Here is a 72,089-nt window from a genome sequence, read left to right as displayed (position 1 = left end):
ACTTGCCAATTAGGTCGCCCAAGTGGGACAGCCCCTTTACTCACCTCTCCCTGGCTGCAACTGTCCCACACCAATCCTGGCCCTTTACAGGAACCTTATGCCTTCATTTAGCACATTTATAGTTCAAAGATACAGCATGGAAACAGGCCCTTCGGCCCACTGAGTCTGCGGTGACAAGCAATCACCCGTACACTAGTTCTATCCCCACACAGGGGACAGTCAGTTAGCCCACAAACCTACAATTAACCTACAAACCCGCACATCTGTCAAATGTGGGAGGAAACCGGAGCACCTGGAGAAAACCCATGTGGTTTACAGAGAATGTACAGGCTCTGTACAGACAGCACCCGTAGACAGGATTGAGCCTAGGTCTCTGGCGCTGTAAGGCTGCAATACCACAGCACCACCATATATGTCTTATGGTCAGAAATACAGCATGGAATTTATCCCAGTTAGCCCATACTGACTGTCAACCACTCATTTTCATTAACAATTATCAGATTCCTGTAATGTCTCCCCTCTCACACACCAGGGGCAATTTGCAGTGTGCAATTCACCTGTGCATCTTTGGGACATGGGAAGAAAACCAAAACAACGAGAGGAAACACTCACAGTCACAGGGAGAATATGCAAACTCCACACAGACAGCACTGGAGATCAGCATTGAACCCAGGTTACTGGAGCTGTGAGGCAGCAGCACCACCTGCGTTTTGACCCCACTCACAGCTAACAACGGCCTGTTTTCTTTATCATCGTTACGTTTTTGCATATCTTTCATTCATTGTTCTTTATCTCTCCACATCACCGTCTATATCTCTCGTTTCCCTTTTTCCTAACCAGTCTGAAGAAAGGTCTCATAGAAACATAGAAACATAGAAATTAGGTGCAGGAGTAGGCCATTCGGCCCTTCGAGCCTGCACCGCCATTCAATATGATCATCTCAACCCGAAACGTCACCCATTCCTTCTTTCCAGAGATGCTGCCTGGACCACTGAGTTACTCCAGCTTTTTGTGTCTATCTTCGGTTTAAACCAGCATCAGCAGTGCCTTTTTATGCATTTTGTCGTGCCACTGTGCACTCCGAGACATTTAAATCCTATACACAGGAGCTCCACTACTAACCACTCCATTTGATCAGACCTTTTAGTTATCCCTTCCCAAAATCTGCTTTGGCCGATGAAATTGATAAAGCCGAATTTTGGTTAAAAATATAAGAAGATATTAAATTGGCTTCTGGGCTAGCTTACAGCTTATATTTAGTCTCAAATTAGGCTTGCCTCAGGTTGCGGTGTGTGAGATAATAAATACTATAACATTGTCTCCCAAGTGACAAGCAGAGAAGGAGCTAGATAGATCTCTTTGATGTATTGGAAAAGTAAGATGTCGTAAACCAAATGTCCTATGTTTATGAGGGAGGAGGTGACAAGAGAGGAACCAGAGAAGTAGCTAGATCTCTTTGATGTATTTGAAAACTAAGATGTCATAAACCAAATGGCCAATGTTTTTAATATATCTTGTACCATGTGACAAAATGCCTTTGATGTGATGCATTCTGTAGAAACCTTTTCCTGTACCTCTGACCATGACTAATGTCTGTGGAATGTGCTAAGGTGACAAAAAAAAACACTATATAATGCAATGTAATTCTGTTGTTCAGAGAAGTGGACTGAGGACAGTGAAGTGTCTACATTGGTCACTTGACTGGAGTTCTCCCTCCCTTCCATCGGCCGATAATAAGTAAAGTTTTGAACTGGTCTACTAAACAGTTTGTGTGTTGTCTGTTTATTAAGAAGCGAACCTGTTTAGTTGTTATAAAAGTAACTTTTTCAAAATGATTTGTCTCATGCTCCTGTGAAGCTACGGGATCGCATCCTTCGTTGAAGTTGCTGCTATATGTAAAGGAAATTATCTACAACAATCTCACCAATTATTATTTGTATTGGCAAAGCAGGTATCTGCTGATGGACCCTTGTTGAAAGGCCGTCATAGACTCGGGAAACCCTAAACTGACTTATCACCTCTCTAGGCCCGTCTGCGATTTGTGGACCATCTCAAACATGTCAATTGGATATAATCCTGAAGAGCTCCAAACTAAACCTACTACAAAAACACAAGGTAGACAAAAATGCTGGAGAAACTCAACAGGTGAGGCAGCATTTATGGAGCGAAGGAAAATAGGTGATGTTTTGGGTCGAGACCCTTCTTCAGGTTTTCCAGCATCTGCAGTTCCTTCTTAAACAAAAACACAATGAACTATTTATCAGGACCTCAACCATTCTGTTGTTAACATTTAAATTTCTGATCAGCCTATGATTTCAATGTCACATTATTATCCTATATTGCGCCCTGTACTTTATATTTAATCTGCAGCCTTTCACCTCTCATATATTCTGTCTTATGAATGAAGGAATGAATGAAGGAATGAATGGAGGAATGAAGGAAGGAACAAGTGAATGAAGGAAGGAATGAAGGAATGAATGAAGGAATGAATTAATGAAGGAATGAATTAATGGAGGAAGAAATGAAGGAATGAATGAATTAATGGAAAGAAGGAAGGAAAGAAGGAAGGAAAGAAGGAAGGAAAGAAGGAAGGAAGGAAGGAATGAAAGAAGGAATGAAGGAATTATACTGTATTGTCACATGCGATAGGTCACAGTGATATATGTTTGTTTTACACACTCAAGGTATGCAAAGAGTCGCAACATAAAGGGCGCTAACATAGTATTCCATTTATAACACAATTTGTGGTCCCCATTAGTTCTCGCCGGTCCCCCCACGCTTGGTCCTCCTTTGTTCTCAGCGGCAAGTCTGACCCCCGGCACCCACGTGGGCCCGTCCTCGACTGCCGCTCCCGAGGCCTCGACCGCCTTTGCACGCCCTTGAGCTTGTCCTCACCGCCGGCGCCATCCTCGACCTCGACCCGACACGATCGCTCTTGACATAGAAACATAGAAAATAGGTGCAGGATTAGGCCATTCGGCCATTCGGCCCTTCGAGCCTGCACCGCCATTCGATATGATCATGGTTGATCATCCAACTCAGTATCCTGTACCTGCCTTCTCTCCATACCCCCTGATCCCTTTAGCCACAAGGGCCACATCTAACTCCCTCTTAAATATAGCCAATGAACTGGCCTCAACTACCTTCTGTGGCAGAGAATTCCAGAGATTCACCACTCTCTGTGTAAAAAATGATTTTCTCATCTCGGTCCTAAAAGACTTCCCTCTTATCCTTAAACTGTGACCCCTAGTTCTGGACTTCCCCAACATCAGGAATAATCTTCCTGCATCTAGCCTGTCCAACCCCTTAAGAATTTTGTAAGTTTCTATAAGATCCCCCCTCAATCTTCTAAATTCTAGCGAGTACAGATTCAGATTCAACTTTAATTGTCATTGTCAGTGTACAGTACAGAGACAACGAAATGCAGTTAGCATCTCCCTGGAAGAGCGACATAGAATATGATTTCAATAAATAAATCTATTTACATGCATACAGTCATAGTGTTTTTCCTGTGGGAGGAGTGTCCGGTGGGGGGGGGGGGTGATTGGCAATCACCGAGCTACAGTGTTGAATAGAGTGACAGCCGCAGGGAAGAAGCTGTTCCTGGACCTGCTGGTCCGGCAACGGAGAGACCTGTAGCGCCTCCCGGATGGTAGGAGGGTAAACAGTCCATGGTTGGGGTGAGAGCAGTCCTTGGCGATGCTGAGCGCCCTCCGCAGACAACGCTTGCTTTGGACAGACTCAATGGAGGGGAGCGAGGAACCGGTGATGCGTTGGGCAATTTTCACCACCGCAGTGCTTTCCGGTCGGAGACAGGGCAGTTGCCATACCATACTGTGATACAGTTGGTAAGGATGCTCTCGATGGTGCAGCGGTAGAAGTTCACCAGGATCTGAGGAGACAGATGGACCTTCTTCAGTCTCCTCAGGAAGAAGAGACGCTGGTGAGCCTTCTTGACCAGAGTTGAGGTATTGTGGGTCCAAGAGAGGTCATCGGAGATGTTGACCCCCAGGAACCTGAAGCTGCAAACACGTTCCACCTCCGTCCCGTTGATGTGGATGGGGGTGTGCGTGCCGCCCCTAGACTTCCTGAAGTCTACAATGAGCTCCTTGGTCTTCTTGGAGTTAAGGGCCAGGTTGTTGTCAGCGCACCATGCTGCTAAGTGCTGGACCTCCTCCCTGTAGGCCGACTCATCGTTGTTGCTGATGAGGCCAATCACCGTTGTATCATCTGCATATTTGATGATGGTGTTAGTACCATGTACAGGTGTGCAGTCGTAGGTGAAGAGGGAGTAGAGGAGGGGACTCAGCACACAGCCCTGTGGAACGCCGGTGTTCAGGGTGAGGGTTGAAGAGGTGTGCTTGTCTAACCTAACAGACTGGGGTCTGTTGGTTAGAAAGTCCAGTATCCAGTTGCAGAGGGAAGGGTCGATGCCCAGGTTACCGAGTTTGGTGATCAGTTTAGAGGGTATAATGGTGTTGAATGCTGAGCTGTAATCGATGAACAGCATTCTTACCTAAGTGTCTTTGTTGTCGAGGTGGGAGAGGGCGGATGTGAAGTGCCGTTGAGATGGCATCCTCCGTCCTCCTATTCTTGCGGTAGGCAAACTGATAGGGATCCAATGTGGGGGGTAGGCAGCCTTTGAGGTGTGCCAGGACCAGCCTCTCGAAGCACTTGGTGATGATGGGGGTAAGTGCAACTGGGCGGAAGTCGTTGAGGCTTGCCGCAGTGGCGTGTTTTGGCACTGGCACGATGGAGGTGGTTTTAAGGCACGTGGGGACAACTGCTTGGGCAAGTGACAGGTTGAAGATGTCAGTCAAGACGTCTGTCAGCTGCGCAGCACAGCCCCTGAGCACGCGCCCGGGGATGCCGTCAGGGCCAGCAGCTTTACGTGCATTAGTCCTACTCAGTGCCACGTACACGTCGTAGGGGGTGAGTGTGAGGGGCTGGTGATCAGCAGGGAGCACAGCCTTGATGGCTGTCTCTAGATTGTTCCTGTCGAAGCGGCCATAGAAGTGATTAAGCTCCTCAAGGAAGGAGGCGTCGCTGGATGCGGGAGTGGTGTTGGAGGGTCTATAGTCCGTGATGGCCTGGATGCCTTGCCACATGCGTCGGGGGTCGGAGTTGTTGTTGAAGTGCTCCTCAATCCTGAGCTTATGGCAGTGCTTGGCCTTCTTGATGCCGAGTCTATCGACTCTACAAGCCGAGTCTATCCAGTCTTTCTTCATATGAAAGTCCTGTCATCCCAGGAATCAGTCTGGTGAACCTTCTCTGTACTCCATGGCTAGAATGTCTTTCCTCAGATTAGGAGACCAAAACTGTACGCAAAACTCCAGGTGTGGCCTCACCAAGACCCTGTACAACTGCAGTACTCACGACTTCAACCGCTAGCCCTCTCATTGACCGCCAGACCGACCTCCTCGATGACCGTTGGCCCGTCCTCGGCCGCCGGCACCCTCCTTGATCGTGAGGACCCTCCCTCGGTCCATTCCTGACAGCTCTGCTGCTCGACTCGCGGACCCCTGGGGGTCCCCTCTCTTCCTCTTTGCTTGTGTACTTGCTTAAAATCTCTTCTGTTTTTATGTTTGTTTTCAGATAGAACGTTCGTGGAATTCTCTGCCACAGAAGGCAGTGAAGGCCAATTCACTGGATGTTTTCAAGAGAGAGTTAGATATAGCTCTTCGGGCTAACGGAATCAAGGGATATAGGGAGAAAACAGGAATGGGGTATTGATTTTGGATGATCAGCCATGATCATATTGAAAGGCGGTGCTGACTCGAAGGGCTGAATGGCCTACACCTATTTTCTATGTTTCTTTTTCTTAAATGTTTCTCTCCAAACATTATCCGAGTATTTCCAGCGTTTATTTCTGATGCTTCACCATCCATGATATTTGCCTTTGGATTTAAGCTGCAATGCAATGTCAGGAATGCCCATCTTACAGATCTGCTCATCTGCCAACACTTCTAATGCCACCCCTTCCTCTCTCTCGCAAGATCACTCTGCAGATTCCCCAATCTCCACGTTCCACTCCATTGGACTCCATTCAGGGAATCATCTTCTGTTGTCTCCGGTATCTGCATGTGATGTAATGCCTTCTTTACCACTCAGTCATGTTGCAACTAACAGGGTGCTATGGACATGGACCCCAAGATCCCTCTGTACATCAATGCTGTTAATAAGGGTCCTGTCATTAACTCTATGCTTTCCCCTTACATTTAAACCACCCAATGTGCAACATCTCAGACTAGCCTGGATTAAACTCCATCTGCCATTTCTCTACCCATATCTATAGAGTCAAGAGAGTTTATTGTCATGTGTCCCAGATAGGACAATGAAATTCTTGCTTGCTGCTGCACAACAGAGTATTGTAAGCAAAAATACAGAACCGTTCAGTTCAATATACACATATATAAGCAGATAAAGTGCAATATTTATTGTCATTCAAACTTTTGGTTTGAACAAAATTGCGTACCTTGCAGTTATGACAGGGAATAAAATAACTGAACACACACTTAACACAGTTTAACATCCACCACAGTGAGTCTACCAGGCACCTCCTCACTGTGATGGAAGGCAAATGTCTTAACGTCCTTGTCTATACCCTCCTTGTTCTCCCTCTGCATTGAGGCGATCCAGGCTTCCGATGTTGAGCCCCCTGCCGGGTAATGGTAAGTCCCGCGGCCGAATCCGAGCTCCGCGAACGGGCCAGTTCCAACTCCGCGACCCGGGGCGGACGAAGCTGCCACCCTCCAGTCCAGCGGAGAAAGTTGTTGTTGCAGGAGCTCCGGAGCATCGGTCACCAACCTGGGACCTGCGTGCTCCCGATGTTGTCGTCCACTGGGCCCGCGGCCGGTGACTCCGAGGCTCCGAAGTCGGGTCGGACGTCGGGACGCCGCCGCTGCAGCGCCACCACAGCCCCGAAGTCGTCCAGCTTTGCGATGGTGAGTCCTGGCTCAGCCCCCGGAGCCTCGAGGTCGGCCCCAGTTGGAGGCCTCCAGCGCAGACGGAGACGGAGACGGGGATACGACAAAGAAAAGGTCGCATCCCCCCGAAGGAAGAGACTAAAACAAGTTTCCCCGCCCCCCACACATACACAACTAAAAATAAACAAAAACATACGTCCAACAGGACAAAAAAAGAAAAAGAAAACACAGACTGACTGCAGGCGAGACGCAGCTGCTTGGGCAGCGCCGCCACTTCCGGATTTTGCGCCTCATCTACATTATTTGATTCAAAGAACAAAATACCCATCCTTTATCCCCAAGTGGAGCTATCCTCCCTAGTTACTCTTTTGTTTTTAATGCACATATAAACTGCTCTGGTTTAATTATGGGTTAATAATAGCAAAAAAACATACTCACATTTTTGAAAAATACACCCATACCAACGCTTAAAATGTGGATTATAAATATGTTGGACACAGCACATCTTGAAGAAATGCGATTCCTCCTAATAGATAAACCAGACCAATTCTTAACGAGTTGCTCTCCATTTATTGACTTCTTGGAAGCATATGGTGCAGCAGAATCGTAGAAACCAACTGTTTCAGGTCTGGGTGAAAAATGGTCAAGAATATAAATATTCATCTTCTATCTATTTTCTACTCTTTCTCTTTTATCTTTTATCTTTTTTACTTTTCTCCCTCACTCTCTTTCTCTTCGTTTTTTTTGTCTTTCTTTACACACTCGACACGTTTTTCTACTCTCTATTATCTAGTCTCTTTTTCTCTCTCTCATTTCTTTAAAAAAAAACGAAGTTGTACATAGAATGTAACATGCCAACATATATTTGGCACATGAAAAAAGGTACCACTGTATTGCACTTCTAATAAATAAACAAAAAAAAATTATAATAAACTGGTCTGGGATTCTCTTTAATCCTATTTAAGATTCTTGATTAGTACGGGTGTCAGAGGTTACGGGGAGAAGGCAGGAGAATGGGTTTAGGAGGGAGAGATAGATCAGCCGCGATTGAATGGTGGAGTTGACTTTATGGGCCGAATGGCCTAATTCTACTCCTATTCCTTATTGACCTACTTGCCAATATTTCATGGACCCTTTCAGCCAAATCCCTGCTCAAGTTCTTTCCAGCTCTCCTTATATTTCAATAGACAATAAGTGCAGGAGTAGGCCATTCGGCCCTTCGAGCCAGCACCACCATTCAATGTGATCATGGCTGATCATCCCCAATCAGTACCCCGTTCCTGCCTTCTCCCCATATCCCCTGACTCCGCTATCTTTAAGAGCCCTATCTAGTTCTCTCTTGAAAGCATCCAGAGAACCGGCCTCCACCGCCCTCTGAGGCAGAGAATTCCATACTCACAACTCTCTGTGAGAAAAAGTGTTCCCTCGTCTCCATTCTAAATGGCTTACTCCTTATTCTTAATCTGTCAGCCAGCTATTCTCCATGGTACCATAATGGTGTGTCGTATGTGTCCCATCAGACACCGACCTCGCCTCGGATGTCTCTGGGTAAGCAAAGCTCATCTCAGTACCCCGTTCCTGCCTTCTTCTCCCCATATCCCCTGACTCCGCTATCTTTAAGAGCCTTTTCCTCAAAGGCCCTGTCTGATTTCATTGTTCAGTTCTTTTACCACCTCCATTAAAAAACAATCATCTCGGGCTTGAATCACTCGTTTCAATTGTTCATAAGTCATAGGAGCAGAATTAGACCATCCGGCTCATCGAGTCTACTCCACCATTCACTCATGGCTGATCTATCTTTCCCTCTCAACCCCATTCTCCTGCCTTCTCTCTGAGATAGAGATTTACTTGTAGTTCGTTTGTATTAGGTGCCTGTTCACTGTTCTTTTAGGGCGACTGAACCCAGAGTAGATGACTTTGTAAAATCCCACTTGCATCCCTCATCCCAATTCAATCCACCTCCAGTTGAAATTCCATTTGGAATATTTTGGAGGACCAGGAAACCAAAACTAAAAGCGTATTCCCGGGATGGAAGGACTGTCATATGCTGAGAGAATGGAGCAGCTGGGCTTGTACACTCTGGAGTTTAGAAGGATGAGAGGGTATCTCGTTGAAACATATAAGATTGTTAAGGGTTTGGACACGCTAGAGGCAGGAAACATGTTCCCGATGTTGGGGGAGTCCAGAACCAGGGGCCACAGTTTAAGAATAAGGAGTAAGCCATTTAGAACAGAGATGAGGAAACACTTTTTCTCACAGTGAGTGGTGAGTCTGTGGAATTCTCTGCCTCAGTGGAGGCGGGTTCTCCGGATGCTTTCAAGAGAGAGCTAGATAGGGCTCTTAAAAACAGCGGAGTCGTGGGATTTGAGGAGAAGGACGGAACGGGGTACAGATTGGGGATGATCAGCTATGATCACATTGAATGGTGGTGCTGGCTCGAAGGGCCGAATATCCTACTCCTGCATCTATTGTCTATTGGGATTGTAGATATTCCAGGTTTTTGTCGCTGTAATTCTTTGCCCCGGTTCTATTCTGAGCCTGGATTGTGCCCGTAAAACAATGCCAATGCAAGTTTCCACAAAGTCAGGACGGCACGGTGGTAGAGCTGCCGCCTCACAGCGCCAGGGACCCGGGTTCGATCCTGACCTCGGGCGCTGTGTCTGTGTGGAGTTTGCACGTTCTCCCCGTGACCTGCGCGGGTTTTCTCCGGGTGCTCCTGTTTCCTCCCACACTCCATAAGGCCGACAGGTTAATTGACTTAGGTAAAATTGTCAATTGTCCCTAGTGTGTGTAGGGTAGTGTTACGAACATTCTGCTAGTTTGAAGGGAGGGGGAAACTCGGGAGAATTCGTGAAAACCTCGGGAAAGTGGGACAGGCCCTTAAGTGTTCAGGGCAGGGATCGCTGGTCGGCGTGGACCGAAGAGCCTGTTTCTGCGCTGTATCTAAAATCAAATCATTTCTTTGTACCTACTTTCCAGACGTCCCTCCTTGGTCTAAACTTGTTTTTATTTGGGTCCTCCCATTCTCTCCACCAACAAAGTCCCTCGGCTGCCGAGGACGTTTCAGACGTTTGAGAGACCAGATAGACAGGATCAAAGATTTTACTCCGCTCTAAGATCTTCGGACAGGATGTTCTCCGCTCCTTGCTGGATCTTTCAGGCTCTGAACTGCTCCCTTCCCCTCCCGAGAGTGGGTGGCCCGCTGCGAGGAGAAGTTGGTGTTGGTGTAGGTGTAGGTGTAGGCAGGAACTGCAGAGGCTGGGTTAAACCGAAGGTAGATATTACTAAAAGCTAGAGTAACTCAGCGGGACAGGCAGAGAAGGAATGGGTCCACTCAATCTGAAGAAGGGGTTCGGCCCGAAACGTTGCCTATTTCCCTCGCTCCATAGATGCTGCTGCACCCGCTGAGTTTCTCCAGCTTTTTTGTGTACCTTGGATTTTCCAGCATCTGCAGTTCCTTCTTGAACACCCATTCCTTCTCTCCAGAGATGCTGCCTGTCTCGCTGACTGAGTTACTCCAGCTTTTAGCATTGTCTATAGGATCTTTGGTGCGTGTCTATGTTCGGGTGAGGTTCAACGTGTGTAATTCTTTCTGTTGACACCAGAGGTGATGATGTACAAGAGTTGGACTTGGTTTGCATGACGCCCCTGGACGTCACTATCGGCTAGAGGTTGCACCAGGGGCAGCCCGGGGACGTGAACATTGCACAAAGTGGCAGGATGGTGTTGAGACCCATCAGGACCAGGCGGCAGTTCGCCACCCTGCTGGAGGAAGAAGAGGAGTCCCTGGTGGTGGTCTTCTTCGGGGCCAAATGGTGTAACAACTGCGCTAGCATCAAACCCTACTTCAAGATGAAATCCGACCAGAACCGCGACGTCATCTTCGCCGAGGTGGACGTGGATGATTCGGAGGATTTGGCCAGGGCTGTGGGCATCACCTGCATGCCCACCTTCCACTTATATAGATGCCAGGAGAAGGCTGGAGAGTTCTCTGGGACCAAGAGGGAGAAGTTGGACCGCCTGATAGCGCAGTTGAAATAACACCGCCGCGTTTTAATCTTCAAAAACGATTAAATGTACTTGTCTTTCCAATTTCCTATTTCCCTAGGAAGGTATTCGGCTCATCGAGTCTATGCCAAGCATCCCCACTCCTTTATAATTTCCTCTATAACTAAAGATAGACACTAAACGCTAGAGTAAAGGGCCTGTCCCGCTTTCACGAGTTATTCACGAATTCTCCCGAGTTTTCCCCTTGATTCAAACTCGCAGAATGTTCGTAACGAGTCTGTAGGAGTTTGTAGATATATCGTAGCGCCCGTTATGCCAGTCGTAGGTACTCGTGGCATCAGTTAATAGCCCTGTCCCACGATGCAAGTTCATTCAAGAGCTCTCCAGAGTTTAAAAAAAATCAAACTCGTGGTAAGCACGGAGGATGTACGTAGCGGGTACGTCGGAGCTCGGGGACGTCTCTTAGCGGCTCGTAACGCTAACGGCAGGTACTCGGGAAGACTCGCTAATGGCAGGTAAGCTCAGAAAGACTCGTGAAGATTTTTCAACATGTTGAAAAATGTCCATGAGAGCCCCGAGTACCGACGAGCGGCCATTACCGTAAATCTCCGAGTTCGAATCAGGGCAAACTCGGGAGAACTCTGTGAATGAAATCGTACAGTGGGACAGGGGTTAAGTTGGGACGGTTTTTCAAGCCCACAAGTAAAAAAATGGTCGGGTTGAAAGTAATTGCAACTTTTTACTCGTAAGGAGGGCATCGAAATAGTCGTGGGAATTCGTAGACGTACTCGTAGGAGTTTGTGAACATAGTCGTGGAAGGTCGTAGGAGTTCGTAGATTACCACAATCTTGATTTTTTTTTTTAGGTCCTTTAAACTCGGCAGAGGTTTTGAATTAAGTCGTGAAAGTGGGACATGCCCTTAACTCAGCGGGACGGGCAGCATCTCTGGAGAGAAGGAATGGGCGACATTTCGGGTCGGGACTCGAGACCCATCTTCAGTCGCCCGTGATTCTACATAAGGATATCTGGGGCACCAGGGCCAATTAAACTAACACATCCAGATGTGAGGGAGGATTCAGGGTCACAATCAGAATGGGCGAACTCCACACGAGGTAGGTATCCGAGGTAAGGATTGAACCTGGGTCACTGCAGTTGTGAGGTGGCAACTCTCCTGGGCAGCCCCTTGCACATAGACTCGCATTTCACAGACTTGTACCCAGGGAAGTCTATGCAGTTTCTTTGAAAGCCATTCATTAATTATAAGTTGTAGAAACAAAGAACTGCAGATTTCCTTCGCTCCATAGATGCTGCTGCACCCGCTGAGTTTCTCCAGCATTTTTGTGTACCTTCGATCTTCCAGCATCTGCAGTTCCTTCTTGAACAAAGAACTGCAGATGCTGGTTTATACCAAAGATAGACACAAAGAGCTGGAGTAATTCAGCGGGTCAGGCAGCATCTCTGGAGGAAAGGAATAGGTGACATTTTGGGTCGAGACCGTTTGTCAGAATTCATGAACTATTTGCAAGTTCTTGCTCCTTCCCACTAAAGTCTTTTTTGTTTAACCACTCTAAGCTAATATCTAGATTCCATTCTGAAAGCTACTACAGGCAGTGGATGTCGGTCGTTAACTTACAACATTCTCTGGCAAGAACCAAAACGCTGAGAAACCTCCTCAGCGGGCCGGACAGTATCGGTGGGGGGAATGGGACAAGCAACGTTTCGGGTTGGGACCCTTCTTCTGTATGATTGAGGAGAGGCGAGACAACTGGGGGGGGGGGGGGGGGGGGGTGGGGGGGGGGGGGGGGGGGGGGGGGGGGGGTGGGGGGATAGGTTGGGGCAAGAGGTAGATAGCAAGTGACAGGTGGATCCAGGTGAGGAAAATAAAATAATTAAAATGGTGGAATCTGAAAAGGAAGGAAAGTGGGGAATGAAATGTAGACAATAGACAATAGGTGCAGGAGTAGGCCATTCGGCCCTTCGAGCCAGCACCACCATTCATTGTGATCATGGCTGATCATCCCCAATCAGTACCCCGTTCCTGCCTTCTCCCCATATCACCTGACTTCACTTTCTTTAAGAGCCCTATCTAGCTCTCTAGTGAAAGTATCCAGAGAACCGGCCTCAGACTAACACAGACTAACAGCTCTCCGTGAGAAAGAAGTGTTTCCTCATCTCCGTCAGTCCATCAGTCTTTTCAGTTGAGTTGAGTTGAGTTTATTGTCATGTGTACCGGGGTACAGTGAAAAGCTTTTGTTCAACTGAACCATAGGGAGGGATAGTGGTACAAGGGAATGTGTGTGTGGGGAGGAGGCAGAGAGAAGAACAAATGAAGACCTGGGTAGGAAGATGAGCAGATGGGGAGGTAGATGAAGGGAGCTAGAGTCAGGAAACATGTTACTGATGTTGGGGGAGTCCAGAACCAGGGGCCACAGTTTGAGAATAATGGGGAAGGCCATTTATAAAGTAGGGGAATAACTTTTTCACCCAGAGAGTTGTGAGTCTGTTGAATTCTTTGCCTCAGAAGGTGATGGATGCCAATTCTCTTGATGCTTTCAAGAGAGTTTGATAGAGTTCTTAAAGACAGCGGAGTCGGGGCATATGGGGAGAAGGTAAGAACAGGGAACTGATTTTGGATGATCACATTGATTGCGGTGCTGGCTCGAAGGGCCGAATGGCCTACTCCTGCACCTATTGTCTATTGAAAGGAATGGGGTGACGGGGCAGGAGGAATGGAAATTAAGTTGAGTGCAGGTGAGGAGCTAGATAGATGAGAAGGTGAGAGGTGGGGGGGTTACCTGAGGTTGGATATGTTGCAATGTTGATGCCATTGTGGAGGAGCCAAAGCCCAAGCAAAATATGAGACGCTGTTCTTTCAGCTTGTGCGAGGCCCCATTCTGATACATTTTGGAAGTCGAGGACAGGTTCGACGATTCACTGCAAAATGTTTTGGAAGAATTGTATGATTTTAGAATACCTGTTTCCTATTTTTGAATACAAAAACACAGTTTTTGTGCAGCGTAGAGTTGCTGCCTCACAGCGCCAGAGACCCAGGCTCGATCCTGACAATGAGTGCTGTCTGTGCGGCTTTTGTACGTTCTCCCCTTGACCGCGTGGGTTTCCTCCATGCGCTCTGTGACCTCCCACATTTCAAAGACGTGCAGGTTTGTAATTTCTCAGCATATTGTAATTGGCATCTTTAAATTGCCCCTGGTGAGAGACATGCACAATAGACAATAGACAATAGGTGCAGGAGGAGGCCATTCGGCCCTTCGAGCCAGCACCGCCATTCAATGTGATCATGGCTGATCATCCCCAATTAGTACCCCGTTACTGCCTTCTCCCCATATCCCCTGACTGCTATTTTTAAGAGCCTTATCATTGAGGGTAAATGGGGATACTGTGGATAGGGTGAGCTGTTTTAAATACCTGGGAGTCCACATCTCTGAGGATATGACATGGACATCACACGCCGCAGCACTCGTGAGTAAGGCAAGGCAGCGCCTTTACCACCTCAGGCAATTGAGGAAATTCAGAGTGTCTCCGAGGATCCTCCAGTGCTTCTACTCAGCGGCTGTGGAAGCATCTTGTCCGGAAAATATTACCATCTGGTTGGGGATTGCTCTGCCCAGGACAAGAAGGCTCTGCAGAGAGTAGTGCATTCGGCCAAACGCACTATGGGAACTTCACTCGCCCCCCTGCAGGAACTATACATCAGGAGGTGCAACTCCAGAGCCAATAAAATCATGGGAGTTCCCTTCCACCCCTGCAACGGACTGTTCCAGCTGCTACGATCAGGCAAACGCCTCCGTTGCCATGCTGTGAGAACGGAGAGGTTGAGAAGGAGTTTCTTCCAAGAGGCCATTAGGACTGTAAACTCCTATCTCACCAGGGACTAACTTTACTGAACCACTCTACTGCTTTTTTGTGGGTTTTTAATTGCCGTTATTTCCCTTTTTCCTTTTTCCTTCCGCCCACAATATTCTGTTCCATTCTGTTTGTAGTTTGTTTGGTTGTTTGTTTGTTTGTCTTTTTGCACAAAGTCCGCGAGCATTGCCACTTTTCATTTCACTGCGCATCTCGTATGTGTATGTGACGAATAAACTTGACTTGACTTGACTTGACTTAGCTCTCTCTTGAAAGCACCCAGAGAACCGCCCTCTGAGGCAGAGAATTCCACGGACACAAGTAGGATAACATGGAACTATTATACAGGTGATGGTCGGCTAAAGGGCCTGTTTCTATGCTGTATTTCCATGTCTGAACTAAACTAAAATACCCTTTCATGACTTAACTGTTCACGCTATTCCAAACAAGAGTCTTCTTAAAGACTCGTCTATCACCAAAACCAGTTTCCTTCCCACTTTCAGTCATCCTGGCATCATCAAACCTATTATAGAGTGAGTGTGTAAGAAAGAACTGCTGATGCTGGAAAAATCGATGGTCGACAAAAATGCTGGAGTAACTCAGCGGGTGAGGCAGCATTTATGCTGCCTCACCCGTTGAGTTACTCCAGCATTTTTGTCTATTATAGAGTGAGGGCCTCTTCTGCTTATGCTCCACCTAATTATGCTCCACCTAAGTGCATTGACAGTATATCTCAAAACCACTTGTTTCTATGTTTAAGAAGGAACTGCAGATGCTGGAAAATCAAAGGTAGACAAAAATGCTGGAGAAACTCAGCAGGTGAGGCAGCATCTATGGAGCGAAGGAAATAGGCAACGTTTTGGGTCGAGACCCATCTTCAGACTCAACCTTCATGGATACAGCAATGTCATGTAAATGAAAGTAGTCTGAAGAAAGGTTTCGACCCGAAACGTCACCAACTTCCTTCGCTCCATAGATGCTGCCTCACCCGCTGAGTTTCTCCAGCATTTTTGTCTGCCTTCATTCTCCAATCCTTTACAGTATTTAATCAATCCTAGTCTTGAAGGTTTTAAAGAACTTCGCCTCAACTGAGGGTTACAGATTTCCATTTTTGTACTTTTTCATTGTCCACGCTCGAAGTCTGCCTCGTTCTGATACCCTCCATCAGAAATAGTTTCAAAGATTGCTTACTGACAATAGCCCCAAATCTCATTTTAAGCTATGGTATAAAGTATTAATTCAAAAACTAATTTCGACTTCTTTAGGAATATGCAGTGCCCTCCATAATGTTTGGGACAAAGACCCATCATTTATTTATTTGCCTCTGTACTCCACAATTTGAGATTTGTAATAGAAATAAATTACATGCGGTTAAAGTGTACATTGTCAGATTTTAATAAAGGCCATTTTTATACATTTTGGTTTCACCATGTAGAAATTACAGCTGTGTTTATACATAGACCATAATGTTTGGGACACAGCAATGTCATGTAAATGAAAGTAGTCATGTTTAGTATTTTATTGCATATCCTTTGCATGCAATGACTGCTTGAAGTCTGCGATTCATGGACATCACCAGTTGCTGGGTGTCTTCTCTGGTGATGCTCTGCCAGGCCTGTATTGCAGCCACCTTTAGCTTATGCTTGTTTTGGGGGCTAGTCCCCTTCAGTTTTCTCTTCAGCAAATAAAAAAACATGCTCAATTGGGTTCAGATCAGGTGATTGACTTGGCCACTCAAGAATTTATCATTTTGTAGCTTTGAAAAACTCCTTTGTTGCTTTAGCAGTATGTTTGTGATCATTGAACCACCAGCCAATGAGTTTTGAGGCATTTGTTTGAACTTGAGCAGATAGGATGTGTCTATACACTTCAGAATTCATTATGCTACTACCATCAGCAGTTGTATCATCAATGAAGATAAGTGAGCCAGTACCTTCAGCAGCCATACATGCCCAGGCCATACCACCTCCACCACCGTGTTTCACAGATGTTATGCTTTGGATCTTGGGCAGTTCCTTCTCTCCTCCATACATTGCTCTTGCCATCACTCTGATATAAGTTAATCTTCGTCTCATCTGTCAACAAGACCTTTTTCCAGGTCATCCTATTTTTGCAGCTAACCAGTGGTTTGCATCTTGCAGTGTGGCCTCTGTATTTCTGTTCATGAAGTCCACACCTGACTCCTGAAGAGTGGTTTCGATCTGTTGGACAAGTGTTTGGTGATTTTCTTTATTATAGAAATAATTCTTCTGTCATCAGCTGTGGAGGTCTTCCTTGGCCTGCCAGTCCTTTTGCAATTCACAAGCTCACCAGTGCTCTCTTTCTTCTCAATGATGTTCCAAACAGTTGATTTTGGTAAGCCTATAGTTTGGCTGATGTCGCTAACAGATTTATTCTTGTTTCTCTGTCTCATAATGGCTTCTTTAACTTTCATTGGCACAACTTTAGTCCTCATGTTGATAAACTGCAATAAAAGTTTCCAAAGGTGATGGAAAGACTGGAGGAAAGACTAGGTGCTGAGAGCTCTCTTATACCTGCATTAAGGAGGCATTTAAACACACCTGAGCAATTACAATATCATGAGAGACGCCTTCCACCCCTGCAACGGACTGTTCCAGCTGCTACGGTCAGGCAAACGCCTCCGTTGCCATACGGTGAGAACGGAGAGGTTGAGAAGGAGTTTCTTCCCAGAGGCCATTCGGACTGTAAACGCCTATCTCACCAGGGACTAACTCTACTGAACGTTTTTCCTTCCATTATTTATTATGTAAAAGAATATGTGTGTTATGATTGTGTTTATAGTTTGTTTGGTTGTGTGTCTTTTGCACAAACGTCCGCGAGCATTGCCACTTTCATTTCACTGCACATCTCGTATGTGTATGTGACAAATAAACTTGACTTGACTTGACTTGACAAACGCCTGTGAAGCCATGTGTCCCAAACATTATGGTGCCCTGAAATGGGGGGGTGGTATGTTTAAACACAGCTGTAATTTCTACATGGTGAAACCAAAATGTATAAAAATGGCCTTTATTGAAATGCCCGTTGGAAACCAGCACCACTGCGTCACAAATGTTTTGAACGATTTAATAATAATAATAATAATAATAATAATAATAATAATAATAATAATAATAATAATAATTTATTAAAATCTATCAATGTGAACTTTAACCACATGTGATTTTTTTTCTATTACAAATCTCAAATTGTGGAATACAGAGGCAAATAAATAAATGATGGGTCTTTGTCCCAAACATTATGGAGGGCACTGTAAGCCTGAAAAACAGCAAAGAAATTCAGACCTGTAAAACTGGTTCGCCTGCTCCGATCGCGGGAGAATAAAGAGGAAAGAAGTTGGACTTTATTGCCTTCCATCACAGTGAGGAACGTGAGGAATACGCTGTGGTGGATGTTTATTTAACTTTTATGTAGTTCAAAGGTTTCAAATGTCTTTTATTGTCACGTGTACCAATTAAGGTACAGTGATATGCAAATTACCATACAGCCATACAGAAAAAAGCAACAAGACACACATCTACATGAAAGTTAACATAAACATCCACCACAGTGGATTCCCCACATTCCTCACTGTGAAGGAAGGCAATAAAGTCTAATCTTCTTCTCTCATGTTTCTCCCGCGGTCGGGACAGTCGAACCATGCGTTGGGGCAGTCAAACCATGCGTTGGGGCAGTCGAACCATGCGTTGGGGCAGTCGAAGATCCTGCGGCTTGGAGTTCCCGAAGTCGGTCTCTGACCAGAGACCGCGAGCTCCACGATGTTAAAGTCCTGGGGCACCTGCGGTGAATCTCAGGTCGATCCCTGGCAAGGGGATCGTGGGCTCCGGGATGTCAAAAAGGTTTCCCCCACCCCCACATAAAACAAGCTAAAAAACACTAAAAACAGACATTTAACACCATACTAAAACAAAAAACAACGAAGAAGAAAAGGACAGACAGACTGTTGGCGGGGCAGCCATTGCTGGCGCCACCTGGTTGTGTAACTTGTTGCTTTTTTAAATATTATGGCTTTATGGTAATTCGAATTTCACTGTACCTTAATTGGTACATGTGACAATAAAATGACCTTGAAACCTTAACTTGTAGTAAGGAGAATGAATAGTGCATTTCAAAAACTAGGTTGATCAAAAATAATGACATTTGTGGACATTCAAAACCAACACCACCACTTCCTTAAAAGGCTTAGGAAGTTCAGCATGTCCCCAACAACTCTCACCAACTTCTACAGATGCACCACAGCCTGCTTTGGGAGTCAGCTCCATCCAAAACATGCACCAAGCCTCAGAGAGTTGCGGAAGTAACCCAGACCTCCACACAGACCAGCCTCCCTTCCATGGACTCCATCTACGCTACATGCTCACTGGGTAAGGCCAACAGCGTGATCAAGGACCAGTCTCACCTCGGTCACTCCATCTTCTCCCCTCTCCCATCAGGTGGCAGATACAGACGTTTGAAAACACATACCTCCAGATTCAGGAACAGTTTCTTCCCATCAGGCAACTGAACGGTCCTCTCATCAGCTAGAGTGCGTTCCTGACTTCCCATCTATATCAGTCTGAAGAAGGGCTCGACCCGTAAGGTCACCAATTCCTTCTCTCCAGAGACGCTGCCTGTCCCGCTGAGTTACTCCAGCATTTTGTGTCTATCCTCCCATCTACCTCTTTGGAAACATTTAAGCTTCCTTGAAATGGACTTTATCGTACTTCAGTGTTATATCTTGGCACTAAATGTTGTATCCTTTGACTGTGCACTGTGTACAGCTGGATTGTGTACATGTACAGTCTTTTCTTTGCCTGGACAGTACACATACAAAATGGTTTTCACTGTATCTTGGTACACGATACAATAATAAACTAAACTAAATATCCAGGCCAGACTAAATATCTTCGCCTTCGCTCAGTTCGCAATAACCAACCTGATCTCCCGGTGGCTCAGCACTTCAACTCCCCCTCCCATTCCGAATCCGACCTTTCTGTCCTGGGCCTCCTCCGTGGCCAGAGTGAGGCCCACAGTAAATTGGAGGAGCATCACCTCATATTTCGCTTGCGCAGTTTACACCCCAGCGGTATGAACATTGACTTCTCCAATTTCAGGTAGTCCCTGCTTTCTCCCTCTTCCCCTTCCCCTTCCCAGCTCTCCCACAGCCCACTGTCTCTGCCTCTTCCTTTCTTCTTCCCGCCCCCACCACCCCCACATCAGTCTGAAGAAGGGTCTCGACCCAAAACGTCACCGTTTCCTTCGCTCCATAGATGCTGCCTCACCCGCTGAGTTTCTCCAGCATTTTTATCCACCTTAAATTTTTCCAGCATCTGCAGTTCCTTCTTAAATATCCAGAGTAGCTCGATTCATTGTGAACATTGCTACCTAGAATCAGAATCTACTCAAGATACGATTGCTCAGTTTGACCCGCGGACTTCGTTTCTTGAGGTTAGTAAAGTCAGGGGTACATTCACCAAGCCAAGATTCTCCCAGCGGATGTAGTCAGTGGCTAAACACTAAACGCTCAAAGGTAAGATGAAAGATAACTGCTGTTCTTGGAACGTTTTGGTGTGCATTGAAACTTCACGTGTGTGGCCACTGAAGAAGGAAAGACAACAGCGACTAAGTGGGAGGGATGAGGTTGACTGGAACAACAAGAGCTTTGCCGCACATATATATGCCACACTTGGTCAACCACAACTTGCAGCTAGATCCTTTAATATCGTAAAGGATTCAATAAATGATCCACAAATAAATCAAGCAAAACTTCACCCATTCCTTCTCTCTAGAGATGCTGCCTGTACCGCTGAGTTACTCCAGCTCAGATGGGTGATGGGTGTATGGAACAAGCTGCCAGAGGAGGTAGTAGAGGCAGAGACTATCCCAGCGTTTAAGAAACAATTAGACAGGTATATGGGTAGAACAGGTTTGGAGGGATATGGACACCGCAGACCGGTGGGACTAGTGTAGCTGGGACATGTTGGATGGTGTGGGCAAGTTGGGCAGAAGGCCCTGTTTCCGCACTGTATCGCTCCATAACAAACTGTATGGATACCGTTCTGCATTGCATCCCAATTGCTCTTCCAAATAGACACAAAATGCTGGAGTAACTCAGGGAGACAGGCGAGACTCATCTCTATCCAGAGATGCTGCCTGTCCCGCTGAGTTACTCCAGCATTTTGTGTCTATCTTCGGTGTAAACCAGCATCACGTACAGTTCCTTCCTACACAAATTACTTGTCCAAAATGCACTGTAATTCACAATGTAATACGCGAGTTTAGAAACAGGCCCTTCAGCCCACCGGGTCCGCGCCGACCAGCGATCCCCGCACATTAAACGCCATCCTACACCCACTAGGGACATTTTGTTTTACATGTACCAAGCTAATTAACCTACAAACCTGCACGTCTTTGGAGTATGGGAGGAAAACCGAAGATTTCGGAGAAAACCCACGCAGATCATGGGGAGAGCGTACAAACTCCGTAAAGACAGCAGCCGTAGTCGGGATCGAACCCGGGTCTCCGGCGCTATCAGGCAGCAACTCCACCGTGATCGAGTTATAATCGATGTGACATTAGATTAGATTAGATTCCTTTATTGTCATTTAGACCTTTCGGTCTAAACGAAATTATGTTGCCTGCAGTCATACACAAAACCAATAAAAACAAAACATACAATAAACACAAATTAAACATCCACCACATTGAGTTCACCAAGCACATCCTCACTGTGATGGAGGCAAAGTCTTAGTCTCCGTCTCTTCCCTCCTTTGAGTTACCTTTGTCTTTCGCAGCCTGGGCTCGCCGCTGACCTCTCACCCGCCGTCTCCGGCCGCCATCTTAACGCTCGCTGGTCTCCACGACGAAGCCATGTCACAGTGGGGGGGGGGGGGGGGGGACGGAGCAGCCGCACGTGCGTAGGCCCGGGCCCGGCCGGTTCCCGCTCGTCTGTCCCGCGCCTGGGATGAGGCAGGAAACCTCAGGGTCTGGCGACACAACACCAGCGCACACTCGCCCCAGTGTCACCCCCCCTCCTTGCCCCAAGAGGCTGACTGACCGACCGCACCAATGATTCACCTTCAACCAGTCCAACTCGGTCAACCAGTCCAACTCGGCAGGTCACGGCTCCCTCATCTTTTTCACTGGCACCTCCAACAGGATCCCACCACTGGCCACATCTACCCATCTCCACCCCTCTCTGCTTTCCGCAGAGACCCCCTCCCTCCATAACTCCCAGTCCAACTCGTCCCTTCCCACCCAAACCACCCCCTCCCCGGGTACTTGCCCCTGCAACCTGCGGCAGGAGATGCAACACCTGTCCCTTTACCTCCCCCTCCCTCGACTCCATCCAAGGATCTAAACAGTCTTTCCAGGTGAAGCAGAGGTTCACCACCACCTCCTCCAACCTCATCCACTGTTCCAGGTGTGGACTCCTGTATATCGGCGAGACCAAGTGCAGGTTCGGCGATCGTTTCGCTGAACGCCTCCACTCAGTCCGCCTAAATCTCCCGGTGTCCCAGCACTTCAACTCCCCCTCCCATTCCCACACTGACCTTTCTGTCCTGGGCCTCCTCCACTGTCAGAGTGAGGCCCAGCGCAAATTGGAGGAATAGCACCTCGTATTTAACTTGGATATGAGCATTGACTTCTCTAACTTCAAGTAACCCTTGCTTTCCCTCTCTCTCCATCCCCAGTTCTCCCACCAGTCTGACCGTGTCCAACTACATTCAATCTCTGTCCTGCCAACTCCCATGCCATCAGCTTGAAGAAGGGCCTCGACCCGAAACGTCGCCCATTCCCTCTCTCCAGAGATGCTGCCTGTCCCGCTGAGTTACTCCAGCATTGTGTGTCTACCTGCAGAAGTCAAGGCGCCTTTCTTTCATTAAAATCGACGCGGGGGGCGTGGGAGGAAGGTAGGAACAGGCCGCCTCACGGACAAGGTTCTAGTTTCATTCATGGTGCGGTTTTAGCAGCGGAATTGGGCCTGCGCGTGATGTCACAGGGGGGCAAGAGGGCCTGAGCGTGATGTCACAGGGGGGCGGACGGGAGGGAAGTGGGGCCTGAGCGTGATGTCACAAGGGGGCAAGAGGGCCTGAGCGTGACGTCACAGGGGGGCAAGAGGGCCTGCGCGTGACGTCACAAGGGGGCGGGCCGGAGGGAAGTGGGCCTGCGCGTGACGTCACAAGGGGGCGGACGGGAGGGAAGTGGGGCCTGAGCGTGACGTCGCGGGGAACGGGCGGGGCGGAAATGTCCATGCGCGCTGAGGTCACAAAGGGCGTGGCGGCGGAAGCGGGGCCTGCGCACGACGTCACAAGGGGGCCAGGCTGGGCCGGGGGCCAGCACCAGCGGGGCGGAAGTGATCCGGACGGAGCCGAGCACATGGCGGGGGCGGGCAGCACGCTGGGCAAGCCCAAGAAGGGGCAGGGCAAGAGTGCGGAGAAGATCGCCACACAGAAGGGGCCGGCGGGCACGGCGGGAACGGCGTCGTCGACAGTGGCGGCAGCCGCGTCCCGCTCTCCCGACGCGGGCACTTCCCGCGGCAAAGTGGGCAAAGCTCCTCCTCCACCGCCCAAGGCCGAGTCGCTGCCGGCCACCAAGAGCGACGAGGCGGCCAAGGCCCCGAAGGCGGCGGAGAAGACGGCGCCAGAGCCGGTGGCCAAGGCAGGGGAGGGGGTGCCGCTGAGGAAGATCAGCAGCAAGACTCAGCTGGACAAGTTCATCAAGGACGCGGGCGAGAAGCTGGTGGTCATCTTCTTCTCGGGCACCTGGTGTGAGACGTGTCAGAGCCTCAAGCCATACATGAGGGAGATGGCCCAGGTGAACACCAACGTCGTCTTCTTCTGCGAGGTGAACGTGGACGATTCGGAGGACACGGCAGAGGCTTGCGACATCGTGCACATCCCCACCTTCCAGTTCTACAAACAGGGGAAGAAAATAGCCGAGGTGCAGGATGACAACAAGGCATCGGTAGAGGACAAAGTCAAGGAATTGAAGTAGACGTTTCTCTTAAGTAAACACCCCCCCCCCCTTATATGTCATTAGAATTCATTCTGATTCCGAAACGTTCACTCGAGTGTTGCTTATTTTACGTGCAGCCAAACCCAACTACATTGAACGCTCCAGAACCTCCTCTTCAAAGCATCAATGGCGTGGAACCAAACCTCCCATTAAGATTCAAGGCGAGGTGTTCGCTATACCGTGAGACTGTGCCCAAATAACTTTTTTTTCAGACATTGAGAACGTGAGAATCGGCATCGATTAGACATTGCAATAAACTGTCATTGCTCATCATAATCATTGCTTCTCTCCAAACATATTGCACTGAGAAAAAGTCACGTTTTTCTCTTCCAAGACCGATTGGTAAAGAAAATGGTTTCTGCTTTCTTTGTCTCGCCATCTGTCACTGTACAGACCCCACTAGCAGGGTCAACATGAGGTATTCTCAACCCATCTTTTCTGTATATATTGTGTTAAATCTGCAAGGTACAGTAAATGGTGGCCAGGGCATATTAGAAAAGACATTCATTCTTTACAATATTTTCTGTGGGATTGGGTATTTCGCTACACATTAAATTATTTTTTTATTGGAGATAGATAATTCAGTTTGTTCCTATCTGGAATATAAATAGAAACATCTTTGTCATTTCTGATGGAAGATATTCTCATAACATATACACTAGATTGCATTATTATGTCGTGAGGCAAGAATGGGTGAATTTGTACCATCCTCTATCCTATTATTACATCAGTAATTAGTATGACAACATTCCTACTTAGACCAGTTTTAATTAAAGTTTTTAATTTAAAATGTTCAGATGCTTCACTCTCGTCTGTGTGTACCAGAACTACTCCCCCTATCTTCAACTTCACACAGCAAGTTCTCATGCAGTCATAGTTTCAATACCTTCCATTTTTCCCTTCGAGCCAGCACCGCCATTCAATGTGATCATGGCTGATCATCCACAATCAGTACCCCGTTCCTGCCTTCTCCCCATATCCCCTGACTCCGCTATATTTAATAGCCCTATCTAGCTCTCTCTTGAAAGCATCCAGAGAACCTGCCTCCACCGCCCTCTGAGGCAGAGAATTCCACGGACTCACCATTCACTGTGAGAAAAAGTGTTTCCTCGTCTCCGTTCTAAATGGCTTACTCCTTATTCTTAAACTGTGGCCCCTGGTTCTGGACTCCCCCAACATCGGGAACATGTTTCCCACCTAAACCCTTAACAATCTTATATGTTTCAATTAGATTCCCTCTCATCCTTCTAAACTCCAGAGTGTATAAGCCCAGCTGCTCCATTCTCTCAGCATATGACAGTCCCACCATCCCGGGAATTAACCTTGTAAACCTACGCTGCACTGCCATTCAGCCCATGAATTCTGCTCCACCATTCGATCATGGCTGATCTATTTTACCCTCGGAACCCAACTCTCCTGCCTTCCCCCCATAACCTTTGACGCCTTTATAAATCAAGACCTTGTCAATCTCTGCTTTAAATATACCCAATGACTTGGCCTCCACAGCCACCTGCGGCAACGAATTCCACAGATTTATCATCCTCTGGCTAAAGAAATTCTTCCTCAACTTGTCATTCGGACTCTTCCTTCATTCTGCCTGTCTTTATCCATCCTTTCACTGAATGCATAAAATCTTGACTGATTTGCTACAGCCATTTATATTAGTCTATTTTTTAATAAAGTTTAAGTTTTTAAATAATGTTTCCATCCATTGGACCTTCTCTCTATCTTTCAGTCTGAAGAATTTCGACCTAAAAATGTCACCTCTCCCCTTTCGCCAAAGATGCTGCCTGACCCACTGAGTTACTCCAGCACTTTGTGTCCGTCATCAGTATTTCCCGTCCAACTCGATTCTGATCACTTTCTCTGCCAAGAAGTAATGTTCACTACACATAGGTAAATTTTAAGAATAGAGATTCTGTTACCTGTAATTTCAACGATAATTGCATTAATAATGATGATTATTGCATTTATAATCAAGTATATATCACAGTGTGAGCATTGCTGGAAAGGCCAGTATTTAAGGGCCACTTACGCGATTTTTTCGGCGACTTGCCGACACCCGTCATAGTCGCAGCAGGTCTCCGAAAATTTCCAACTTGTTGAGAATCCAGCAGCGACCAGAAAAAGGTACGACTCTGTGGGCTGCTACTCATGACCATACAGTCGTCACCCCGCAACATGTCGCCTGTATGATTGCGAGTAGTCGCCCAAAGAGTCGTACCTTTTTCTGGTCGCCGCTGGATTTTCAACATGTTGAACATTTTCTGCCACCTGTTGCCGCGAGTATGACGTGTGCTGGCAAATTGCCGAAAAAAATCACGTTAAGTGGGACAGGCCCTTTACTGCCCGTCACCAATTGCCTTTGAGGTGGTGACAGATCCTTGAAGTGTGGCAGTTGCTTCTGAGAGTGCACCTCAGTGTTGTTGGATAGCGAGTTTGAGGATTAAGATCCAGCAATCGTCTAACGTGACAAAGTCAACGTCTTTAATAAGACTAAACATAGAAACATAGAAATTAGGTGCAGGAGTAGGCCATTCGGCCCTTTGAGCCTGCACCGCCATTCAATATGATCATGGCTGATCATCCAACTCAGTATCCCGTACCTGCCTTCTCTCCATACCCTCTGATCCCCTTAGCCACAAGGGCCACATCTAACTCCCTCTTAAATATAGCCAATGAACTGGCCTCGACTACCCTCTGTGGCAGGGAGTTCCAGAGATTCACCACTCTCTGTGTGAAAAAAGTTCTTCTCATCTCGGTTTTAAAGGATTTCCCCCTTATCCTTAAGCTGTGACCCCTTGTCCTGGACTTCCCCAACATCGGGAGCAATCTTCCTGCATCTAGCCTGTCCAACCCCTTAAGAATTTTGTAAGTTTCTATAAGATCCCCTCTCAATCTCCTAAATTCTAGAGAGTATAAACCAAGTCTATCCAGTCTTTCTTCATAAGACAGTCCTGACATCCCAGGAATCAGTCTGGTGAACCTTCTCTGCACTCCCTCTATGGCAATAATGTCCTTCCTCAGATTTGGAGACCAAAACTGTACGCAATACTCCAGGTGTGGTCTCACCAAGACCCTGTACAACTGCAGTAGAACCTCCCTGCTCCTATACTCAAATCCTTTTGCTATGAAAGCTAACATACCATTCGCTTTCTTCACTGCCTGCTGCACCTGCATGCCCACGTTCAATGACTGGTGTACCATGACACCCAGGTCTCGCTGCATCTCCCCTTTTCCTAGTCGGCCACCATTTAGATAATAGTCTGCTTTCCTGTTTTTGCCACCAAAATGGATAACCTCACATTTATCCACATTATACTGCATCTGCCAAACATTTGCCCACTCACCCAGCCTATCCAAGTCACCTTGCAGTCTCCTAGCATCCTCCTCACAGCTAACACTGCCCCCCAGCTTAGTGTCATCCGCAAACTTGGAGATATTGCCTTCAATTCCCTCATCCAGATCATTAATATATATTGTAAATAGCTGGGGTCCCAGCACTGAGCCTTGCGGTACCCCACTAGTCACTGCCTGCCATTGTGAAAAGGACCCATTTACTCCTACTCTTTGCTTCCTGTTTGCCAGCCAGTTCTCTATCCACATCAATACTGAACCCCCAATGCCGTGTGCTTTAAGTTTGTAAACTAATCTCTTATGTGGGACCTTGTCGAAAGCCTTCTGGAAGTCCAGATACACCACATCCACTGCTTCTCCCCTATCCACGCTACTAGTTACATCCTCGAAAAATTCTATAAGATTCGTCAGACATGATTTACCTTTTGTAAATCCATGCTGACTTTGTCCAATGATTTCACCACTTTCCAAATGTGCTGCTATCCCATCTTTAATAACTGACTCTAGCAGTTTCCCCACTACCGATGTTAGACTAACTGGTCTGTAATTCCCCGTTTTCTCTCTCCCATCCTTCTTAAAAAGTGGGGTTACGTTTGCTACCCGCCAATCCTCAGGAACTACTCCAGAATCTAAAGAGTTTTGAAAGATTATTACTAATGCATCCACTATTTCTGGAGCTACTTCCTTAAGTACTCTGGGATGCAGCCTATCTGGCCCTGGGGATTTATCGGCCTTTAATCCATTTAATTTACCCAACACCACTTCCCGGCTAACCTGGATTTCACTCAATTCCTCCAACTCCTTTGACCCGCGGTCCCCTGCTATTTCCGGCAGATTATTTATGTCTTCCTTAGTGAAGACGGAACCAAAGTAGTTATTCAATTGGTCCGCCATATCCTTGTTCCCCATGATCAACTCACCCGTTTCTGACTGCAAGGGACCTACATTTGTTTTAACTAATCTCTTTCTTTTCACATATCTCTTCTGATTAACCATCAGCAGTGGGTTTTACTTGCACAAGGGGAGACGTGTCCCAGTCAAAGGCTGTGTGTTTAAGTCTGTCATTGTTCATACCGCTGGGGTGTAAACTACCCAAGCGAAATATGAAGGTAGATAAAAATGCTGGAGAAACTCAGCGGACGAGGCAGCATCTACGGAGTGAATGAATAGGTGACGTTTTGGGTCGAGACCCTTCTTCAGACTGATGTGGGGGTGGGAAGAAGAAAGGAAGAGGCGGAGACAGTGGGCTGTGGGAGAGCTGGGAAGGGGAGGGGAACGAGGACGAAAGCAGGGACTGCATGAAATTGGAGAAGTCAATGTTCATACCGTTGGGGTGTAAACTACCCAAACGAAATATGAGGTGCTGCTCCTCCAATTTACGGTGGGACTCACTCTGGCAATGGAGGAGGCCCAGGACAGAGAGGTCGGATTCGGAATGGGAGGGGGAGTTGAAGTGCTGAGCCACTGGGAGATCAGGTTGGTTATTGCGAACCGAGCGGAGGTGTTGGGCGAAGCGATCGCCAAGCCTACGCTTGGTCTCTCCGATGTTGAGCAGCTGACACCTAGAGCAGCGGATGCAATAGATGAGGTATCTTAAATAAGCAAAATATGAGTGAGTTCCTCCAATTTGTGCTGGGCCTCACTCTGGCAATGTTCATACCGCTAGGTGGGGAACTGAATCCAGGGCCAAGACCTGGAGATTAATGGTTACCATCACTGAAACCAGCCTGGAATTTAAACTCCCTGCATCTGGTATCAAAGCTCATGTCCCCAGATTATACTCAGGTTGCCGCAGCATATTCCCTCCCTTCCACCCAGCCACCTGTCTGGTTTAACCACACGCTGATGGATTTAATTCAATTTAGTCCTTGCTTTCTCCCTCCTTCCCCTCCCCCTTCCCAGCTCTCCCACAAGCCTCCTGTCTCCGCCTCTTCCTTTCCTTATCCCGTTTCCCCCCCAGGACATCAGTTTGAACCAAAGATCCTATAGCGAGCAAGATAGCCCACTCGATGAAAAAGACGTAGTACGGTCATGGGCAGATTCATGGGTAATTTTCGGCCCCATTTCCGTAACCGGCTTCCGTCTCCGCACCAAAGATCCCGTAGCGGAGCAAAGATACTAGTGCGGAGACGGAAGCCGGTTACGGAAACATCCTCGTAAAAATCTTCTCCTCATTTTCAGAATTTTAATTTATTAACACAAACTGTTCCCCCGCAACATTGATTACACTGCGAGTCGGGTCGGGTCGGGTTACTGAAATGGATGGAAAAAAGGCCCACGTTCCGCTTCGTTGCGTACTACATGTCAGCCCGTTGCATTTAGCAGGAGTGATCTAGGATCTTTGGTCTGAAGAACGGTGTCGACACGAAACGTCGCCTGTTCCTTCTCTGTTCCAGAGATGCTGCCTCACCCGCTGAGTTTCTCCTGACTTTTTGTGTATAGTCAAAGGCTGTGACCACAACTCCAAATTTAATTCAGGACAGCCGGATGATGTGTGTTTGTACATTCGCAAGCTGGCGAGGACCTGGAGATTCATGGGCATGGGCACCATTGCCAGCATTTTTCCGCTGACTGGTTAGCACGCAACAAAAACTTTTCATGTACACGTGACAATGAACTAAAACTGAAACCAGGGCCTGGAGATTCATGGTCAACACACACTGATGATTTCCACACTCGGCGACAAAAACATCCAGTGAGATCGGCGGATTAGAGATTTTTTTATTGATAATTTCTGTCGAGAGGTGTGAACAGCTCCTCCCCTGCGTGCTGGTGTCTAAACGACGAGAGGATTCAGATATCGAGTGGTGCAGATCCAGCCCCAGGCCTGGGAGTGCTGGTGCAGGATTTCCAAAAGGCTCATTTGCAGTGTAGGAAAGAACTGCAGATGCTGGGTTAAATCGAAGATAGACACAAAATGCTGGAGTAACTCAGCGGGACAGGCAGCATCTCTGGAGAGAAGGAATAGGTGACATTTCGGGTCGAGACCCTTCCTAAAGGGCCTGTCCCACTTTCACGACCTAATTCACGACCTCTGCTGAGTTTGCCCTTGACTCATACTCGCAGCATGGTCGTCACGAGCTCGTAGCGGGCCGTGATGCTAGACGTAGGTACTTGTGGCATCAAGTAGGTCGGGTCGTTTTTCTAGCCTGATGAAAAATGTCCACGAGTAAAAAAGGTCGTGAATTAGGTCGTGAAAGTGGGACAGACCCTTTAGACTCCAGCTTTTTGTGCTTCTCAAAGTTTAGAAGGAAGTTCTGGAGTTGAGTCTGAAGAAGGGTCTCGACCCGAAACGTCACCCACTCCTCTCCAGAGATGCTGCCTGTCCTGCTGAGTTACTGCAGGTTAATTTGCAGGTTGTGTCGACAGGTACGAAAGGCAAATGCAATGCTATCATTCATTTCGAGAGGAGTAGAATGTAAAAGGATGTAATGCAGCCTTAGAGGCTTGCAACGTTGAGGAGACTGCGTGCTGGAGTCACTAGGACTGGTAGGTGCCGGAAACGCAGACAAATTTCCCGTCGTACTCTGAGGTAGTCAGGCACTTGAGGAAGAAGTGGCCCAGGTCGTGTTTGGAGATGACTCGGCCTCCCCTTTCACCGACTGCCACGGCGTAGTTCCCCGTCAGCGGCAACGCATCTGTCAGAGGAAGAGTCACGTTAAATAAACCACAGCGCAGAACTAGTAAATGCGAATAAGGAGCAGATAAATAGGATCGTCAGGATGTTGGAAACATAGAAAAATAGGTGCCGGGGTAGGCCATTCGGCCCTTTGAGCCAGCACCACCATTCGATATGATCATGGCTGATCATCTAATATCAGTACCCCGTTCCTGCTTTGGTGTTGCACAGAAAGCATCCTATTGGCAAAGGAAGACAAAGTGCTGGAGTAACTCAGGGTCAGGCAAGCAGCTCTGGAGAACATGGATAGGGCAGCACGGTGGTGCAGCGGCAGAGTTGCTGCCTCACACCGCCAGAGACACGATTTCGATCCTGATTATGGGCGGCGTCTGTACGGAGTTTGTAATTTCTCCCTGTGACAGCGTGGGTTTTCCCCGGGTGCTCCGGTTTCCTCCCACACTCCAAAGACGTACAGGTTTGTAGGTTAATTGGCTTTGGTAAAATTGTTAATTGACCCTAGTGTTAGTGTAAGGAGTGATCGCTGGTCGGCATGGACTCGGTGGGCCGAAGGGCCTGTATCCACGCTGTATCTCGAAAGTCTAAAATCGGTACTCTGTATTTTTCTCTTCTCTCTACGTATTGTACTTGAGTTTGGTTTGATTTTATTCATGTATAATATAAAACATAGAAAATAGGTGCAGGAGGAGGCCATTTGGCCCTTCGAGCTAGCACCGCCATAAATTGTGATCATGGCTGATCGTCCACAATCAGTAACCCGTTCCTGCCTTCTCCCCATATCCCTTAATTCTGCTAGCCCCTAGAGCTCTATCCAACTATTTTAAATTCATCCAGTGAATTGGCGTCCACTGCCCTCTGTGGCAGAGAATTCCACAAATTCACAACTCTCTGGGTGAAAACGTTTTTTCTCATCTATGTTTTAAATGGCCTCCCCTTTATTCTTAGACTGCGGCCCCTGGTTCTGGACTCCCCCAACATTGGGAACATGTTTCCTGCATCTAGCTTGTCCAGTCATTTTATAATTTTATACGTTTCTATAAGATCCCCCTCATCCTTCTAAATTCCAGTGAATACAAGCCCAGTCTTTCCAATCTTTCCTCATATGACAGTCCCGCCATCCCGGGGATTAAACTGGTGAACCTACGCTGCACTGCCTCAATAGCAAGGATGTCTTAGTATCAGATCGGATAGTATCAGATTTGTTTGGATAGCATGCAAAGCAAAACGTTTCACTGCACCTCGGTACAGGTGACAATAATAATCCTCAACCTGAAAATTCATGCAAAACTCATTTGGGAGAGGGATGGAAAGGAAAAATGGATTGTCCCGGAAAGGATGGGGGGTAAACACAATTCTTGCTCACTCATGATGCAGCTTTTTTTAACACAAAAAATACAACTCTCAGGGGGAGCGGGGAATGTTATATTGGAGACAAGTAATGCTTTACATAATAAGACATAGAGTGCTGGGGTAACTCAGCGGGTCAGGTAGCATCTCTGAACATAGATAGGCAATGTTTTGTGTTGGGACCTTCCCTTCAGTCTGATTGTGGTCAGGGAGGGATAGGTGGGGGCAGGACAAAGCCTGGCAAGCGATGTCTAACTTGTATTGGTCTATTATTCCCACGTGTACCATGATACAGTGGAAAGCTTTGTTTGTGTTAAACTTGAGCCAGCTCCTGGACATGTCCCGAGTTGTGAAGAAGGAGCACAGATATCACGTAACAGTGTAATAATAGGTCACTGTCACCGGTCTTTCACAGCAGAGCTTATGCTGCAGTCAGTGTGGTTTGGCTTCAGAGTCTGAATCCTGCACCAACCTGCACCTATGAGAATTGCCCACCAGAGGGTGATGTTGAGGGCTGGGCAATGACAAGACAACAGTGGAGACACAAGAAACTGCAGATGCTGGAATCTTGAGAAAAACACAAAGTGTTGGAGTAACTAAACAGGACAGGCAGCGTCCGTAGAGGACGTAAAGGTGACGTTACTCAGATCTGTTTCGGGTCGGGAGAAAATATCATCTGTCCATTCCCTCCACAGATGCTGCCTGACCCGCTGAGTTCCTCCAGCACTTTGTGTTTTGTGTAAGACAACATGCTCAATATCATAGGTAGACAAAAATGCCGGAGAAACTCAGCGGGTGAGGCAGCATCTATGGAGCGAAGGAAATAGGCAATGTTTCGGGCCGAAACCCTTCTTCAGACTGATGTGAGGGTGGGGGGGAGGGGCGGGAAGAAGAAAGGAAGAGGTGGAGCCAGAGGGCTGAGGGAGAGCTGGGAAGGGGAGGAGACAGTAAGGACTACCTGAAATTAGAGAAGTCAATGTTCATACCACTGGGGTATAAACTGCCCAAGCAAAATATGAGGTGCTGCTCCTCCAATTTCCAGTGGTCCTCACTCTGACCACGGAGGAGGCCCAGGACAGAAAGGTCTGATTCGGAATGGGAGGGGGAGTTGAAGTGCTGAGCCACCGGGAGATCAGGTTGGTTATTGCGAACCGAGCAGAGGTGTTCGGTGAAGCGATCGCCGAGCCTAAGCTTGGTCTCACCGATGCTGATCAGCTGACATCTAGAGCAGCGGATGCAATAGATGAGGTTGGAGGAGGTGCAGGTGAACCTCTGTCGCACCTGGAAAGACTGCTTGGGTCCTTGAATGGAGTCAAGGGGGGAGGTAAAGCGACAAGTGTAGCATTTCTTAAACATGCTCAATATCATAATGACCTCGAAGGTGAACCATCTTAAAACCACAGTGACTGACACCCAAAATCAATTAACTCCTTCTTCAATACAAAAGAAAGTCTAACCATCAATGTGAGGTGGGAACACAGCAACGTAGTCAAGGCCAGAGTTCTTCAGCACTTCATACATCCTCTGGTGGTCTTTGGTCACATCCAGGAGACGCGGGGGGACCTTGGCTTCATCCCACAACAGGAATGCTGTAGAAATGGAATCATCACATCAACGGAGTTTATCACCCTGAGATTTCACCAGATAATCAAGAAAAAGTGTTTTACTGTCATTTCTCCCAGATAGAGCAATGAAATTCTTACTTGCAGCAGCACAATAGAATATGTAAACATAGTACTCTGTAAACAATATAATAAAGAGAGAAAAAAGTTCAGTGTGTGTTTATACACATACTCACATGTACACACACACACACACACACACATATATATAAACTAAGTGGGACCCGTTGGGTCCCATGTTCACACGGGAGGGCTGGTACCCTGACGCAATATTCCACCTCTCCACCAGTGGGGGGGGGGGGGGTTCTGGAGCGCTGGTATGGGTGTTGTTTGCTGCAGGGACTACTGGTCTCCAGAGGGTTAGAGGAGGAGGAGCCATCTTGGGGAACGGCTGCTAACCAGCAGCCGTCCGTTTAATTAGCTTTTTGTAAGTTTTTAGTTAGTCCTGTGTCTCATCTGTTTGGAGAAATGGACTTTTAAATGTGGGGGGTAGGGGGCAATTTTGTTTCTAGGTCCCTACCTGGTCGGTGAGGCAGCTTTTTCTCCGGGCTGCCCCGTCGACCCGTCCTCGTGGCCTACCAGCGGGCGTGGAGCGCCGTTTCCTGGCGGGGACCGCCCAGCACCTCGGCCTCGGTGGCGGCACAGCGCTGGAGCGCTATCGTGGAGCGGAGCGGGCGATGCCTTGCCTGGGTCGCCGCGCTGGATCGACGCGCTGGAGCTCCGGTGAGCTGAGACCGCCGAGTTCAACACCTCCGGGTTGTGGGTCTGCGGAGCGGAGCGGGCGGCGCTGATTTCAACATCGGGAGCCTGGGAGCTCCAATCCGGCGCGTCCCTGTCAGCCTCGGAAGCCGCGGTCCCCAGTCAGGAAGCGGCCGTTCCAGGTGGCCCAGCTGCTGAGAGGACTCTCCCGACGCCGGGGCAACACCACCCGATGAGAACGGCCAGGAACATCGGGCCTCCGTAGAGGCAACTGCGGTGGCCTCAATAGGCCTGACTTTGGGTGAACTTCGGGTTGGGGACTGGACATTGTGCCTTCCCCCACAGTGGTATCCATTGTGGGGGGATGATTGTTTGTCTGTACGTAATCCTGTTAGTCTTTGTCCAAGATGGCTGCCGTGAAGAGAGAGTGGACGCTGGCGCGCTTTAGCTGCCGCTGCTCTCTCTTCACATTGTGTTTTTGATTTTTTGTTTTTGGACTGAAATCTGTTTTTAATTTGTGTTTCTGTGATGTCTTTATTATTTATTTTATTCTGATTATATGTTTTTTATTCCTGTTAATCTTTGTAAGGTGTCCTTGAGATGTCTGAAAGGCGCCCAAAAATAAAATTTATTATTATTATTATTATTAGTATGGACATTGTGGGCCAAATGGATTCTTGGGGTGGCAGCTCAGTCCCTCAAGCCTGATGTGCTGGCAGCTCACTCACGGCTGGTGGGCTGGCAGTTGACTCACGGCTATTCCTTGAAATTCCATTTCAAGCAGAGTGCAAGGCCACCAAATTCAAATCCATTTTCCTACCATTTCAAGCAGGGTGCAAGGCCACCAAATTAAAGTGCAGTTTCATACCACTTCAAGCAGGGTGCAAGGCCACCAAATTCAGGTTCAGTTTCCTACCACTTCAAGCAGGGTGCAAGGCCACCGAATTCGTGCAGTTTCCAACCACTTCAAGCAGGGTGCAAGGCCAACAAATTCAAGTGCAGTTTCATACCACTTCAAGCAGGGTGCAAGGCCACCAAATTCAAATGCAGTTTCATACCATTTCATGCAGGGTGCAACGCTACCACATTCAAATGCAGCTTCATACCATTTCAAACAGGGTGAAAGCACCATAAAACCACACAAAACACCACACTCACAGTTCAGTAGATATTCTGTGTGTTCAGTTGATTCACAGCTCACTCAGAGTCGTGACCTCTCCCTCCCCCATCATGCAGAGACTGAGCCACACCCACACTTCTGGGTTTTATAATCCCTCCCCCTCCCACCGGAAAAGGTGTGGCCTTCATTGCGTGATTGACAGGAGAGAGATTCTCAACATTTTTTAAACACTAATAACACTTATTTTTCATTGATGGGAAGAATCCTCTGCACCTGATGAGCAGAGGGGGACTGAGTAAGATGGCCAAAAATCACAGCCGTAAGTTTTATCTAAATTCAATATAGTGCAAACAGGAAGTTGTCGTTTAGACAAACAACCACTTGCAGTGCCTTTTTACTTCAACCCAAACCCCCCAAACCATTTGCAGTGCCTTTTTACTTCAACCCAAACCCCCCAAACAACCATTTGCAGTGCCTTTTTACTTCAACCCAACCATATTTTCATTTTTAAACCACATTGAGGGCACTCACAGTTGGGTAGACATGTGTTCAGTGTTATTCAGAGCTCAGAGAGACACGACCCTCTCGCTTCCTCCATCTTGCAGAGACTGAGTGAGGCACACCACTTCCGGGTTTTATAGTCCCTCCCACGAGCAGGGGCAGCAGAGAGAATGGCAAAACATTTAAAAACATTAATACCTCTCTGATTTTTCTTTGATGGGAAAAATCCTCCGGTCCAGTCCGGTGGAGGGGGGCTCTGAGCGAGGTGGCCAGAAATGACGGCCATAAGTGGCGGCGTTCTCTCGGAAATAACATCGCAGTGAGTCAAAAGCGGTCAAGACTACTACTTTTAGTAATATAAGATATATACACACAAACATATATATATATACACACACACATATATATATAGTTATATATATACACACACACACATATATATATATATACGCACACACACATACATATGTACACACAAAATAATATACAATAATAATGGGAAGAACTGCAGATGCTGGTTTAAACTGAGGATAGACACAAAAAGCTGGAGTAACTCAGCGGGACAAGTAGCATCTCTGGAGAGAAGAAGATGCTACCTGCCTTGCTGAGTTACTCCACCATTTTGTGTCTATCTCCATCCCTTAACTTACAGCATCAATTAAAAGATTAGCGAGTGACTTATTGAATTTCCTGGGTGCAGGTTGGATTGCATTGCCAACGTTATGTGACTCCATTTTAAACCCCGCTCTCAGGTCATGAGCCGGGTGCTGAAGGGTGCAAGAAAATAGACAGCAGCCTTCGACTTACTTGACATGCAGCCCACTATCTTTCTCACACTGTGGGCCTTCATTGCCTCAATAATATTCCTGGTTCCCTCCGACATCATGGTCGTGGGGCCTGTTGGAAGGGAAAAAACAAAACAAACAGGCACGGTGACGGATTGGTAGAGTTTCTGCCTCACACGCCAGAGGTCTGGTCCTACGGGTGCTGTCTGTACGGAGTTTGTACCTTCTCCCAGTGACCTGCGTGGGTTTTCTCCGGGTGCTCCGTTCCCCCCACAGTCCAAAGGTGTACAGGTTTGTAGGCTAATTGTCTTTGGAAACAATTGTAAATTGTCCCTAATGTGTGTAGGATATTGTTAGTGTGCGGGGTGTTTGATGGTCCACGTGGTCTCGGTGGGCCGAAGGGCGTGTTTCCGCGCTGTATCTCTAAACTAAACCAGTGAACCAAGTGAGATTAAGGGCCTGTCCCACTTGGTTGTCATTTGCGCATCACGCAGATGGTGAGCGAAGATTTTGTACATAATCGTATCTGCCTCGATCACCCCCCCCCCCCCCCCGGTAATTAATGCGTTCCTGACACCCACAAAAACACCTGCCCCGCACATCTCCATTAAACTTTCCCCCTCAAACCGTTAGCTTTTCTAGGTGAAGCTGTTCTGGATTCTCAGCATCACCTCCTTCTCGATATCAAACTGCACCATAGTTTATTTATAGTCTACGCACTGATCTCACTGTTCTATAAATACCTGATGTATTAATAAAACAATTGGTAGCAAATCCCTGGGAACTGGGAACCATCATCTCGAAGGACCTTAAATGGGGGGCGACCATCGACTCCACAGTCAAAAAGGCACAACAGAGGATGTACTTCCTGCGGCAGCTGAGGAAACACAATCTGCCACAGGCAATGATGGTCCAATTCTACACAGCCGTCGTAGAGTCTGGCCTCACCTTCTCCATCATGGTCTGGTTTGGCTCAGCCACCAAGCACGACACCTGGAGGCTGCAGCGAATCGTCCGATCAGCAGAGAAGGTTATTGGCTGCAACCTTCCCTCCATTGGTGAACTGTACACTGCAAGGGCCAGGAAGCGAGCGGGCAAGATCATCTCTGACCCCTCTCACCCTGGCCACAAACTCTTTGAATCACTTCCCTCTGGAAGGCGACTCCGGACTGTCAAAGCTGCCACAGCCAGACATAAAAACAGTTTTTATCCACGAGTAGTTGCTCTACTCAACAGCCAAAAATCTGTAGCCTCCCTTTGATCTGGTATTTTGTTGGTTCACCTGCTTGATCAATGGTGTTTTATCATTAATGTTTTATTATTATTATTAATGTTTAGTGTTTTCTGAGTCATTCGTAACTGTCACTGTGTGTCATGTTGTTACTTGTGGGCGGAGCACCAAGGCAAATTCCTTGTATGTGAATACTTGGCCAATAAACTTACTCACTTAAATCCCTCTGTCAGTAAACTGGGCTCGCAATGTGGATGAATAGTATGGAAACATTAAAGGATTAAAAGAATAATGTAAATGCTGGAAATTGCGGCTGATCTAATGGGAAGTGCAGCTGGCATGACAGGCTGAACAACCCAACCTCTTCTTTATCTTACAGTCCTATTTCCAATAGAGGTGGCACAATGGTGAAGTTGCTGCCTCACAGCGCCAGAGACCCGGGTTCAATCCTGACCTCGGGAGTTGTCTGTGCGGAGTTTGTACGTTCTCCCTGTGACCTGCGTGGGTTTTCTCCAGGTGCTCCGGTTTCCCAAGACGTACAAGTTTGTAGGTTCATTGGCTTTGGTAATTTTGTAAAATTGTCCCTAGTGTGGAGGAGTGTGTTCGTGTAAAGGGGTTGATCGCTGATCAGCGCGATCTTGGTCAGATGAAGATGCAGATCCAAGATGCAGGACAGAACGCCACAGGAGATCCTTCTTCCCTTTGGCTATCAAACTGTACAACTCCTCCCCCTTCTGTCGGGGGGTCGACTGACTCCCCTTCCCCACCTCACCTCCCAATTCTTTGCACATCCCCAATCATTACCACTCATCACATGTTTTATTTGTTCCATGTATTTTGTGTTTTAAGACTGTTGGCAGATCATTTCTCTCCTGGGATGAATTACGTTCTATCGTATCGTATTGAAGGACCTGTTTCCACGCAATATATCGAAAGTCTAAAGGGTACCCAGAGTTCAGGGAAAGGCCCACCCAGCCTATATAAGTGATCTTATTCCTCTCCCTTCTCACGGCACTATGAATATTTATATTCCTTTCTTCCCTAAATTGTATTTATCCAATCAGTATTCGAGATGAATACACTCGAAATACACTCTTAAAAATAGCGGAGTCATGTATTGGATGACATGATGAGGAAAATTGGTAAAAGCAGAAATCTTGTATATGAAGGAGACAAGATTAGCGTATTCAGAGATTACCCCGTGGAAGTTGCTAAGAAAAGAGCATTGTTCACAGAAACAAGAAGAATACTGAAGAACATAAAGAATCTGAGATATGGACTGTTATACCCCGCAACACTGAGAGTCAGTTACGAGAAGAAGGAATACTTCTTCATCAAGCACACGGAAGCATTTGAATTTGCCAAGAACGTCGAGGACAAGATCGAAGATTGAAAAATATTCAACTCTTAACACCTACCTATCTCGCAGAGAAGATATGGAACTCTAAACTTTAAACTATTATATTTAAGAGTTGCTTAAAATTCGCAATAAGAATTGGGTATATTTCCTACAACGGATATATATAAAACTAACATTCTAGTACTAACCTCTAACCTCTAACAACTATTAATAATCAAGAATATTAACTAACACTAACTAATGATAACAAGATTATTTAGATTATTTAAGAATTAATTAAAAGTATGAAATATAAGTAAAGTATGATTCAGGTATTTTATAATGAGAAATGTCTGATGGCCCTTGCCCTGATGTTTTCGTTTTTGATTATTCTTTGATAAATGTTTAGATTATACAAAACTAATATCTCAATTTGAGACTATTAATTATACCATTAATGGAATATAATCAATATTTCTTTCCCCCCCACAAATTGTATGCATCGAATTGGAAACTTTCCTTTTAAGGAAAGCACGGAGCTAGTATTTTTATAAACCAAAAGCTACGGAAGTCCATAGATGCTTAGCCACATTAGGGTGGCTATCACTAACTGCACTAATTGTAGTTGTAGTTGCTTTTCTTTCTTACTTTCCACACTTTACTAACCCTATTAGCTATCACCTTTTTATCTTATATCACATTATATTTTGTATATGGAATGGAATTGCATATTTTATTTAAGGAGATACGTTCGGATGGAAAACAGACGTGACCTAAAATTCATCTACCTGAAGTTCAAGTATAAGGTAGGGTTGAGTGTGCTGAATCACCTGCTCTACCACTTAATCACAAGATGCAAGACATGAATATAAAAATTGGGGGTGAGGGAATTAAATTCTGTAGTTGGAATGTTAAGGGAATTAATGAACCTATCAAGAGAGGCAAAGTGTTAGCACATTTAAAATCATTGAAAACAGATATAATATTTCTCCAGGAGACACATCTTAAAAAGGAAGCACAACATAGACTGAAAGCAAAATGGATTGCTAAAGCGTACCATTCTTCATTCACACATAAATCAAGAGGTGTTGCAATATTAATTCGTAAAGGTATACCCTTTAAACATATATCAACGATAGAAGACATTGAAGGCAGATATATTATAATAATAGGGGAGTTATACTTAAAAAAGGTGACTCTCCTCAATGTGTATGGACCAAATTTTGATAGCCCTCTGTTTTTTAAGAGAATTCTTAACAATATCCCGGAAGGTACACAACAAAACTTAATAATTGGTGGAGATTTAAATTGTACATTGGATGCTTGTTTGGACAGATCATCAACTCAAAGAAAACTAAAATCTCGATCAAGTGAATTTTTAAATTCATACATTAATACCACTAATATTAAGGACGTTTGGAGAATTGAAAATCCATCGGGCCGAGAATATTCATTTTACTCACCAGTACATAAAACTTACTCAAGGATAGACTATTTTTTGGTAGATTCAAAACTTATCCCATTCACCTATAACTCACAATATCACAACATCATAATCTCAGACCATGCCCCATTAACATTTATGATCAAAGTAAACGGAATGGCAGAGACACAGTCACAATGGAGATTTAATCCCCAAATCTTAAAAGATAAGTCATGTAATGAATATCTAGTAAAACAGATTAAAATGTTTTTTGAGGCTAACGATAGCCCTGAAATCTCTGCCTCGCTTCTTTGGGAAACATTTAAAGCATTTGTACGAGGAGCATTAATTTCTTCCCAATCATTTTTTAATAAAGAGAATAGGGCCAAACAAAAGAAACTGGAAATGGAAATAAAGCAATTAGACACAGAAAATGCAGCAGCACCATCCACGATAAAACACAATAAAATTGCAGTATTGAAATATAAATTAAACAAGATTTATTCAGACCAAGTTATAAAACTTTATCAACATACAAAACAATTAAATTTTGAATTTGGTGACAAACCACAAAAACTATTAGCGCGTCAACTTCGCAAATTGGACGGGGAAAAAACAATATACAAAATTAGAACAGATAAGGGAGAAACATTAACATTGCCTAAAGATATTAATGATAGATTTCTACAATACTATCAAAAATTGTATTCATCTAAAATAACAGAACAATCAACGGGAATGGAAACATTTTTACAGAATTGTAAGTTTACGGGTCTAGATCAGAAAGAGAGAGAATTGCTAGGGGCTGAAATTACGATAAAAGACATTGAAGAATCAATAAAGTCCTTAAAAAATGGAAAGTCGGCAGGACCCGATGGACTAAATTCGGAATTTTATAAAAAATTTTATGACTTGCTTTCCCCACGCCTACAGACAATGTACAAATATGCTTATACTCAACAGAAACTCCCAGAAACTCTAAATGAATCAACAATCATACTTATACCAAAAACGGACAAGGATCTTGAAGACCCAGGTTCATACAGAGCTATAGCCCTCTTAAATACTGATCAGAAAATATTAACTAAGATTCTATCTAATAGATTGAGCTTAGTGATCAGTAAATTAATACATCCTGACCAAACAGGGTTTATCCCCAAACGGTATTCATTTTTTAATCTGAGAAGATTATTTAATATTATATACTCCAATAGAATCCCCAACGCAGAGCTAGCAATTATCTCGTTAGATGCTGAAAAAGCATTTGACCAGGTAGAATGGCCATATTTATTTTCGGTGATGGAAAAATTTCAACTAGGAGAGAAGTACTGCACATGGGTTAAATTGTTATATTCTAACCCAACAGCTAGAATATTAACAAACAAAATGTTATCAACTAAATTTAATCTCTCTAGAGGCTGTAGACAAGGATGTTCACTATCCCCACTATTATTTGCTCTTGCAATTGAACCCCTAGCAGAAAGCGTTAGAAACCATCCAGGAATATTTGGATACAATACTAGAGACACAAGGAATAAAATCTCCTTATATGCAGATGATATACTAATATATATTACAAAATTAGAAACTAGTATTCCAAACCTATTAAATCTAATAACTCAATTTGGTCAGTTTTCGGGATATAGAATCAATTGGAATAAAAGCGAAATCATGCCAATAACAAAATTTAATTTACATACAATACAACAATCCCCTTTTAAAATAGTTAAAGATAAATTTAAATACTTAGGAATCTGGGTAACTAAGACATATACCTCTTTATTTAAACTAAATTTCCCACCCTTACTGAATAAACTACATAAGAATATTCAATACTGGAAAACACTCCCCATTTCAATGCTTGGGAGAATTAATGCTATAAAAATGATTTTTTTACCGCAACTACTGTACCTACTTCAATTAATTCCGATATATATCCCAAAAACTTTTTTCAAAAAAGTCGACTCCATTGTTACAAGTTTTGTCTGGGATTATAAGAATCATAGAATAAGTAAAAAACACTTATGTAAATCAAAGATAAATGGAGGTCTGGCTTTGCCAAATTTCTTATTTTATTTTTGGGCAGTCCATATTAAAAACATGAATTTTTGGCTGGAAGAAATGGACCAACAACCAGATTGGCTAATGATGGAAAAGGAAGACTGTCTACCTTTTGAAATTGGACCGATCATATTTGCCCCCACAAAACAGCACAAAAAAACCTATAAAGAAAACCCCATAATACATAGTGGAATACGAATTTGGAAACAAATAAAAAAAGATTTAAAATTGAATAATATACCACTCTGCCTTCCCATTGTAAATAATCCTTTGTTCAAATCATCCTTTATGGACAAAGGTTTCACACAATGGAAAAATCATGGAATCAAAAATATAGGACATCTTTATGGGAAAGGTACTTTTCTTTCATTTCAAGAGTTACAACTGAATTATGGACTGCACTCAAATAATTTTTTCAGATATCTACAAATTAGAGATTATGTTAAATCTAATACACAAGTTTACAAAAATAGGGAATCAGAAATTCTTGATGAGTGTCTGAACAAGCATCCTAATACTGAAAAACTAATAGCTTATATTTATAACACCCTACTAAATAACGAGGTACCACCGACCGAACTACATAGATACAAATGGGAAATTGAAATAGGTCATCCTATCACGAAAGATATGTGGGACGAAAGTTTACAACAAATACATCAATGTTCATTAAATGCCAGACATATTTTAATACAATTCAAGGTCTTACATAGACTACACTTCTCTAAAATAAAACTAAATAGAATTTTCCCACAAATCTCTCCTATTTGTGATAAATGTCTACATTTAGAGGCTAATTTAACACATACATTTGCAAACTGTATAAAACTTAAACATTTCTGGACAGATATTTTTGAAATAACTTCAAAAGTTATTAATACAAAACTGGACCCAGACACAAAATTAATAATACTTGGAATATCAGAACAAAGCTTAACACTCACAACAAACCAAAGAAACTTCCTCAATTACAGTATAATAACCGGAAAAAAATTAATATTAAAATTTTGGAAAGGCCCTACAACCCCCACAATCAAAATGTGGATTACGGAAATGTCGGAGACCCTATACTTAGAAAGAATTAGACTTGTCTTAATGGACAAACAAGATCTTTTCCATAAAATTTGGGCTCCATTCATTAACTATCTGAAGGGATAGACTGGCACAGCACGAGGACCCAGCTGAAACTTGAACTCAGGAACAGATGAAAAACTATACTCTATACTTTATAACCTACGAACCTATCTCCATTGATGTATCACAGGTAACCCATTCCACCTTCCTTGTTTTTCTGTTGTGTTTTTTTTTTTTTTTTTTTTTCTTCCTCTTTTATTTGTAACTTTCTACCCTCTCTTTTTCTCGCTTTCTATAAAAAATAAAAATACTAGAAGCAGAAGTAATTGATAATGGAAAATTTTAATAATGTATGACTGATGTATATGAAAAGTTTTTTTTCTACTATAATATGTAATTACATTGTATAATATGTCTACTTCTAATAAATAAATAAAATAAAAAAAAAAAAAAAAAAAAAAAAAAAAAAAAAAAAAAAAAAAAAAAAAAAAAAAAAAAAAAAAAAAAAAAAAAAAAAAAAAAAAAAAAAAAAAAAAAAAAAAAAAAAGAAAACAAAAAATAGCGGAGTCAGGGGATATGGGGAGAAGGCAGGAACGGGGTACTGATTGGGGATGATCAGCCATGATCACATTGAATGGCGGTGCTGGCTCGAAGGGCCGAATGGCCTACTCCTCCTGCACCTATTGTCTATTGTCTATTGAATACTCCAGGTGGAAGGGAAGTGCATGATTACATAATTACTGCCCCAAGATCCAGCGGAGAGACTCACTCAGATCGTTCCTGGTTCCCAGAATGACGATGACCCCGTCTTGACCTTTGACGGCCTTTTGGACATCGTCCTTGATCAGGACGTCACCCACAACGACGTTGACCCCCTTGTGCTCTGCGGGCAGTCTGGCCGGGTCACGGACCAGGACAGTCACATCATGGCCTAGGAGACAAGAGAGAGAGAGAGAATGGTCTCAGAACAGGTGCAAAGAAACACTAATTCAGCCATTGAAACTTCAGAGACTCAGGACAATCAACATTCCCTCCACGTTTGTGGCTCGGGTCCATATCCCGCACTAACACTGGGTATTTTGCACATGGTAACACAGATTGTGTTGACAAAGTAGTTTTTTTCACCATTTTTTTTATTTTTTTTTATTTCAAAATAGACTTTATTCAGGTAATAAATATATCCAATACAATAAAAAGGGGGGAAAATAAATAAAACAATAAATATCCAATACATGAACCGTTCAAAAAAAAAAATCATCCGACATTGTACAAACTATTCAATACAGTCTACATAGTTTGTTCAAATTTCACAAATTTGTCCCCCACCCTTGCCACTCACGTGGCCCACTGGCATGGAATCCCTTCCCTTGTTTTGAGGGGCGTCTCCACCACATTCTGCGCCCCCATGTCCAGCAGCGGAAGGACCCTAGACCATGGTCTGTTTTTTTCCCCACAAATTAACTTCCAAACTCGAAATCACCAGTGATTTAGGGGTTCAAGATTTGTTCGATGTAACTTTAATCTAACCCTCTAATACCTTTTATGTCCAGAGTGTTGGAAGATGTATATAGAAATTGGCCTTTATAACAAGAGGAGTTGAGTATAGGAGCAAAGATGTCCTTCTGCAGTTGCACAGAGCACTAGGGAGACCATACCTGGAGTATTGTGTGCAGTTTTGGTCCCCTAATTTGAGGAAGGACATTCTTGCTATTGAGGGAGTGCAGCGTAGGTTTACAAGGTTAATTCTCGGGATGGCGGGACTGTCATATGCTGAGAGAATGGAGTGGCTGGGCTTGTACACTCTGGAGTTTAGAAGGATGAGAGGGAATCTCATTGAAACATATAAGATTGTTAAGGGTTTGGACACGCTAGAGGTAGGAAACATGTTCCCGATGTTGGGGGAGTCCAGAACCAGGGGCCACAGTTTAAGAATAAGGAGTAAGCCATTTAGAACGGAGATGAGGAAACACTTTTTCTCACAGAGAGTGGTGAGTCTGTGGAATTCTCTGCCTCAGAGGGTGGTGGAGGCAGGTTCTCTGGATGCTTTCAAGAGAGATCTAGATAGGACTCTTACAAATAGCGGAGTCGAACTCAGACACCGTAAATTTATTTGATATACTTTTTTTTTAAATCACAATATGTCACATCTATGTGGTTTTTTTTCAAGGACAATCGCAGAGGGGAACTACCAAGGAAGTCTATAATATAAATGCCCCCAAAATAACCAGAGTCCTGAGGTATGAATGCACCATAATAAATAAGGTCATCAAAATTGGTAAAAATGTATGACGACAATCAAAAGAAAATGGGAGGAATCACACTATGTAGTTGGAATATAAGGGGTATTAATGAACCTATTAAAAGGGGCAAGATATTAGCTCAGTTGAAATCATACAACACGGACATTTCGTTTCTACAGGAAACGCATCTTAAACATCAAGATCAGACGAGACTGAGGGCGAACTGGATAGGCCAAACATTTCACTCTTCATTCACTTCCAAATCTAGAGGTACTGCAATCATTATTCGTAAAGGAATTCCATTTAAATCAAAGAATACTATTTCAGATAAGGAAGGGAGATACCTTATAGTAGCAGGAGAGATCAATAATATGCCAATTACGCTGGTAAACATATATGCGCCCAATTTTGATAACCCTCAATTTTTTAATAAAATTCTGAATATAATTGCAGAATTTAATTATCAAAATGTTATAATTGGAGGAGACTTTAACTGTGTTTTAGACCCTTATCTAGATAAATCGATGCAAAAACAAAGAGGTAATATGAAATCTAAAACCAGTGAACTTTTACATACATATATGGAAAACACAAATATAGTAGATGTGTGGAGGATTGCAAACCCGACGGGAAGGGATTATTCGTTTTATTCAACGGTACACAAACCATACTCACGTATAGACTATTTTCTTGTGGATACAAAATTAATTCCGCACACTATGAACCCTAAATACCACATTACTGCGATCTCAGACCACTCTCCGTTAACTTTTGTTTTAAAACTAGAAGGAATGTCTATGAATAAACGTTCTGGAGGTTTAACTCGCAAATTTTAAAAGACCCACAAGGGAGTATATATCTAAAAAAACAGATGGACCTATTTTTTGAGATAAATGATACACCAGATATATCCCCCACGCTATTATGGGAATCCTTCAAAGCATTTATTAGAGGAGTCATTATTTCATTTCAAGCTTATCAAAATAAAAAGAATAAGAATGAACAAAGACATTTAGAAGAACAAATAAAACAATTAGATACAGATATTGCTAAAGATCCAACTATGGATAAACATAATAAAATCCTACTATTGAAATTCAAGCTAAATAAATTACTGTCAGAGAAAGTTATAACATTATTTCAAATCACAAAACAAGAACACTTCGAATTCAGGGACAAACCCCACAAACTTCTAGCACGCCAACTGAAAAAACGGGAAAAAGAGAATGCAATATTAAAGATTAAATCAGACAGAGGGGAATTATTAACATTACCCAAGGATATCAATAAAAGATTTGCTCAATTTTACCAGAATCTATACACATCTAAAACGTTAATAGACAATAATAAAATTTCAGAATTTCTAGATAACTGTAACATAGAAACATAGAAACATAGAAATTAGGTGCAGGAGTAGGCCATTCGGCCCTTCGAGCCTGCACCGCCATTCAATATGATCATGGCTGATCATCCAACTCAGTATCCCGTACCTGCCTTCTCTCCATACCCTCTGATCCCCTTAGCCACAAGGGCCACATCTAACTCCCTCTTAAATATAGCCAATGAACTGGCCTCGACTACCCTCTGTGGCAGAGAGTTCCAGAGATTCACCACTCTCTGTGTGAAAAAAGTTCTTCTCATCTCGGTTTTAAAGGATTTCCCCCTTATCCTTAAGCTGTGACCCCTTGTCCTGGACTTCCCCAACATCGGGAGCAATCTTCCTGCATCTAGCCTGTCCAACCCCTTAAGAATTTTGTAAGTTTCTATAAGATCCCCTCTCAATCTCCTAAATTCTAGAGAGTATAAACCAAGTCTATCCAGTCTTTCTTCATAAGACAGTCCTGACATCCCAGTAATCAGTCTGGTGAACCTTCTCTGCACTCCCTCTAAGGCAATAATGTCCTTCCTCAGATTTGGAAGATTTGGAAGTCACTCTCCATCCTAATGAAGAACTCAACCATATTATGGTCACTCGTGCCCAAGGGGCCACGCACAAGACTGCTAACTAACCCTTCCTCATTACTCAATACCCAGTCTAGAATAGCCTGTTCTCTTGTTGGTTCCTCTACATGTTGGTTTAGAAAACTATCCCGCATACATTCCAAGAAATCCTCTTCCTCAGCACCCCTGCCAATTTGATTCACCCAATCTATATGTAGATTGAAGTCACCCATTATAACTGTTTTATCTTTGTTGCACGCATTTCTAATTTCCTGTTTGATGCCATCCCCAACTCCACTACTACTGTTAGGTGGCCTGTACACAACTCCCACTAGCGTTTTCTGCCCCTTAGTGTTTCGCAGCTCTACCCATATCGATTCCACATCCTCCAAGCTAATGTCCTTCCTTTCCATTGCGTTAATCTCCTCTCTAACTAGCAACGCTACCCCACCTCCTTTTCCTTTCGGTCTATCCCTCCTGAATATTGAATATCCCTGGATGTTTAGCTCCCAGCCTTGGTCACCCTGGAGCCATGTCTCCGTGATCTCAACTATATCATAATCATTAATAGCTATCTGCACATTCAACTCATCCACCTTATTACGAATGCTCCTTGCATTGAGACACAAAGCCTTCAGGCTTGTTTTTACAACGCTCTTACCCCTTATACAATTATGTTGAAAAGTGACCCTTTTTGGTTTTTGCCCTGGATTTATCTGCCTGCCCCTTTTACTTTTCACCTTGCTACCTATTGCTTCTACCCTCATTTTACACCCCTCTGTCTCTCCACTCACACATTTAAGAACCCCCACCACCTCTTATTATTACTACCACAATTAGAACTGAGGGAACAAGAGGAACTGGGAGCACAAATTACTTCTAAGGAGATAGAAGACACAATAAAAACACTAAAGAATGGAAAAACACCAGGACCAGACGGATTCAGTAATGAATTTTATAAATCTTTTTACGACATAGTTACTCCACGATTACAGAAAATGTATACATATGCTTTTAAAGAGCAAAGCTTACCTGAAACACTAGCAGAATCAACGATCATATTAATACTTAAAAAAGATAAGAATATAGAAGAACCAGGATCATATAGAGCTATTGCTTTGTTAAATACGGATCAAAAAATAATAGCGAAAACACTAGCCAGTAGACTAAGCAGGTATGTTAGTAGACTAATAAATGAGGATCAAACAGGATTTATACCTAAGAGACATTCATTCAATAACTTGAGACGTTTGCTTAACATAATGCACTCACATAAATCTCACGACCAAGAGTTATCTATCATCTCACTGGACGCAGAATTTGATCAAGTAGAATGGGATTATATGATTAAAGTATTGCAAAAATTCCAATTGGGAGAGAACTTCATTGCATGGATAAAACTATTATATAACAAACCTACGGCTAGAATACTAACTAATAATATATTATCCTCGAAATTTGAACTATCAAGGGGCAATAGACAAGGTTGTTCATTATCTCCGCTGTTATTTGCTTTGGTAATTGAACCCCTTGCTGAAAAAATAAGAACACACCTGGATATTTACGGTTATAATACAAAATATTCAAATAACAAAATATCCCTATATGCCGATGATGTACTACTGTACATCACAAAACCACAAATTAGTATACCGAATATATTAAATTTAATTGAGGACTTTGGATCCTTCTCAGGATATAGAATAAATTGGAACAAAAGTGAAATTATGTCGATAAAACCAAAAGACTCAACACACCTCAGGAAATTCCCCTTTAAAATAGCTACAGAAAAATTCAAATATTTGGGAATTGAAATTACTAGAAATTACCAGGATATGTTTAAAGCCAATTATAATCCCTTACTGAAGAAATTAAATAATTTGATTAAATTCTGGAAAACACTTCCGATGTCCTTAATAGGCAGAATAAACGCTATAAAAATGATTTTCTTACCACAAATTCTATACCTATATTAAATCAATATGTATATATCTCCCAAAAAAGTTTTTCAAAAAATTGGACTCAGACATTACAAATTTTATATGGGATTATAAATCCCATAGAATACAAAGAACACACCTTAATAAACGAAAAGAGTTGGGGGGTCTAGCGCTCCCTAACTTTATGTATTATAATTGGGCAGTAAATATTAAAAATATGATTCACCTGCTGGACAATTCTGCCCAGCAGGCGGACTGGATTGTAATGGAAAAAGGGGACTGCTCCCCGAGTAATATAGGAGCGATTATCCTCTCACCAATAAATTTGAATAATAAAAATTATAATAAAAATCCAATTATACATAGCACAATTAGAACATGGAAACAAATAAAACAGAATCTAAAATTAAGAAACCTATCTCTCTCAATACCAATAGCCAATAACCCATCGTTTAAACCATCAATCATAGACAAATCATTTATGCAATGGGAAAGAATGGGAATCAAAACGCTCGAAGATCTGTATGTATTGGGAAAATTACTATCATTTCAACAACTACAACTGAAATATAATTTGAAAAATAACCAATATTTTAAATATCTTCAAATTCGTGATTATCTGAAAAAATACACAAAAGACTATCATAATATGCCTTCCGACTTACTGGATGAAGCAATGAAGACAAAGGCGGAATCAGCTAATCTAATATCGTACTTATATAATATCATTTTAAACATAGAAATACCCACAACAGATGGAATTAGAAGAGACGGAACAAGAATTAGCTATAAAAATTTCAAAAGAGAGCTGGGATAATCATTTACTACAGGTGCATAAATGCTCGATCAATGTACGACATACGCTCATCCAATTCAAAACATTACATAGACTATATTATTCAAAAACTAAATTAAATAAACTCTTTCCTAATGTCTCACCAATCTGTGATAAATGTCTGTGTCAAGAAGCTACCATAGTGCATTCTTTTGTTTTTTGTACAAAAATCCAAAAATTCTGGATTGTATTGTATTGTATTGTATTGTGTATTGTATTGATATTTTTTCAAAATTAATTAAAATAAAACTGGTACCAAAACCAGAATGGATCATTTTTGGAATATCGGAAGGTATCCCTGAATTAAACGTGTATCAGAAGAATTTATTCAATTACGGGCTAATAATGGGAAAAAAGCTCATACTTAAATTCTGGAAAAATGCGCCCACACCAACAATAAAAATGTGGACATCAAATATGTTTGAAACATTACACCTGGAAGAGATGAGATTCCTCTTAGCAGGTAAAGCAGACCAATTCCAAAAGACGTGGTCTACGTTTATGGACCTATTACAAGCATGAGGTGCAATAGTAATTTTAAAAATAAATAAATAAATAAATGGTATCAGGACCTGGCAATGGGAGGTAAAACAATAAAAACAGACTTGGTTGGTAGTCCCCTTTCTGCGGAGTTTAATGTTATAATAGAGCGATTGTTCCTACTTTCTTTCTCTTTCTTTTCTAGGGTCTACTTTCTTACTTTACTTCCTTCTCTAACTTCTTTTCTAAAGGGCTTTCTTTTCCCAACACTCTCTTGCACTTCACGACTCTTGCGCACTTTCTTTACTTTCCTTACTTCTATCTTTTTCTTAAAGCTCAAAAAAATGAAGCGGTACAAAAAATGTATTAAGATATATGTGTTGTGTATTATTGTAATTTACCGTACTTCTAATAAAAATAATAAAAAAAAATTTTTTTTAAATAGCGGAGTCAGGGGATATGGGGAGAAGGCAGGATTGTGGATGATCAGCCACGGTCACATTGAATGGCGGTGCTGGCTCGAAGGGCCTAATGGCCTACTCCTCCACCTATTGTCTATTGAAGTGGCTGCTCATGGCTGTTGGGACTGATAGAATCTACTTCCTAAATAAAATTATGGGATTGCTATCGGTTTATTGGTTTGATAGTTGCTGCCACACAGCACTAGAAACCTGGGGTTGAGCCTGACCACGGGTGCTGTCTGTACGGAGTTTGCACGTTCTCCCTGTGAGCTGCGTGGGTATTCCCATGGTGCTCCGGTTTCCTCCCACACTCCAAAGACATACAGATTTGAAGCTTTAAGAAGGAACTGCAGATGCTGGAAATTCGAAGGTGGACAAAAATGCTGGAGAAACTCAGCGGGTGAAGCAGCATCTACGGAGCGAAGGAAATAGGCAACGTTTTGGGCCAAAATGTTGCCTATTCCTTCGATCCATAGATGCTGCCTCACCCGTTAAGTTTCTCCAGATTAGAAGGTTAATTGGCTTGGTAAAATTGTCCCTAGCGTGCAGACAATAGACAATAGGTGCAGGAGGAGGCCATTCGGCCCTTCGAGCCAGCACCGCCATTCAATGTGATCATGGCTGATCATCCCCAATCAGTACCCCGTTCCTGCCTTATCTCCCCATATCCCCTGACTCCGCTATCGTTAAGAGCCCTATCTAGCTCTCTCTTGAAAGTATCCAGAGAACCGGCCTCCACTGCCCTCTGAGGCAGAGAATTCCACAGACTCACAACTCTCTGTGTGAAAAAGTGTTTCCTCGTCTCTGTTCTAAATGGCTTACCCCTTATTCTTAAACTGTGTGGCCCCTGGTCCTGGACTCCCCCAACATCGGGAACACGTTTCCTGCCTCTAAAATGTACAAACCCTTAACAATCGTATATATTTCAATAGGATCCTCTAAACTCCAGAGTGCACAAGCCCAGCTGCTCCATTCTCTCAGCATGTGACAGTCCCGCCATTCTAACTGGCTTGCTCCACCAAAGGGCAGGAGCGTGAGCAACTGCCTCCGTGGCTGCCAGCTGATAAGCCCCCTTCCCTCTGGCATGGGCCATGACTGGTGGAATGGGTGGATAAGGAAGGGTAGGCCTTGACTCATCTACTTATCTGTCCACAGCAGGCTGGCCAAGCCCAGGGGGGAGGAGGGAGGTAGGGGAGGGGGGGTTAATCAGATCAAAGCACCGAGCCTTGACTGTCAGCAAGCCAACACATGGGGATGAATGAATCAGCAAGGGAAAGACTAGCAGTTTGGCAGGAACGACACATTGGAAAGATCAATTGGTTGAAGGCCAGTTATTTTATATAAGAAGATAGACACAAAATGGTGGGGCAACTCGGCACGTCAGGTGCTGCCGGACACGCTGAGTTCCTCCAGCATTTTGTGTTCTATCTTCGGGGTAAACCAGCATCTGCAGTTCCTCCCTAGTCATTGTATTTATATAACATTTTTCACAATCTCAACAAATCCCGGTGTAATCTCATGGTGGAGATGGGCAAATTTGGCAGAAGGGCCTATGTCCATGCAATCTAAACCTAAGGACTTTATCTTTAGTATGCTGTGCTCTTCATCGTTAGAAATGCAACGTGGAAACAGGCCCTTGGCCCATCAAGTCCATGCCAGCCATCGATCACCCGTATACCAGTTCTACCCCCACACAATTTACAGAAGCCAATTTAGTTAAAAACCTGCATGTCTTTGGAGTGTGGGAGGGAAACCAGAGCACCCGGAGGAAACCCGCGCAGTCCACGGGGACAACGTGGAAACTCCGTATGGTAAACACCCGCAGTCAGGATCGAACCCGGGTCTATGAGGCAGCATCTCCACTGCTGAGATAGGTCTGTGTAGGAAGGAATTGCAGATGCTGGTTTAAACCGAAGGTGGGCATAAAATGCTGGAGTAACTCAGCGGGACAGGCAGCATCTCCAGAGGTGGTGTTTATCTTCATATCTCCAGTTCCCCTCTCCTCTCCCCCTCCATTTCTCCACTCCCTTCACAGTGAGTGGGGGGTGGAGGAAAGTGAGGGGGAGAGGGGGAGTGTATGTGGGTCAGTTAACCAGTCTCCCCCCCCCCCCCCATATGGGTTTCGGCCCGAAACGTCGCCTATTTCCTTCGCTCCATAGATGCTGCTGCACCCGCTGAGTTTCCCCAGCAATTTTGTGTACCTTCGATATTCCAGCATCTGCAGTTCCCTTTTGAACACTCCCCCCCCCCCCATATAAATCAGTCTGAAGGAGGGTCCCGGCCTGAAATCTACACCTATTCTTTGTCGCCCGTCCCGCTGCGTTACTCCAGCATTTAGTGTCTGTCCGCAGTGAGACCGACCCTCGAAGGTCAGTGAGACCTCGGACACGTCCTCACCTGCGGCCAGGGCCAGGCGGAGGGTGGCCAGCCCCGTCATGCCGGTGGAGCCGAATATCACAACCTTGCTGCCCATGGTCGAAGGCTTCTCCTCCTCGTCCCAGTGTGTCTGCTTGTTGCTGCTGCTGCTGTTGCTGCTGCTGCTGCTGCTGCTGTTGCTCACCGCGGCTGCAGCTTCGCCTTCCGGGTAAGTCTCCGCCCAGCAGCCGCTCAGATCCTCCCTCTCTCTGTCCACCCTCTCCACCCTTCTCTCCCCCTCCTCTCCACCCCTTTATCGACCTCCCTCTCTCTCTCCTTCTCTCCAAGGGCTCTGCCGCCCCACACCCTCTCCCCCTCTCTTCCCCAACCCCTCCCCTCTGCAACCATGTAACCCGCATTCCTACCTTATCTCTGTCTGACCCCTCTCCCCCTTATCCCACCCACCCACCCCTCCTCTATCTTTCCCCCAACTACTCCTCTAGCCTCCCCCGTCACCTGTCATTCCCCTTCATCCCACCCCCTCTGCGGCTTCTTCCCACCTCTCTTTTTCCACTCCTTCACCTTCCCCATCCCTTATCGATCTCCCCATCCAACATGTGCAGGAAGGATCTGCAGATGCTGGTTTAAACCGAAGATAGACACAACAAGCTGGGTCTGAAGAAGGGTCTCGACCGGAAACATCACCCATTCCTTCTCTCCAGAGATGCTGCCCGTCCCGCTGAGTTACTCCAGCTTTTTGTGTTTATATATATATATTTTTTTTTTACAGCGCAAAAACATGTTAAAAACCGCCAAAATGTTGCATTTTTGCACTGTCACAAATTGTGGAAGTCGGGGTAAGCGTGAGAGACATGTACCCAACTTCAGAATTCCAAACGTTAAGCGAAATGAAGGTAAAGAGAAGCGAGAGCTGAAGGGACAACAGCAGCTAAAGTGCTTGGTGAACATTGGCCGTGCATATATCGGAATTGAAAATATTGGGAATGATCGCGTTTGCTCACTGCATTTCATCAACAGTAAGGCATTATTTGTGTTTTTTCTTGATTCCTTTGGTATCTTAAAACGTCTCAGAAGTGATCAATCTGGCCAGATGTGTTTTCTTTTTGTATGTAAAAACCCACTTGAGAACCATGGGCCATCTAAAAATTTTACAGCCAGATTTATCACTTCTGAAACTTTTTAGATGCCAAATGAATCAAGAAAAAACACAAATAATGGGAAGAAAAACGCAGCAACTCTACCGCTGCGCCACCGTTGCCTCACAGCGCCAGAGACCCCGGTTCGATCCCGACTACGGTTGCTGTCTGTGTGGAGTTTGTACGTTCTGTCGGTGAACACGTGGGGTTTCTCCGGGTGCTCCGGTTTCCTCCCACACTCCAAAGACGTGCAGGTTTGTAGGTTAATTGGCTAATGTAAACATTGTGCCTGGTGTAAGATAGTGCTAGTATGCGGGGTAGGCGCTGGTCCACGGGGCCGAAGGGCCTGTTACTGCACACAGTTTCTAAAGTAAAGCAATTATCCTTGATACTTAATTATCCAATTATCCTTGAGCATTTATTCATCAACTAGCATCACCGAATATTCTCTGCCACAGAAGGCAGCAGAGGCCAATTCACTTGATGCTTTCAAGAGGGAGATTTAGCTCTTAGGGCTAAGGGAATCAAGGGATAAATAATAATAATAATAATAATAAATACTTTATTGATCCCTCAGGGAAATTCAGATGTCCAGAAGCCCCCAACCAACAAACCCACAGATTCAAAACGAACGCAGACAGAAAATACATAGAATACAATGTGGACACTACCTGAGAGCAATAAATACTTAAAAAGACCAATAATTAACAATTAAAAATTAAAAATTGCAAAAATGCATCCCCCTACAGCCTAGCAGTCCGAATTATAAAATCTAATGGCTGCAGGGGTGAAGGAACTCCTGAACCGCTCCATTCTACAGGGCAGGGAGAGGAGCCGGTTGTTGTTCCGAGTGCTCTTTTGACTCCAGAATTACATGGAGAGGATGCCCGGGGTTTTTCAGGATGACCTGCACCTTGTGCCTCATACGCCTCTCAAGCACATCCATCCCAGAGTCTACTCTCCCCTCCAGCACTGAGCTAGCTCGTTTAACCAGTTTGACCAGCTTCTTGTTGTTTTTTGCACTAATGCTGTTGCCCCAGCAGACAACAGCGTAGAAAATAACACTTGCAACCACCGTGTTGTAAAACATGTGCAGCATATCATTACACACATTGAAGGATTTGAGCCTTCTGAGGAAAAAGAGTCTGCTCTGGCCTTTTTTGTAGAGGGAGTCAGAGTTGACAGACCAGTCCAGTTTGTTGTCAAGGTGGACTCCAAGGTATTTATATGTCTGCACCACCTCAATGTCAGCCCCTGCAGCGTTGACCGGCTGAAGGGGGAGCTTGGACCTGCCAAAGTTAACCACCATCTCTTTAGTCTTAGTTGTGTTCAGGATGAGACAGTTCTCTTCACTCCAGGAACAAAAGGCACTGGTCAAGTTCCTGTATTCCTCCTCCTGCCCGTTCCTTACACATGCCACAATCGCTGTATCATCTGAATATTTCTGTACGTGGCATGTGTCAGACTTATAGTTAAAGTCTGCTGTATACAGGGTGAAGAGGAACGGGGCCAGAACCGTTCCCTGTGGGGCTCCAACATTGCACACCACTGTGCCAGAGACACTGCCCCCCAGCTTGACAAACTGTGGTCGACCCGTCAGGTAGTCGTATATCCAGGAGATAAATGTGGAATCCACCCCCATCTTCTTAAGCTTGTCATTCAGAATCAGGGGTTGGATGGTGTTGAACGCACTTGAGAAGTCGAAGAACATAATCCTCACATAGCCACCGGGTTTGTCCAAAAAGGAGTAGATCCGGTGCAGCATGTAGAGGACTGCGTCATCCACCCCAATGTTCTCCTGGTATGCAAACTGTAGTGGGTCGAGTGCGTGCTGGACTTGTGGTCTCAGTAGACGAATGAGTAGCCGCTCCATTGTGATCATGATATGGGATGTAAGGGCCAGAAGTTGATGTAGTCCGTTATGCATCCAGCCATCCTGTCGATGTCCATACAGCTGTTTTATTCCTGTGGCTCCATCAGTATGTCCCAGTCTGTGCATTGAAAGCAGTCCCTCAGTGATTCACTGGCCTCTGGTGTCCACTTTCTGAAAGACAGAGTGGTTGTAGGCTGTCTCAGTACACAGGGTTTGTAAGAAGGCCTTAGATAAACCAGGTTGTGATCTGATTTGCCAAGCGGTGGAAAGGCTAAGACACTATAGGCCTCCTTCACATTGACATAGCACAAGTCCAGTGTCTTATTGTGCCTTGTGGGACAGTCAACATACTGTGAGAAGCCTGACAAGTGGGGGCTGATGTTCACATGATTGAAGTCCCCTGATAAGGCAATGAGTACGCCCGGGTGTCGGGTCTGTAATCTCGCGACAGTCTCTTGGATGACGTCACATGCAACTACAGGCTCCGCTCGAGGAGGAATGTAAACAATAATGGCGACGATGATGGGGAGAAAGCATGAACGGGGTACTGATTTTGGATGATATTGCCATAATATTGAATGGCGGTGTAGACCCGAATGGCCTACTCCTGCACCTATTGTCTATGGTTGCCTATCTATTCCCTCCAGTGATACAGCCTAAGAAGGGTCTCGACCCAAAACATTGCCTATTTCCTTCGCTCCATAGATGCTGCCTCACTCGCTGAGTTTCTCCAGCATTTTTGTCCACCTGCTGAGTTACTCCAGCACTTTGTGTTTTGCTCGAGATTCCAGCATCTGCAGTTCTTTTTTTATTTTTGTCTTAAGGTGATGTTTGGTTTCTTTGGCCTATTTGGGACTGTTGTAAACTAATTAATGATTGCCTGGTCAGCAGCTCAGTCATTGTTTCTCCATGTGATTGCCACACTGGTATCATCCAGGAATGGTCATCCTCACTGTTTACTTGCTGGGATTTGTGTCATAGGATCGAGTGGCGCCATCTGCAGTCAGGCTGGTGAATTCTCCCTCCTGGGCTTAGGCAATGTCAAATGATGAATGACCTCCAGAGATGACCATTCAAGAGAGTTTATTGTCATGTGTCCCTGACAGGACAATGAAATTCTTGCTTTGCTTCAGCACAACAGAACATAGTAGGCATTGACTACTAAACAGATCAGTGTGTCCATATACCATTATATTCGTAAATACACACATGAATAAATAAACTGATACAGTGCAAATAACAGATAATGGGCTGTTAATGTTCATAGTTTTGTCCTAGCCAAGTTTAATAGCCTGATGTCTGTGGGGAAGTAGCTATTCCTGAACCTGTTCTTTGCAGTCTTCAGGCTCCTGTACCTTCTACCTGAAGGTAGCAGGGAGATGAGTGTGTGGCCAGGATGGTGTGGGTCCTTGATGATGCTGCCAGCCTTTTTGAGGCAGCGACTGCGATAGATCCCCTCGATGGAAGGGAGGTCAGAGCCGATGATGGACTGGGCAGTGTTTACTACTTTTTGTAGTCTTTTCCTCTCCAGGGCGCTCAAGTTGCCGAACCAAGCCACGATGCAACCGGTCAGCATGCTCTCTACTGTGCACCTGTAGATGTTAGATGCTGCCTGACCCGCTGAGTTACTCCAGCACTTTGTGCCTATCTTTCAGTTATAGGTGGATACAGTTGAGGGAAATGTTTGATTGACAATGCAAAAACATCTTGGTGGAGGGGGGCGGGGGGAAGACACGATAATAATAATAATAATAATAATATATTTTATTGTCATTGCACGTCAGTGCAACGAGATTTAGTATGCAGCTTCCAACCGATGTAAAAGAAGAGTAAAATAAATAAATAGCTGTGCGACGTGACCATCCGAGGGAGACAGTCCAGGGGGGATGGGGGGCACTCAGCAGGGCCGGTTCAGAGCCGCTATAGCTCTGGGAATAAAGCTGTTTCTGAGTCTGGAGGTTCGGGCGTAGAAGGCCTTGTAACGTCTGCCGGAGGGAAGTAGTTCGAACAGTCCGTTACAAGGGTGTGAGGAGTCTTTATGGATGCTGACGGCCTTCCTGAGGCACCGTGTGTGGTAGATGCCCTCCAAGGCTGGTAGCGGTGTCCCAATGATCCTCTGCGCTCTGTGGACGACGCGGTGAAGAGCTCTCCTCTCCGCCTCCATGCAGCTGAGATACCACACAGAGATGCCATACGTTAATATGTTCTCTGTGGTGCAGCGGTAGAACGTTGTCAGCAGCTGTTGGGGCAGACCAGTCTTTTTTAATGTCCTCAGGAAGAACAGTCGTTGCTGTGCCTTCTTGACCAGCGCAGCGGTGTTGGTGGACCATGTGAGGTCCTCAGAAATGTGAGTGCCCAGAAACTTAAAGCTGGACACTCTCTCCACACTGTCCCCGTAAATGGAGATTCGGGCGTATTCTCCATTATGGGACCTCCTGAAGTCAATAATCAGCTCCTTGGTCTTGAAGGTGTTTAGTGACAAGTTGTTACGTGCGCACCAGTCCACCAGGTTCTGCACCTCCGCTCTGTAGTTTGTTTCATCACCGTTGGGGATCAGCCCAATCACTGTTGTGTCGTCTGCAAACTTCACGATGGTGTTGGTGTCGAATGCAGGAACACAGTCGTGAGTGAAGAGGGAGTAGAGCATGGGGCCTAGTACACAGCCCTGTGGTGTGCCGGTGCTCAGGGTGATAGTGGAGGACAGGTGCGGGCCCAGTCTCCCTGCCTGCGGTCGCTCCGTCAGAAAGTTCAGGATCCAATCGCATATCGGCGAGCTGAGGCCTAGCTGGTGGAGTTTGGTGGTGAGCTTGGTGGGGATGACTGTATTGAATGCAGAGCTATAGTCAATGAAGAGCATCCTCACGTACGTGCCCTGTAATTGCTGAAGTAACTCAGCGGGTCAGGTTGCATCTCCGGAGAACATGGATAGGTGATTTTTTTGATCAGGAGCCTTCTTCAGACTGATTGTGGTGGGGAAAGAAAGCTGGAATGGCAGAGGGGTAAGGTAAAGCCTGACGAGTTATAGGTGAAAAAGGGTCTCGACACGAAACGTCACCTATTCCTTCGCTCCATAGATGCTGCCTCACCTGCTGAGTTACTCCAGCATTTTTGTCTACCTTCCATTTTTCCAGCATCTGCAGTTCTTTCTTAAATGCTGAGTTTTTCTAGCACTGTGTCTATCTTCGAGTTATAGGTGGATACAGGTGAAAGAGATTTTTCATAGGCAGATGGCTGGACAAAGGCCTGAGATGAAAAGTCAAAAGGAGTGAGATAAGGATAGAAGTGAAGCCAGAGGAAGGAATGTTGGTGGCAGGAGAGAGAGAAGGGGACAAATGGGTACAAGTCCAGGTGGGGTATTAGGGAGGGAGAGGGGAGGCTAAAGGGCCTGTCCCATTGTCGAGGTAATTCAAGAGCTCTCCCGAGTCAAAAGAAATGGTTAGTAAGAACTAACGAGATGGCTTTTTGAAACGGCTTGAGAAGCAGAATGTCCCCCTCTGATGCCCAGTTCAATCATAATTCTCAGCCCATCACTTCAGTTGTGAAACCGAGTTCCTCTAATATGCTTGAGACTTGCTTAGTTTAGTTGCTTGATCATTGTGGTGAGATTATCTGTTCATATAATAATAATAATAATAAATAGCCATATCCCATTAAGATTCTTAATTGTTTGGATTTAATTTGGGGGAATGTAACAGCCATGCCTAATTCCTTTTTTAATTCATCTGCTTCCCTCTTCAAAGTGGGCTTCCCTCCTCTGCATTGATTCAAGAGAGTTTATTGTCATGTGTCCCAGGTAGGACAATGAAATTCTTGCTTTGCTTCAGAACAGAATATTGTACGCATAAATAAATACAGAACAGATCAGTGTGTCCATATACCATTGAATATATATATATACACACACATAAATAAACAGATAAAGTGCAATGGGCTATAAATGTTCAGAGTTTTGTTTGAGTTGAGTTTAATAGTCTGATGGCTGTGGGGAAGTAGCTATTCCTGAACCTGGATGTTGTACATTTCAGGCTCCTGTACCTTCTACCTGAAGGCAGCGGAGAGATGAGTGAGTGGCCAGGATGGTGTGGGTCCATGATGATGCTGCCAGCCTTTTTAGGCAGCGACTGCGATAAATCCCCTCGATGGTGGGGAGGTCAGAGCCGATGACTGGGCAGTGTTTACTACTTTTTGCAGTCTTTTCCGCTCCTGGGCGCACAAGTTGCTGAACCAAGCCACGATGCAACCGGTCAGCATGCTCTCTACTGTGCACCTATAGACGTTCGAGAGAGCCCTCCATGACATACCGACTCACCGTAAACTTCTCAGGAAGTAGAGTGCTGATGTGCCTTCATTGACGAGTGGTTCTAGAAGATTGTTTGTCAAGGGCAAAGAGGGGCGAGTAATAAACGTTGTGGTTTGCCAGCAATGCCAAAGAACAAACTTGAAGAAGGATTGCAGCCTAATTAGCGCAGTGCATTTTTGTTACTGGTTCTGAGGGTCTGGAAACTATTAATCTAAGTTATTGGGGTTCTGACGTCTGTGTCGGCAGGGGACATAGTTGCAGAATAAGGGGGGGCTCTTTTAAAACTGAGATGAGGAAGAACTTCTTCACCCAGAGGGTGGTTAATTTATGGAATTCACTGCCCCAGGGAGCAGTGGAAGCAGAAACTTTAAATATATTTAAGACTAAAATAGATGGTTTTTTAGCTGCCAAGGGGATAAGGGGCTACGGGGAGAGGGCAGGGATATGGACCTAGGTATGGTTAGTATAGTAAGACCTGAGTGATCTCCTGGACAAGTGTCGATCGCCTGGATTGGGGTCGGAGAGGAATTTCCCGGATTTTTTTCCCGAATTGGACCTGGGTTTTTATCCGTTTTTTTGCCTCCCCCAGGAGATCACGAGGTTCTTGGGGTGGAGAGGGGTGATAGCGGTATAAAGGGGAGGGTAGTGTCTTGTGTTCTGTGTCTTGTGTCTACTGTTTGTGGGTAAGTGTGTCTGTTTAGTGTTCAGCCATGAGCGAATGGCGGTGCGGGCTCGACGGACCTGGTGGTCTACTCTCGCACCTACTTTCTATGTTTCTATGTAATCCTGAAAGCAGGGAGATAGAGATAATGTTTGGATACACTGACCAAAGGACACTCGCTGAACAAAAACAAGAGCATGTGCACAAACAAGCAGATTGCAATCACACGTAAGTACACATACAGGGAAAAGAATGCAGAAAGTTGTAACCACCGCCCCGTCCATCATCGGCTCTGACCTCCCCACCATAGAAGGGATCCATCGCAGTCGCTGCCTCAAAAAGGCAGCCAACATCATCAAGGACCCACACCATCCTGGCCACGCACTCATCTCTCCGCTACCATCGGGCAGAAGGTACAGGAGTCTGAAATCTGTTCCATCCAGGTTCAGGAACAGCTACTTCCCCACAGCCATCAGGCTATTAAACACGCCAACAAACAGACTCTGAACTGTAACAGCCTATTGCACTTTATCTGCTTATTTATGTGTCTATTGAACTGAACTGTCGTGTATTTTTGCTTACAATACTCTGTTGTGCTGCAGCAAGCAAGAATTTCATTGTCCTATCTGGGGGACATGACAATAAACTCTCTTGACTTGACTTGAGATTAAGTGAGTGAAACTAATCATTGCCAATTCTCAGCAAGGATCTCAGACCTGAAGTATTAACTGTTTCTCGTTCCACAGATGCTGCCTGACCTGCTGGCTGTTTCCAGCATTTTGTATTGGCAGTAGGTTGTTTAACATTTTCTGAAGCCATCTGATTCAAAATGTGTCTTAACACAAGGCAAGTGCAGTTTGTGCTCTTTTGCAAACTTACTGAGGGGATCTCATTACTGGGAGGTCTCATTTGCTCTGGAAGACAGTAGCCGTGGTCAGGTTGCAACTCGGATGTCTGGCGCTGCAAGGCAGCAAATTTACCGCTGCACCACCCCTGCACCCTAGTGTCTTTCAGTCCAAACAAAGAACTCGCTGAAGGTACGAGGGACAGGTTGGCAAACTACATGAAAGACCAGGTCACTGGGCAGGAATTGGGTGGCAATAGAGAAAAGTAAGTAAGTTTATTGGCCAAGTATTCACATACAAGGAATTTGCCTTGGTGCTCCGCCCACAAGTAACAACATGACATACAGTGATAGTTACGAATGACTCAGAAAACACTAAACCAGTGGTTCCCAACCTTTTTTTGGCCATGCCCCACCTAATCACCTCTAAAATCCTGATGCCCCCCCCCCCCCTTTTTTACCCCCAAAAAATTATTTACTCAAAATAACATCTGAAACATAAACTACATATGTTTACCTGATGGAAATTCCAAAAAAATAAAAATCGAAAATTTGGACCCAGACCTCCTCAGTCGCGCTCAATTGCCCCCCTTAAAAATCAAATTGCCCCCCTGTGGGGCGTACGCCCCACGTTGGGAACCACTGCACAACATTAATAATAATAAGACATTAATGATAAAACACCATTGATCAAGCATGTGAACCAACAAAATACCAGATCAAAGGGAGGCTACAGATTTTTGTCTGTTGAGTAGAGCAACTACTCGTGGATAAAAACTGTTTTTATGTCTGGCTGTGGCAGCTTTGACAGTCCGGAGTCGCCTTCCAGAGGGAAGTGATTCAAAGAGTTTGTGGCCAGGGTGAGAGGGGTCAGAGATGATCTTACCCGTTCACTTCCTGGCCCTTGCAGTGTACAGTTCATCAATGGGGGGAAGGTTGCAGCCAATAACCTTCTCTGCTGATCGGACGATTCGCTGCAGCCTCCAGGTGTCGTGCTTGGTGGCTGAGCCAAACCAGACCATGATGGAGAAGGTGAGGACAGACTCTACGATGGCCGTGTAGAATTGGACCATCATGGCCTGTGGCAGATTGTGCTTCCTCGGCTGCCGCAGGAAGTACATCCTCTGTTGTGCCTTTTACACGATTGCGCCAAATGCTCAGTAGAGCCACTGCTTGACAACACACAAGACTGACTGTCACCTGTTCATTCCCTCCACAGATGCTGCCTAACCCGCAGAGTTCCTCCAACAGTTTGTGTTTTGCTTTCTATGACCACATTGAGTTTCCTCTGATTGCAGGTTGCGTGGTAGGTTAATTGACCAGTTAGGTAGGTGATTGGTGAAATCAGTGAAATTGACCAGTGTGTAGGTAGGTGATTTGTGAAATCTTGTTAAGTATATGGGGAGACTAAAACATAAGCGATTAACATATCACTCATATAGACAATAGACAATAGGTACAGAGTTAGGCCATTTGAGCCAGCACCGCCATTCAATGTGATCATGGCTGATCATCCCCAATCAGTACCCTGTTCCTGCCTTCTCCCCATATCCCCTGACTCCGCTATTTTTAAGAGCCCTATCTAGCTCTCTCTTGAAAGCATCCAGAGAACCTGTCTCCACCGCCCTCTGAGGCAGAGAATTCCACAGACTCACAACTCTCCGTAAGAAAAAGTGTTTCCTCGTCTCCGTTCTAAATGGCTTACTCCATATTCAGAAACTGTGGCCCTGGTTCTGGACTCCCCCAACATCGGGAACTTGTTTCCTGCCTCTTGCGTGTCCAAGTCCTTAACAATCTTATATGTTTCAAACTGTTAATTGCCCTCTAGTGTGTAGGTAGGTGATTGGTGAAATCTTGTTGAGTATATGGGGAGAATAAAATGCGATTAACATATCACTCATATACTTGGTAGGTACACAAAAATGCTGGAGAAACTCAGCGGGTGCAGCAGCATCTATGGAGCGAAGGAAATAGGCGACGTTTCGGGCTGAAACCCTTCTTCAAAGCCTTCTTCGACCCGAAACGTCGCCTATTTCCTTCGCTCCATAGATGCTGCTGCACCCGCTGAGTTTCTCCAGCATTTCTGTGTACCTTCGATCTTCCAGCATCTGCAGTTCCTTCTTGAACACTCATATACTTGTACTGGACTGCATACAAAAATGAATCTCGGCACATGTGGCAACAAAGTACCATTGAATAAAAGTTGTCCAACCATGGATCACAGGAGAAGATCACTTTACAAAGGTTAAGAAGGTTTTAAGAAATAAGAACTGAGTCTGTGGATTGGGAACATTTCACAATTTGGCAAATGATTACAAGAGGGAGTGCAGCGTAGGTTTACAATTCCTGGGATGGTGGGACTGTCATATGCTGAGAGAATGGAGCAGCTGGGCTTGTACACTCTGGAGTTTAGAAGGATGAGAGGGTATCTCATTGAAACATATAAGATTGTTAAGGGCTTGGACACGCTAGAGGCAGGAAACACGTTCCCGATGTTGGGGGAGTCCAGAACCAGGGGCCACAGTTTAAGAATAAAGGGTAAGCCATTTAGAACGGAGACGAGGAAACACTTTTTCTCACAGAGAGTTGTGAGTCTGTGGAATTCTCTGCCTCAGACGGCGGTGGAGGCAGGTTCTCTGGATACTTTCAAGAGAGAGCTAGATAGGGCTCTTAAAGATAGCGGAGTCAGGGGATATGGGGAGAAGGCAGGAACGGGGGGGGGGGGGTTACTGATTGGGGATGATCAGCCATGGTCACATTGAATTGCGGTGGTGGATCGAGGGGCCGAATGGCCTACTCCTGCACCCATTGTCTATTGAAAATGCTGGAAGTATAACAAAAAGTGTGATATACGATACGATACAACTTTATTTATCCCAGGAGGGAAATTAATCTGCCAAATCATAAAACACACAATACACTAAATTAAAGTGATGAGTGGAAAGGATTGGGGATGTGCAAAGATTTGGAAGGGGGGGGGAAGTCAGTCTCAGTCTACCGCATGACAGAAGGGGGAAGAGTTGTACAGTTTGATAGCCACAGGGAAGAAGGGTCTCCTGTGGCATTCTGTGCTGCATCTTGGTGGAACCAGTCTGTTGCTGAAGGTGCTCCTCAGGTTGACCAGTGTGTCATGGAGGGGGTGTGAGCTGTATTGTCCAGGATGCTCCAAGATATCAAGACAATAACAAAAACAATAATATGATTGAGCAGAGTCTACAAGGATTTATGAGAATACATTTGACCAATTAATTCACGATCTTTGAGGATGTGTCCTGATTAGACCTAGTTGGCGCAGTGCAGCTAGATTTTGAGCAAGGCTTTTGATAAGATCCCATGCAAGAAGTCACTAAACATGGTTATGGTAGTATGAGGGATAAATTACCAGCATAGACTGGGAGTTGGTTAAGTTAAAAATGTTTTATTGTCATATGTCCCAGACAGAACAATGAAATTCTTACTTGCAGCAGTACGACATAATATATAAACATAGTAGTCTGCAAATATAATAAACAAGAAAAAATATATATGTATGTATACAGACATATATATGTATATATATATACATATATACACACACACACACATGTATACAATACTAGACCAAGTGCAAACCCGCTGGGTCTGTTCCCCCAATGTGGGGGGAGTTAGGGGGAGGCGGGGTGGGGAGACCGCTGGGTCCCCTCCCCTCAACGTGCGGTTGCGGGGGGGGGCTGCAGCTTCATACACACACGGGGGGAGGGGGATGGGGTGAGGGGAGTGTTGGGGGAGATGGGGTGGGTAAGGGGAGGGGGAGAGGGAGGAAGGGGAGAGAGGGAGGGAGGGAGAGGGAGAGAGAGAGGGGGAGGGAGGGGAAGAGGGGGAGGGAGAGAGAGAGGGGGTGTATATACAGTTCAGAGCTTATTTGGAGGTTGCCGTGTTTAATAGCATGATGGTTGTAGGGAAGAAGCTGCTCCTGACCCTGGATGTTGTAGTTTTCAGGCTCCTATACCTTCTTCCCGACGGCAGGAGTGAAATGAGACAGCAAATGAGGTTGGCAGGCTTTGGGCAACAGATGCTGCAGTGAATGTGCTTGGCTCCCATCCATTCAAAACCTACACCAATGAGTTGGCCGAAGGGACCAATGTACAAGTTTCAAGTCTGCAGATGCCACAGGTCGAAGTGGCTCGTGCGTAGGATGCAGAGGCTTCAAGTGGATACAGTCAAGCTTAGTGAACATGCAGCAATGGAGTAGAATGTGGAAAAATGTTAGGTTATCCACTATGTAACAAAACACAGAAAAATCAGATTTATTTTTTACAGTAAGAAATGTCGATTTTTAAAATGACTTAAGTAATCTTGTACACAGGTTTGGGGGTGGCACGGTGGTGCCATGGTGGCCAGAGACCCGAGTTCGATCCCAACTATGGGTGCTGTCTGTACGGAGTTTGTATGTTCTCCCTGTGACAGCGTGGGTTTTCTCTGGTGTCCTCCTACACTCCAAAGACATGCAGGTTTGTAGGTTAATTTCGGTAAGAAATTTGGTAGGTTAATTTCGGTAGAAGTTCACCAGAATCTGAGGAGACAGATGGACCTTCTTCAGTCTCCTCAGGAAGAAGAGACGCTGGTGAGCCTTCTTGACCAATGTTGAGGTATTGTGGGTCCAAGAGAGGTCATTGGAGATGTTGACCCCCCAGAAACCTGAAGCTGGAAACACCATACTTCGGTAAGAAATTAACCTTCCCCCAGAAAAATTGCACTACTACGACTGTATGTATATATATTTATTGCTCATATTCTATGTTCGCTCTTCTGTGGAGATGCTAACTGCATTTCGTTGTCCCTGACTCTACACTGCACAATGACAATAAAGTTTGAATCTGAATCTGTAAAAAAAAATAGTGAATTGTCCCTAGTGTGTAGGATAGTGCTAGTGTACGAGGTGATGGCTGGTCAGTGCGGACACGGTGGGTCGAAGGGCCTGTTTCAGCGCTGTATCTCCAAAGTCACTGAAAGTTAATGTGACAGTGCAGCAGCCAACTCCAAAGGCAAATGGTGCGTTGGTCCTCATCGCAAGGGGATTCATGCACAAGAATAACGATATTGTATGGGGCTTTGGTAAGACCACAGCAGCAGTCATGTATGTGTCCAATTCTGCTCTCATTACCCAAGGAAGGATATACTTACTGAGGAAGGGTGATTAGCAGTCTTATCGTACCAACTTCTGGGAGCTGAGCCTATCTTATGAAGGGAGACTAAATGGGTGAGGACTTGATTCTCTAGAATTGAAAGTAAACTCTTTAAAATATACAATTCTTAGACGGCACCACAGGGGTAAATTGAGGAAATTGAGGCAGCATCTCCTGAGAAAAGGAATAGGTGATGTTTCGGGTCAAGACCCTTCATCAGACTCAATTATGGTCTCGACCCGAAACGTCACCTATTCCTTTACTCCAGAGATGCTGCCCGAGTTACTCCAGCATTTGGTGTCTATATTCTGTGTAAACCCGCATCTACAGTTTATTGAAATCATATTCTATGTCGCTCTCCAGGGAGATGCTAACTGCATTTCGTTGTCTCTGTACTGTACACTGACAATGACAATTAAAGTTGAATCTGAATCTGAATCAGTTCCTTCTTACTCATCTACCAGAATGCTGCCTGGATTAAAGCGAATTAGCTACAGGGAGAGGTTGAACAAACTTGCACTTTTTCTTCTCTGGAACTTGAGAACAGGGATTGAGGGGAGACCTGATAGAAATATATAAAATTATGGGAGGCATAGAGAGGGGAGATAGTCAAAACCTTTTTTCCCTCCAGGGTGGAAATGTCAAAGACTAGACGGCATTGGTTTATGGTGAGAGGGGCAAAGTTCAAAGGAGATGTGAGGGGCAAGTTCTTTTGCACAGAGGGTTGTTGGTGCCTGGAATGTGGTGCCACAGGTGGTGGTAGAGGCAGGTACGATAGTGACGTTTAAGGGGCTTTTGGACAGGCAAATGGATATGCACGTAGTGAGGGATATGGATCATGTGTGGGCAGATATTAGTTCAGCTTGGCATCATGTTCGGCACAGCATTGCCAGCTGAAGGGCCTGTTCCTGTGCTGTACCTTTTCTTCTAACTCCCCTGATCCTAAGCACATTGGTCAATGTATGCTACAACACAGAGGTTGCTTTTAGTAGTTAAGAGTCATAGAGTGATACAGTGTGGAAACAGGCCCTTTAGCCCAACTTGCCCACACCGGCCAACATGTCCCAGCTATACTTGTCCCAGCTGCCAGTATTTGATCATATCCTTCCAAACCTGTCTTATCCATGTACCTGTCTAACTGCTTCCTAAATGATGGGATAGTCCCTGCCTCAAATACCTCCCTTGGCAGCTTGTTCCATACATCTACCATGCTTTGTATGAAAACGTTATCCCTCAGATTCTTATTAAAATCTATTCCCCTTCACCTTAAACCTATGTCCTCTGGTCCTCGATTCACCTACTCTGGGCAAGAGACCCAATCTATTCCTCTCATGATCTTATACACCTCTATAAGATCACCCCTCAATCTCCTGCATTCCAAGGAATAGAATCCCAGCCTGCTCACCCTCCACCTATAGCTCAGACCCTCTTGTCCTGTCAACATCCTCGTAAATCTTTTCTTTCCAGCTTGACAACATCTTTCCTATATAGATGAACTGAACAGAACACAAGACTCTAAATGTGACCTCACCAACGTCTTATACACCTGCAACACAACCTCCCAACTTCTAGACACAATATTCTGGCTGATGAAGGCCTATGTGCCAAAAGCCTTTTGCCAATTAGTTGCCAATGAAAGCAGTGCATAGACAATTATACGTAAACTGGGGTAGCCAAGTTGGTGAATCTAATGGAGAAATGCAGAAAAGAATCACGAGGATGTTGACTCTATGAAATGAATTGTATTTCCACTAGACAATAGGTGCAGGAGTAGGCCATTTGGCCCTTCGAGCCAGCACCGCCATTCAATGTGATCATGGCTGATCATCCACAATCAGTACCCCGTTCCTGCCTTCTCCCCATATCCCCTGACTCCGCTATTTTTAAGAGCCCTATCTAGCTCTCTCTTGAAAGCATCCAGAGAACCTGCTTCCACCGCCCTCTGAGGCAGAGAATTGCACAGACTCACCACTCTCTGTGAGAAAAAGTGTTTCATCGTCTCCGTTCTAAATGGCTTACTCCTTATTCTTAAACTGTGGCCCCTGGTTCTGGGTTCACTAACAAGTCTAGAAATGGGGATCAAAGTAAAAAAAAAAAAGAAATGCTGGGCCTTTAGGACTAAAAAGTGGAGAAATTTACCCACTCTAGTATATCAGAGTGGATTTGAGGAATTCTCTACCTGGGAGAACTCCATATGATGATTGCATTCAAAGCACAGAGGTACAGATTTCTGGATATTGGAGATCAAGAGAAAACAAATAGGCCGGAAAATGCCCTCTGAGGAAGACCTGCCCCCCTTTTAAGTCATTTTCCTACTTGTTTTTATTCAGCCCACAAAATATACTAAATTATTCAATGGGCGATGAAGTATTTCAAGTGTTGCTTTGTTAGGTATTTGCAGTACTGGTGACTGATACAGGTGTTTTTCACATACAATGTGTTGATGACCACATAACCCAGAATTTTGCTTTTAGTAATTTTGAATGAAGGGCAAGTATCAGCCTTGACACACCTGGAACAATTCATCTGCTGATCCTGTTCAAAAGATTATTTAGCAGTATGTCAACTAGAAAGATGCATCTGCTAATATATTAATAAAACTAGGAAAGTTATATATTGTTCACCTTGGGACAGGAAGGGCTAATCCAATGTAGACAAAATTGCTGGAGAAACTCAGCGGGTGCAGCAGCATCTATGGAGCGAAGGAAATTCTTCCTTCGCTCCATAGATGCTGCTGCACCCGCTGAGTTCCTCCAGCACTTTTGTCTACCTTAAGGGCTAATCCAATGGTTATAACAGGCTGTGTGGATAAAATCAATGACCTCTTCAAAATGGGACATCAAAAACAATGGGGGAAAAACACAAACTGCTGGAGCAACTAGGGACCATCATTGGAGGGAAATGGCCAGGCAACATTTCTGGTCTGGACCCTTCTTCAAGACAAAAACGAGAGTTGATCGAAGTGAATCGGGCTTGTTTTCAACCTGGAATGTTATAAACATACCTGACTAAGTAGATTCCTGGAACAAGAGGGCGGTGTACGAGACCGACATGTGAAGAATGTAAAGAATTACAAGTGGTGCCTGCGACATGACAGAAAGTAGAACAAATTCTCCTCCAAGAAGCTAAGTCAAGCAGAGCTGTAAAGTTTACTCGATTCTAGGAAAACAGTGCCTTGGATTTTTTTTTGTTTTTGGTTCCACACACACACACCCCAGCTAGAAAAGTAGGTTGGGCTCGAATCTTGAGTGTTGGTGAGCTGTCCTGCAGCAGAAAGTGTGTGTGTGTTGGTGTGTGTGTGTGTGTGTGTGTGTGTGTGTTGGTGTGTGTGTGTGTTGGTGTGTGTGTGTGTTGGTGTGTGTGTGTGTTGGTGTGTGTGTGTGTGTCTATGTGTTGGTGTGTGTGTGTGTTGGTGTGTGTGTTGGTGTGTGTGTTGGTGTGTGTGTGTGTTGGTGTGTGTGTGTGTGTGTTGGTGTGGGTGTGTGTATGTTGGTGTGTGTGTGTGTGTTGGTGTGTGTGAGTGTGTGTGTGTTGGTGTGTGTGTGTTGCTGCCCAGGGTAGCCCTGGCTCCAGTTACAAGGCCATCTGATGGAGGATTAAGACTTGGCCGGGTTTAACTCGGGATACGACCGTGCTCCACTCCCCTGCAGTTTCTGGATCATCCTCTCCAGGAGGCACCGGTTGGGCCCCTTGAACTGGAAGACCTTGGAGCCGTTCTTGTAGAACTGGAAGGTGGGGAACCACTCAATGCGGCAACGCTGCACCACCTCCTTGGCCACGTTGATGTCCACCTCGTAGAAGGCCACGTCCGGGTAGCACTCGGCG

The 72,089-nt window shown here is 45.0% G+C and overlaps 4 protein-coding genes across 4 annotated transcripts in view; 2 read left to right on the top strand and 2 right to left on the bottom strand.

The window, feature by feature from the left end:
- Nucleotides 1–10,646: 10,646 nt before the first annotated feature.
- Nucleotides 10,647–10,967, top strand: LOC116967728 (thioredoxin-like). Its single transcript, XM_033014336.1, has one exon. It carries the CDS (start codon nucleotides 10,647–10,649, stop codon nucleotides 10,965–10,967), a length of 321 nt encoding a protein of 106 aa, XP_032870227.1.
- Nucleotides 10,968–23,045: 12,078 nt separating this feature from the next.
- LOC116967727 (thioredoxin domain-containing protein 2-like) lies at nucleotides 23,046–24,610 on the top strand. Its single transcript, XM_033014335.1, has one exon. The coding sequence runs from the start codon at nucleotides 23,046–23,048 to the stop codon at nucleotides 23,793–23,795; it is 750 nt and encodes a 249-aa protein (XP_032870226.1). The 3' UTR covers nucleotides 23,796–24,610.
- A 5,266-nt stretch (nucleotides 24,611–29,876) lies between these two features.
- blvrb (biliverdin reductase B) lies at nucleotides 29,877–54,489 on the bottom strand. The gene is made up of 5 exons (XM_033014263.1): nucleotides 54,307–54,489; nucleotides 44,782–44,943; nucleotides 36,907–36,996; nucleotides 33,615–33,746; nucleotides 29,877–30,811 (listed from the first exon to the last, which is right to left on the bottom strand). Exons 1-5 carry the CDS (start codon nucleotides 54,380–54,382, stop codon nucleotides 30,654–30,656), a joined length of 618 nt encoding a protein of 205 aa, XP_032870154.1. The 5' UTR covers nucleotides 54,383–54,489; the 3' UTR covers nucleotides 29,877–30,653.
- Nucleotides 54,490–71,394: 16,905 nt separating this feature from the next.
- LOC116967831 (thioredoxin-like) overlaps nucleotides 71,395–72,089 on the bottom strand; it is a 910-nt gene continuing 215 nt past the window's right edge. The window contains exon 1 of the mRNA XM_033014447.1: nucleotides 71,395–72,089. This exon is cut by the window's right edge and continues 215 nt beyond it. Coding sequence (XP_032870338.1) covers nucleotides 71,861–72,089 — 229 coding nt within the window. The 3' untranslated portion in view covers nucleotides 71,395–71,860.

This window comes from Amblyraja radiata, chromosome 41 (genome assembly GCF_010909765.2).
Source record: "Amblyraja radiata isolate CabotCenter1 chromosome 41, sAmbRad1.1.pri, whole genome shotgun sequence".
NCBI lineage: Eukaryota > Metazoa > Chordata > Chondrichthyes > Rajiformes > Rajidae > Amblyraja > Amblyraja radiata.
The sequence above is the reverse complement of the archived record's forward strand: the minus strand, read 5'-3'. Positions and strand labels throughout refer to the sequence as shown.

What these genes read in the sequence shown, in the direction of transcription:
- LOC116967728 (XM_033014336.1), top strand. Translation starts at nt 10,647, where the DNA reads ATGGTGTTGAGACCCATCAGGACCAGGCGGCAGTTCGCCACCCTGCTG.
- LOC116967727 (XM_033014335.1), top strand. Translation starts at nt 23,046, where the DNA reads ATGTCCATGCGCGCTGAGGTCACAAAGGGCGTGGCGGCGGAAGCGGGG.
- blvrb (XM_033014263.1), bottom strand. Translation starts at nt 54,382, where the DNA reads ATGGGCAGCAAGGTTGTGATATTCGGCTCCACCGGCATGACGGGGCTG. An exon ending in CCGCCTGGCCCTGGCCGCAG is followed by an intron (nt 44,944 to 54,306) that starts GTGAGGACGTGT and finishes CTTGTCTCCTAG; the next exon opens with GCCATGATGTGACTGTCCTG. An exon ending in GTTCCCACCTCACATTGATG is followed by an intron (nt 30,812 to 33,614) that starts GTTAGACTTTCT and finishes TTCCTCTGACAG; the next exon opens with ATGCGTTGCCGCTGACGGGG.